The sequence below is a fragment of the Populus trichocarpa genome, chromosome 5 (genome assembly GCF_000002775.5).
Source record: "Populus trichocarpa isolate Nisqually-1 chromosome 5, P.trichocarpa_v4.1, whole genome shotgun sequence".
NCBI lineage: Eukaryota > Viridiplantae > Streptophyta > Magnoliopsida > Malpighiales > Salicaceae > Populus > Populus trichocarpa.
In genome coordinates, this window is record NC_037289.2 from 11,473,597 (window position 1) to 11,545,685 (window position 72,089).

Consider the following 72,089-nt stretch of genomic DNA (forward strand, 5'->3'; position numbering starts at 1 on the left):
TAGTGTTTTGGTGGAAGATTGAAGGCTAGTTTGGGCGAGGGTTTTGTGGTTCTTAGGTTTTTTTTTTTTCTCTAAGCGACGGTCATGGAGAACATGTGGGGGATTATATACTCATCATAACAGTAATTCTAAATTGCGGTTGTATTATGTAACTGCTATTCTAAATCGCGGTTATAATAAACTTGTGATTATAAATTGCAGTTTTTATTAAAATTGTGATTTAGAATAGTAATTCTAATATAAAAATATAATTCTGAATAATATTTTTTTGTTAAACTGTGTTATTTTCTTAAAAATTCTCTAAATTATATTATTTCCCTGAAACTTTCTTAAAACTGTGTCAATTTAAAAAAAATCAATTCTTAGATTTAAGCTGTACTAGTTTACAATAGATGACATGACATTCAGTTTTAAGGATCGGGAATGAGCAATTGAACAAAAAATAATTGACATTCCATTTTAATTGAGTTTAGCATAAATACTTTTAAATTGTAATTTTAATATTTACACTATTTAAATAAATAATTTCTTTATTCAATAATTAATGATATTTTCAATTCAGTTTATAGACTAATCTAAATTAAAAATAGATTTCAAGAAAAAAAAATTATATAACTTCGTACTAGTTTAAAATACTAAGAACATGTTTGACAACACAGATAGTTATGCGTTTGCTAAAAATTTAAATTTGTTTGTTTAAAATTAATTTTTGGTGTTTTTGGATTGTTTTAATGTGTTAATATTAAAAATAAAAAAAATTTATAAAAATTTTATTTGATATATTTTCAAATAAAAAAATATTTTAAAAACTAACTTTTACCGCGAACAATACAAAATCAGCTCTAAATCAACACTTGTCACAAAAATATAAATTGATACAAGACAATCTAAAATTTCCTATTGAGAGTTGAGCTGTACACAAGCAATTAATTGGATTGTACATTATTCTATTGATATCAATGAGTTGATAATTTTGCGTAATTGATCCTACCAGCCAACTTACAACCTCTCTTTTTGTAGGAAATGGGGAAAAATAGTCCGTTCAACGAATGGATAAATGCAAACTAATTACCCAACTGCCCTAAAACATTTGTACTTCTGTGAAGCTCCATTATTTTTTTTTGTCTTTAATTTTTTTAATTGAATTCTTTTATGATCTAATTAGGTAAAGATAATATTTTGAAATTATAGTAAAAAAACCAAACTAAGAGTCTAAGAATTGAAATATAAAACAAAAAAAAAATATATGGTCAATTTTTAAATTTTTAAAATTTATATTTTGATTCAAAAATTAATTTTGTTTATTTTTCAGTTTCATAATTAGAGAGAAGAAAGAGACTAGCTGAAAAATGATAAGGAGGTCGGTGGACCACATTCCAGCTACAAAAAATAATGATATTTATGCCAATGAGTTTCTCTTTTTGAAAGGAATTAATTGGAGGTGATTATTTTCTCTATACATGGTAGAATGACATATCAAGTTCAGTTTTGAGGGTTGTTGTGTGGTTTCTATAGGTTTAATAGATAATTGGTTGCCTGCCATTATAGACGACTTATTGCCCAAGTCTTTTTTTAAATAAAAAAGTGAATGGAGCGTCCAGGTGTGGGCCTAGGCTTTCGGCCCCAAGCGCATTTGGGTTTTTTACCCGCACCTAACATATTTTTTTTAATTTTATCCTTAAACATTGAGTTTTATTGAATTTTTATTGTTTTTTTTTCTTTCAATTCCATCCTTCAATATTTGATGAATTTTGAATTGGTCTTCATAATTTATTTTTATTTGCTTACTATGAGGTTATCGCAATCTCAAACAATTTTCTCAATATTTGGTTGATACTCGATTTTGCAACATCTATTTTTGTTATCATGTAATTAAGTAAAAAAATAGTATAAAAAACAAAGTTAATAAACTTAGTGGAGTCCATGATCTAGGTTCAGTTTTGGTGGGTTAAGCCGTGAAACTCGAGTCAATTCAATATGTTGCCTTCTTAATATTAAAAAAAATAACATCTTGAATTATTATTTTTAAATGTCAAACCACATTTTTTCCATTTATTTAGGTTGTCTTTTGACATACCAAGCAGACTAGATCGCGTCAAAGCAACTTCGACATGATTTAATTATAAATCTAGGCTAAGTAAAAATTTGGGTCAAAAGATTTTAAGATTGACTCACTAGAACAAATTTAATATTAATGTTAAATAGTTTCCTATGACCAGAATATTTTTTTTACGTTCAAAAAAACTTTGGTCTAACCCGCAATGTAGTGTGTACTGATAATCTAGTTTAGGTGAAAATATTTGATGGCTTTGGTGTACCTTTTGCCTACTAACAAAATTGTCAAGTAGCATCATATTTTATGATAAGATCTTTTGAAGTGAAAAAGAAAAAGAAAAAGAAATCTAAATTAGGCATCATATTTTATGATAAGATCTTTTGAAGTGAAAAAGAAAAAGAAAAAGAAATCCAAATTAGTTTTAATGTTTGGCATTGTAGTAGCTTTTGTGGTTGTGATTTGAAGAAAAAAAAGCAATTTTATAAAAATCACTTTTAGTTGAAGTTTTTTTATATATAAATTAAAGTGTTTAGTTAAAACTATGATTGAGATTGATGTTGAAAAATAAAGGCAGTTTAATGTGTTTGGTTAATATACTTCTCATATTAAGGTTTGGAAATGAAATTACTTAAAAGGAAATATATTAATATTGAAGATTTTCAATTTAAATATTGTAGATTTAATTAAATGAATAATCCCTTTAGAAAAGGTTTTTATTTTATTGTCTCATCAAACTATTTGCAATTCCATCACGTACAAAATCCATACGTGAAGGCCTCTATGATCGTTGGCTATTTGAGCAAGCAATAATATTTAGTAAAAAATCATTGGGAAACAAATTGGAATTGCGATCATATTATGTAAAAGCCACATCATCTTACGATCTCCTTCTAATATAGTTATGTAGTGCTATTGATGCAACTATAATCTGAACTTGCGTTTTGTATGGATAAGTGAACATGTTTTGTAAAATTCTTCACCTCTATACTCTAAAAGAACATTCTATCACATTATATAATGATAAGTGTGCACGATTAAACACTTCTTCATGACCTCTTGGTTTTCCACGACGTCTAAAATCTTGTAAGTGATACCTCTCATTACTCATACTCATTGGGATATTCAGCTTCAACCAAATAGTATTTACTTGCAATTAAGAACATCATGCTAAGTTTTTCATTAATCAATAACTAAAAAAGCACAATATTAAACTTACACTAGTTGTTCTTCAATTTATATCATATCACTACTTTCTGGTGGATTTGAAAATTTTATATTGCTACTGTCAATAGCCTCAAGAAAAATACGTGTATTTTATGCACTACCTTCTCATCCTGCCTACAAAAACATGAACTGCATGTCAAAACTACAAGCAATCATAATGTTTTGTGTTGGTACACCTTTTCTTCTGATATATGAAATTGGATTTTCAAATGATATATATGCACAAACATGTGTGCCATCAATTGCATCGATATAATTTTACATGAGAAAAAACAATTAGATTTTATTAAATTACAAACATTCATTAAAAAAATTCAATTAGATTGTAACATCAATAAATAAAATACATCTTACCTTGAAATATGACATATATCTTGGATTCATTGCAATTTCTCTTATGTTTAAATTCAGAATCTAGTAGTTTTATGACATCTACAACAAACAAACATATTGTTTTAAGGACTTCTTTTATGCATCTACTAACAGGTTCACTTGAATGCATAAAATCTTTTATGCACTTCCTTATTTGAAGCCCCTAATGTTATTGTATATAGAAACATTTTTATATTTTCAATAACGCTTATCTTTCTTGAAGGTTTTAACTCGTACTGCATTTCTAAATCATTACACATGCTCAACAAAGTGGTTATGTTCATCCTAAACATGTTAACACATCGTTTTCAATGACCTCTTAAAACTTCTTTCAACCAACGCATGCATGTGTTGTATGAAACCATATAAGCTTCTTTATGCATATAATTAATATAATACATGTTTATTGCTCTATTGTGTATAAAATTAATTTATGCATGTCAAATTATCTCCTTAAAAAAGATTCATCATCCTCATCACTGTCATTTTCATCATCATCATTATTATAATCGTTGTTGTTGTTGTTGTTATCGTTTTCGTCATCAACATCACCACCCCTTACTGAGGAATCACTGCCTTCACAACCACGATAATTAATGTGTCTACAACTCGATTCATTACATTTTCGTAATCGTCATCAAAATCTTCGTTAAATATAGCATTAAATCGTGCATCATCCATATCTTCAATGACATGTAAATAAAGAAATTAATAGTTTTTTAATAGAACACCATAAATAAATAAAAAATATGCATGCTTGAAAAAAAAAATTAAAGACCAGGAAAGAATGACTTTATAACAGACTTGTTAAAACAAAAAGTTGATTCATTTGCTAGTAATGATTTAAGTTGAGATGTTTGCTATGACGATAATTTTTTTTTTATCATAATACATAATAGAAGCCTTCCCCCTTATATGGAAAAAAGGAAATGTAACATGGCATGAAAATTTTGAAATTGTTTGACAACATTGCTGAATTATTATCTATGTAAATTTTATACTGATTTTGCATTGTAAATAATTGTTTGCATCACTTCTTATGTCTAAGAGCTGCCTTTTTACTGGTTTTTGTCAAAGATACATTCATTGTTAGGTTATGTCATCCTCTTTTGCATCTTTCTCTATTTCATTTTTTTTCTTCTTTGCCTCTTTTTTCTTGTTATGAAAGATTGTGTCATAAAATATTTCTTCTTTCTTTATTTGGTTTTTTTTTCTTGGCATCTTTTTTCTTGTTATGCCAGATTGTGTGATCAACAATTGTTTCTTTCTCTATTTCTTTTTTTTTTTGCTTCCTTTTTCTTGTTATGGTTTTGACAAGGCTACTTTTTCTTCTTCTTTTTTTTGTTGTGCTAGTATTTTAGCAAATACACACCAAAACAAGGTTACTAGAAAAAATAGTGGTATTAAATTAATCTCTTTTTGTTTGTGATGTTTGACAAACATATGTTAAATTAATTGGTAATGTATTTTAAGGGTACATGTCAATCCACTTAATTAAAAAAAAATTACCTAAAATAAAATGTTCCAATTCATCTTAATTATTTCCACCAAGTTTCACAATAGAAATACATATTGAGTTATTGAAACCAACATACATAAAAATGAAAAATTTAGATTGAATTAAAATTTAATGCTCAAACTAATTGATGCTCCATTACATTTCCAGTTTATTTTGAAATAGTTATACTCACTAATATATTACATGTTTAAGGTTAATTAAACAAAGTTCACCTAACAATGCATTAATACAACATCCGTAAAAGAAGATTTGTTTAAAAACTAGCAACTAGTCTTTTAAATTACAATTTGAATACAGATAAGCACAAGCAATCCAATAATCAAATAACTCACTTAACAAGTTCACAACTTCAGTAACATTTAAATAAAAAAATAATGCAATGAAAACCAACCATAATGAATATGCCCACAACTGACAAGTTCAAATGTTGAATAATAAAATGAATGAAGACTAACTTCAAGGATGCATCAAATGGAAACTAATCTTTTCAAAACTGCCAGCTCAATATTCTGCAAGTGTAAACATGTATCAATAAAGTATCAAACATGTTAAATAACATAACACATTTAATTTAGCTAACATTGTAAAAGAATAAATAAATTAATGTATTAGGAAAAAAAGGCATACCATGTCAGCTAAGCACGTTTACTTTGTTCATACATTCTTTGTAGCCATTTTAACTTGTTTTCAAGATTTTCTATACTAAACCACATTTCTCTCCTCCTTCTTAAATTAAGATACTAAATAGTGAAGTCATGAAAATCATCTTTAATTGTGACTCTTGGAATTGAGTGGAGCTCACCCATAACCTTTAAGATACTACACCGTTTTCGATCCATATGCAAAGATGTGGAATCACTATTGGGCGGCATGCTCTCAATTAGTTGATCCCACCTTAACAATAATTGTAAGCCAACTCCATAAATATTTTTCTTTCCACCTCGAACCTCTGAATGATCTCTTTTTTTTTTTTTCTTTCTTGACACTGCTTCTTATGCTGTTGTTGCTTGATATATTAACCATACTAACCATTTGAGAAATGTCATTCTCAAAATTTGGAATCCCATCATTCTCAAAATTTAGAATCTCATCATTCTCTGAATCATCGCTTTCTTCCTCCAAATCAGCCTCATCAGTATTGGCATTGTTAGTGTCAGCATCAACATCATCATTGCCATTAAGAACTCATGATGATGATGCCTACACATACTCTTTAGTAGCAACAATGTTGAAGTACATTTAGTCAAATTTGAACTTCAAAAACGGTTTAATACTATCATGTCTGAATTTTTTTACTCCTTTTATTTTCTAAATAAAAGAATTACACGTAATTAATTCAACATTAAATAGTAAAGAAATTTAAGAAACATGACAACAACAAATGAAACAGTTGAGATCATGAAAATTAACTTGAATTTTTTCTTTTCACCACTCATCATTAGCCAAAATTGTTCTTAATTCACTACCCCATCCCATACTAGTTTCACAAATAAGCTTTGTCCATATCCTTTAATTTTTTTTGCATCCATACCATTTGTTTTTCAGTTATGTTTGGGTGAATGCATGACCAATTTGTTCTTTGAATGATGTTATAAGAAATTTTCAACCCGTTTTATCGAAATGATTATTAGGTCTTATTCTCAAGTCAATGGCCTTAATGCATATGCCACAAAGTATATGCAACATTTTCTGTCCAAGCAACCTTATCCATAGATTCAGGATCTTTTATTGTATCTTTTAAACATTTAACGAAGAAAATAACTAGTGATATCATGTTTATATGCAAAATTCAGCATTAACACAAACACTAAATACTTATTATAAATAATAAGAAAAACTAAATAATATAAAATGCATGTTGTGTAATAGTTTAGTTTATTGAATAATTGACAAAACACACAAAGATGCTCCATAAAAGCATGTTAAGAAAAGAAACATTATTTCATTCAACACATAACCTAATTGGTAATTTCATTTTTAATTCAAAAAGCTTTACAAAACCAGCATGCAATTATAATAATTAGACAATTATACTACCTTTGATTATGCAATGTTTTAGTAAAAGATCATGAGAAAAAAGCAATTTCAATTCAACTTACGCCATGCATTTATTACCATGCATTTATTACCATTGTATTCAATACTAGAAATATGTTATAATAAAGCAACCTCTTCCAATACAAATAACACATCACCTATAGAACCTATACAAGTAATAGCAAAACCAGCTAAACACAAATTAGTTATTAAAAAATATAATACTAATTAAAAATTGATATTAAATTATTATTACTACTATTTTCTTAGTAAAATAAAACTACAATTTCAAAATAGATTTCATTATATGCAAGAACGTAAACTGAAAAGAACATCAATAATAACGTAAAAATTGTTATTGTACTGCAATTTCAAAGAATGCCTAATCAATCAATACATCATCATTAAACAACTGTAATTAGTTAATTAATTACAACTATTCTCAATCTTTCATACTATACTAGTTCTAGTATTAATTAATTTGGTTGAAGAACACAGGGAATTGTTAATGAAGGGAAAGTTCCTGGGCAAGGGAGCATGTGCATTTTAAGGCAATTTCTGGAAAACCGGTTCCGTACAGGTTAGGATTGGTAGCCTAGAACGGATAGGGACCGGCAAGTGTCGGTGGCAGGTTTCCAGGCTGGCAAGGAAATGTAGCAGTACAGCCAGTACTGATCCACACTGTGATTCGGCTACCACACTTGTCCTTCCCGCCACGTCAGCAATTTCCGTGAAACCTTTCCTTTTTAAGAAGAAATTGTAAGAAACCCCGCGCAAAAATGGTATACAGGCTGGCAGTCCTCAGTCAACGAGAGAGAGAGAGAGAGAGAGAGAGAGTCATAAAACCTTGCCCAACCAACCGTTGCCATCTTTATCTTAAGATATATTTGATTTTTGTTTTCTTTCCAAATTTTTCTTCTTGGGACAGTTAAAGACTATATTTGATTTTATATTTATATTTATTTTTATTTTTTAAAATTATTTTAATCTGTTAATTTTAAAAATAATAATTTAAAAATAAAAAATATTATTTTAATATATTTTCAAAATAAAAAATTAAAAATTAAAAAAGTACAATTTTGGAAGCAGTAAGGCCAATTATGGGAATTCGAAATGATTGCACCCTTATCCTAACTCAGAGGCAAAACAAGGCAGCACTTCGTACACAAAACATTCAAATATCAAGATCGAAATCAGACGCTCCAAACAAGATGATTATTAACCGCTCCAAATCACTCTCAGCCACAGCTTTCAAGAGAGTGGGGCGGACGCTCCTCAACAAGACACTCATCTCTAAAGTAAATTAAGGGAGCGAGTTATGCAAATCAGTGCTGCTAATACATGACGCGTGTCCCTCGCCAGCTGTGTCCCGAAAACCCAACCGCCTGCCTTGAGCCTTCAGTTCGATGCCCATAACTCCTACCTCTAACCGCCTCTCCCGGTCACCCGCTTCACTCCCTTTTTTTTTTTTAATATATATATAATCTTCCATAAAACACCCTTCACCGCCCTCCCTGTTTGCGACCTTCTCTGGTCTCATCTCCTTCCTGTTGACAGTAAAGAGAAAAGGAACAAAGAAAAACAAAATACGCTCATCTTATATCTGACCGAAATTAAATTATTTATATATATTTTTAATTGAGACTGGGATTGAGAAGATATGGCTACTACGAGAAAGGAAATGGATAGGATCAAGGGGCCATGGAGTCCAGAAGAAGATGAGGCGCTGAAAAAGCTAGTTCAAAGACATGGTCCGAGGAACTGGTCGCTAATAAGCAAGTCAATCCCTGGTCGATCAGGTAAATCATGCAGGCTCCGTTGGTGCAACCAGCTCTCACCTCAGGTCGAGCACCGTGCCTTCACTCCTGAAGAAGACGACAGGATCATCCGAGCCCACGCTCGTTTTGGCAACAAGTGGGCTACAATTGCCCGTCTCCTCAACGGACGCACCGACAACGCCATTAAAAACCACTGGAACTCCACTCTCAAACGCAAGTGCTCTTCTATGGCAGATGACGGTAATCTCTCCAATCTCGAGGGGTATGATGGTAATTTGGATGTTGATGATACTCAGCCCTCCAAGAGATCGGTCAGCGCAGGTTCTGGTGTGCCCCTCTCTACGGGGCTCTACATGAGCCCGGGCAGCCCCTCTGGATCTGACGTCAGCGACTCGAGCCCGCCCGGTTTATCTTCTGCTCATAATCATAATATATACCGTCCCGTTGCCCGAACTGGAGGGGTTTTGCCTCCGGTTGAAACGGCATCATCATCTGACAACAACGACGACGACCCACCTACCTTACTGAGTTTATCTCTACCCGGGGCTGATCCAGCAACCAAGTTGCCCAACCGAGTCGTCGAGCCAACTCAGGAGCGAGTCGCCGGGTCAACTCAGGAGCGAGTCGCCGGGTCAACGAAGGAGCGAGTCGCCGGGTCAACTCAGGAGCCAAAACCCAATACAGTGACATCCTTTTTGGTGGCAGCGGACCCAGCCCAGGTGACCACCCCGGTAGTGGCTGGTCAGACTGGACGGCCCGGATGCGGTTTTGTTGGGTTGAGCAGGGAGCTAATGACGGTGATGCAAGAGATGATAAGGAGGGAAGTGAGGAATTATATGATGGAACAGAGTGGTGGGGGCATGTGTTATCAGGGTATGAGTGGAGAGGGGTTTAGGAATGTTGCGGTGAATAGGGTTGGGGTTGGTAAGATTGAGTAATGAAAAATTATGAGCTTAAAAAAAGGGTGAGGAATGTGGACAGAGTAGAGTGTAGGGAGAGAGAGAGAACTGGGCTTTTGTTCTCTCTCTTTTTGTTAGGGAATAATTTTGGGATTGTACAGAGTGTGCGTGAGAGAGAGAGAGGTAAGGGTAAAAGGTGAAAAATGATGTTGAGAGAATGCCTTGAGAGTTGAGAGAGAGAGAGAAGAAATGGTAAAAATTGAGACATTTGTGTAAAACTGGATTGTTGTTTTGATGAGGGAACTGAAAAACTTGCAACAAGAACACCAAAAAAAAGGTCATTTTAAGATTTAATCTAAGCTTGTCTTATGTCTCAACTCTCAGCTGGTTTTTATTTTTTATTTTATTATGAATCGTGTGGATGTCTATTTTATTTTTTCCCTAATTTCAAGCCCCATTTTGTTTACTAGAAAAGAGTTTTTTTTTTTTTTTTTTAATGTTTGTTAGTTGAAATTTGTTTTTAATGTTTTATTATCTTATGAAAAATAAGATGAAAATAATTTATTTTTTGTTTAAATTTATTAAAAGAATAGAAACAAAATTTGACAAATTAAATTAAATTTTGTTTTAAAGTTTATTAGAAAATATAACAAATAAAGGAGGATAAAATTTAAAAAATAATTAATTTTATAAATTATTCTAAATAAAAAAATAAAAAAAATAAAGATAAAATTTAAAAAAATAATCTTGGATAATGTTTTAAGAAATGAGCACTTTAAAATAGGTCCATGCAAAAAATATGCTGATTTCGAAGATTGAATAAGTGGGGACGTGAAAGGAGGCAGTTGGGAAGGTGACAAGACAAAACTGTCAAACACCCTCTCCTCCATTCCTCCATTTTTATTGCAGTGCGTGCAGTAATGGCGGGCAGCAGCTAGCCAACACATGCTTCTTTCCTCACCCTTCTTTTTTTCCTTGGATTAATCTCTTCAGACTTGGAGAGCACACAGAAGGCAAGAATGGTCCATCTGTGATAGCAACTCTCACCCACCAAAAATAAATAAGTAAGAATAAAAAGACTAATAATATTAAAAATAAAATAATCTTGAAATAGCAACTCTCACCCTTGTGGCAGTCAGCTTCTATTTCCTCTAGTATTATTCATAACGAGCAGCTTTACAAATTACAATTACATATCAATTATGGATTCCAAGCATGAAGTTGCAAAAGCTATGCTCTCCATTGGGAATTTCCAACGACCACAATGTTACAAGGGCAATCCTGAACGATACTGTTTCAGGCAAAGTGATTCTCGTCTTATTTAGATTTTCGTGTAAATTGTCCACCCTTTGCAGCTTGAAGAAGGACCAAAATCGGACAAAATATTTCTTACTGCAGAATTACATGGCTTCCTCTGTATCTATGATTCTGGCATTTTCTTTTTCTGTACGCTACCATCTACAGCTCAACAAGTTCTGTGCATGTTTTCTCTTCTAGACAAAAAAAAACACAAAAAAAGAAAGAAAGAGGAAGCTCGAGAAACCTCGTGTGAGTCACAAAGGTGCTGACTCCATGGTGCTTGAGCTTGTGTCATCTGTCACCATTAACATCACTCTGGATTTCACAACTTGCTGCAAAGCTTCCCTCCAGGACCATTTGGGATCACTCAGAGCGCATATAGAATCGAGGCATGTGAGAAGAGCTTAAGTGAAGAGCCTGATCATTTACCAATGAAAATCAGTAATAAACGAACTTTTCTGTTTCTTTTGATAAATAGTATTAAACTACGAACTAGAAAGTGAAGCTATCTCAAAACTACAAAAATGAACAGAAACTTGAGCAACTAATGGAGATAGCTTTAGCTGCATTGTCCTGTAAATTGACAACAAATTAAAAGGTACATACAAGTTGAGCTCTGGGTTAAGTGTTCTTCAGAATCAAACCACAAGTATTCTTAAGTATCAAACCGCAGCACCATTTCATAATTACAAATGATTAACTTCATACTTCCCTTAAATGGAGGACGTCCCATCATGCCATCTTGGGACCAAGAAGGATAAACTAACCTTTATCAGTTTATAACTAATTAATGAGCGAAGTTTCAATGAAAGAAACAACACATGATGGAAAACTGCTGTTTATCATTTTTCTGTAGAATCTATTCCAAACATGTTCCCAAAGAACATTCCAATATCCTAGAATTAGAAGCTAGCACGACAAAAACATTCGGGAAACAAATCAATAATGAAGTTCATTGAAGCTGACTATCAAACAGATTCATACCGTTGACCAGAGAGGAAGGAAATTCAAAATGGATGGAAGGAAGGCCAGAAATATAGAGGTTAATGTGAGGGCTGCATTTTGCTCGAACTGCATGTACATTTGTACAAGTAATGAGGATTCAAGAACTTTACGCCAAGAAAGTAACAAATGGAAAGGAGATAGAAAAAGACAAGTACCAGGGAGGTTCTTTGGCGAGACTTGATAAAATACAGGATGGAACACCAGGTATGGCATCCCTTAGCAGTAAGGACACAAGCAACAGCTATGGCAGTTGCAGTGGCCCGTTGAGCAAGCACAATCCCTACAGTTGCAGCAGCAAGAGCTGGTGCATAATTAATACCTTCCCACCATGACCAGACCCCCTCCTGTAATAAAATTCCAAAATTTGTTCAGAAAATCGCGGTAGGTTGCATACACATGCAAAATTCCATTAGAACAACTTGAGAACCCATCAACTTCAGATCATTCCTTAAACAGAGATTGCTTAACCCTAGAACCTCCTTCCACTCAATTACATTTGCTCTGATATTTACAAAAGCCTTCACTAATAAGAAAAACCCCTAGAACACAAAGGATCTTTCACCTGTTGCTACCAAACAATGAAACATCTAATGGTGCAACAAGATAGATAAGGTAGGGTAAGGCAATGAGAAACAATTCAAACTGAGAAGTTGGTATGACACGACATGCATACAATGAAGACACCAGTGAGAAGAACCTAGACCATTGAATAAGTTGAAATAACTCTTTCTTGCTATCAAACCAAAACGAAATCAATGGGGGAAGCAATGAAAAGCAATAAATAAGAAGGCATGTTTTTCTTCCATTTATATTTTGTTGGCAGGAAGCTAAAGCATCTAGAATGTGGCCTCCTTTAAGCAATATCCCCTTTAAACAAAGATCAGCACAGTTAAACCAGGATTGCCACAAACATGAAAGTTTAAATCATATAAAAACTGATCTACAGTTTAGCTAAATTTAAGTTTTTGCTTCCGCCATGGATATTTTCAGTCCTACCAGCTTTAAAATATTCCTTCTTCAACAAATTCCTAAGGAAATATTCATACATACTTTAATTACATCACATATCAACCATGAACAAACTAGTTTCATATTTAGATGAGAGATTGAAAATACAAGTACAAAGCATGAAAAAAAATCTCATGTGCTTTATTCCAGAGCGCAGTGTGGCAATACTGCAGTAATCAGAGGCATAGTTAACAATGAATAAAACATTAGCTTATAAACAGGGCACTCTGACTCATTCACACACATAAGAAATGACAATGGTTACAGAGCTCCACTAAAGGAATCATGAGGACAATTCCGACAAGCACCCACATTTCAACATAGCATCTCCGCATTACTTAGACATTAACACTAAAACCATTGCATCCAAAGACAAAAAAAAAAAAAAATTGTCTATATGGTTATGGCTGCACTTCATTTGTGATTATGGTTAGTAATTCTCATGTACCTTTCTTGCACAGGAATTAATAGCAGTGGCATATGCCAATGGAGCTACAGCCAAGGCACAATGTGATGCTGCCACCATCAGGTCTTGTGCTCTGTAGACCGATCCTTTGCAAACTACATTGTCAACCCAAGCATCAACAAGATAGAATGGATGTGTCAGTAAATATTATGTCAGTTAAATGGTCATAGAGAGTTGTTAAAACAGACATATTAGAAGATTAATCGGACAAATAACCATGAGCGGCTAAGATATTATAAATTTCTTGACAGAAAGAGAGAACTATCATTAAAGCATCAAACTACCAAAACCATTACTGGAAAAAGAGAAAGGGAAAATTACATTTAGCATTATACAGTTTAGTCCAAATTGCGATTACCTGCTATAATTTGAAAAATTATATTTTACATCTTCAGTAAACACAAATTTTTAAATTGGATGAAATGACCAAACTACCCTTATATATATATTATATCAGAAATTCAACCAAACAACAGATTTGATCTTCTCTCTCTTCAAATGACTATTTCTCTCTCTTTTACACATTTCTTTCTGAACCTAAATTACCAAATCAAACACAAAATGAACCCTGATTTCATCAATTAAGGAGACCAGGACTTTCTTTAGATTTTCTCCACCAGATTTCTTTGGGTTTTTAGTGCTTCTGTCTTCATGATGGCAAATGGGTGCCCATTATACTGCAAGATGATTCAAACACAACCCAAACAATGGAATACAAGCTCTCTGCTACTTCAATGAACACAATCCACACTGGAAGAAGAAAGCCTAAAATCTCAGCAAGCGGTTCAACCAATGGCTGCATTTGGCTCACACAATAATCATCGCTTTCCAAGCAACTGCATTTGGCTCAAGCATTTCATCAAACACCTTCCTCACAAACTCAATAACCTAATGTTGCAATAGGACCAGGATGTATTGTTGAGTCTAGAGTTAGACTCTCTTGTTGTTCTGTGAGGTGTGGAGTTCGCATCAGAAGCATGCTTGCATACCTAGCAATATCATCGGATGGCACTCCACTGTTGGGCAATGGAGGTGTGGTTTTACCCCACAAAGAGATCAAATCAAGCAATTTGAAGCCAAAGATAGTTATGTGAGGGTTTGTGTTTGAGATTTATAGACTATGTTTAGACCCTTTCGGGGCAATTTGACCGAGTCTATTGTTAGGAGTAGTAACACTCAGTTCAATAGTCCAGACAGTGTTTACAACTAGCTAACATGTGCTCAAGTAAATTCAGATGCTCAGAGAAAGTGTTTTGTTGTCCTAGGCACTAGTGATTCATTGGGACAATTTGGTTAATGATGGTTTGCAAAGTCAAGATAGGTTTGGAAGGTGGATGATCTAAATCATATATGACTCTCCCTGTTCAATAGAGGATGCTACCGACTCTTCCTATTCAGTAGATGATGTTGTGCTTGAATCTTCAATTTCATCTGGTCATCATTCGCTTGCTTCTCCAGGAATCGATCAATAGAGGAAGAAGATGGGTGGAATGACTGCTATGGTTATGGTCAGGGTTTTTTTTTTATTCACCGGAAAATTTGCAATATTTAATATAAAGGCTATTTAATCATTAAATGAAAAATAATGACAATCCTGTAAATAATTAAATATTTTTTGTTGATTTTTTTTAGAGGATATTAAGTGTTAGCATGCAAAGATGTAAAATATAGTTTTTCAAACTATAACGGGTAATCACAATCTACAGGGTAATTTTCCAAAAAAAATAATCAAAACCCAGCAATATCATAAAGGCATTGAACTTAGACCATTTGGTTAATTCTAAAGAAAAATAAGTCTACATTAACAAATATGTTGCAAATATTTTAGTTTTTGCCATTTGTTGGATCACACTGTTGACCCAATATGTTTTGTTAAATCCACACTACTCCAATTGATATAGCTTTTAGGTAAAGCAGAACAATATCTTTCCAAGATTTTCAGGTTCACTGTGGAGCAGATTTGAAATTTTAAGCAAGTAAATGACTAAGAGACTCTCTTTCCTAAGAGTACCCAACTGCAGATTCTTACACCGGCCAAGTGCTAGATTAGAGGAGGGGACTTTCGCTCACCCCTGGCCCAAGACACCACCCACCCCCTTGTTCATTGTTTCTATATAAGATGCCCCCTCAATTATTTATTTATTTTGTTCCCAAGAAGCACAAATACAGCAAGAAGCCAGCCAATTCAATTGACGAAAAGAAGATAGAACATGCTGGAATAATAACTATGCTTTTGCAAAAACTTTGTAAATTTGAATACATCCATGTGCATAGAGATTTAAGTTAAAATATGGCTATGTTAACACAACATAAAGAGCGCGCGCGCGCGCGCGCGCACATAATCACGTTTATTAGTCTAATTATATTTCCTTGTACAAATATATATTAATTTTTCAGTAAGACAACAAGAAAATTTAGATCAAATAAAGGTATTAAAATATATATGAAAAAAATTGTTTCTTAAAAAAACAAATAAGGAAAGATGGAAATGATATGCTTTTCTACAATAGGATTCCTTTTCTAGACAAAAATGATAAATGTATCTAGGATCCCCTTAATGAGATGTCCGAGCTTCACCACTGCATATATCTAAACCAGTGTACATCCTCAATGAGACTTGTTAACATAGAAAAAAAGCCCTATCCAAATCACAAGGAGTGTGCCAAAGCATGCATGATGTCCAATTATCATTAGTAGAATCAATGCATTTGTTCGGTTATGATCTACGAAAAAACAACAATTCCTTAAGCACAACATTGTTGATAACTTACTACAAGGAAGTTCAACAAAAACACACAAATGGTTTTTTAAGCATAGAATAAAAGTAAATAAATACTCTTCCTCCAAGTTACCTGGTGTGATCATGAATGGCCACTCGAAAAGAAATGGTTCAAGTAGAGCGTTGGCAACTGCCAAACCTACAACCAATTTGCTGTAATGCTCACCAAATTCATCCAGACACCTTTGAAGCTTTCGCTTACTTGATAAAACTTCCATAACAAGCATTACTTGATAAATCAAGATAAACAAAATGAATATAGCCATCTCATAACTAAAATGGAATGTCATATTAGTCAGAGCATTAGCTTGTTACAACTCATAATGCTAAAACTTCCACTGGATAGTTAGCTAGCTAACCATTGAAATGTGGCTATAGCCACTAACTGCCCCTGAACATTGAACTTATTTTTTTAGATGACTACAAAGGCTTAAGCAAAGAAAGTTCTGGCCTACCTAGATAATGAATTTAGAAACAGAACTTTCAGGTAAGGAGGAAACCTTCTGATGTTTGTTGACATTGATATTATAACTAACATAGAGACTCGTCCTAATACAGCCTAAACTCATGAACACTTGAATTGAAGGGTATATGCAATCTTGAAATGCCATGAAGCCTTTAAAAGCTTAAAATCACATATTGACATCCAATAACAGGCCATAATATGCTGTGCTTTCAGCCGAGATTTCATGACATTACCAATATCAAAACTAAATTAAATTATTGAGCAAAGAGAAAGTTAAATAACTTCAAAATGACAGACCACACCAACTCCCACTTCTATATCATGCACAGGTACACTTTTTTATACGACAAATGAGAAACATCCGGCAGCTTGTCATCATTTACATCCAACACAAAAGCAGAATCCGGATAATTTTCCTTCAACTCTTTAACATCATCAATCACTGACCGATTGGTAAAGAACTCTTCAGCTGCAAATAAGCAAACACATTTTATTCATTCATCACTTGGAAAGTAATCTTCAGGACTGACTTAAAAATGGTGACCAATATGAGCTAAATTGAACATTGCAAAAAGTAACCCTCCTTCTAAAGTATTGCCCATAAAAACTGATGCAAAACAGGCAAGGGCCATTATTAACACATGAATGTTAACTTTCCCATCAGTAACATCAGTCAGTGCATCAAGCGATGCTGAGACCTGACTGGCAATCAATGAAAATGAAAAGGTAAGATAAAAATTACCGACTTTTGGGATGGAAATTGTTACCCAACAAGAGAGAAGGCGACTAGCATGAACGCATTTTTGAGGGGGCTTGACTGCAGGTTTCGGAATCATACAAGAGCAGGCAGCGGCAGTGATAAAGAGAGAGAGAGGCGGAACAAAAGCAGAGCTGCAAGTTTTCTCTAAACAAATTCGCCAAGTCCATCCATCCTATTGTTTTTGCAAATTTTAACAGAGCTCTTTGGGGTCCAGTCAGTTGCGAATTATGGCCTCCGTGATGGTGATTTTGATGACAGCTGTGGTGGTGGTTGGTGGCGTCGGTGATGGAAATCGGAGGACCTGGGAGGAAGAAAGAGGGGAAATTGGAAGAAAGGAAAGGTTTTTGTGGTAGTAATTTGGAGGTTAGGTGTGAATGATAAGTGAAGGAGAAGGGAAGTGAGTGACGGAGAGTGGTGGCTTCCATGGTCTTCGGTTGTGAACAATGTATGAACTATGATCAGCTCGTCATGGGAAGGTATGGTATAAATTAGTACAATGATCGATGGAGAATGAAAAATGACGAGCCCAGGGTGTCTTCCGTAATGGAAAACAATTTATTTTTTTTAGTTTTTCTTTTTAATAATAAAAAAAACATCTTTGAAAATATTTTTTTTCATTAAAGAAATAAAAATTACAATTTTTTTTTATAAAAAAATAAAAATCTTATATTAGTCTTTATATTGGTAACAATTTAATTATAGAATATTAATTTTATTTTATTTCAATTAAATTAAAAATTATTTTAAAAAAGTTATATTGTTAATTTTTGGAAAAATTATAGAAAATAAATTTTATATTTTATTGAAGGGTGAAATTGAAAAGAAAAATCAATTTTGCAAAAGAACCTAAAAAAACAATCAAATGAATGAAGATAAAAATTAGAAAAAAAAATTATTATAGGGTGAAATTGAAAATAAAAAATAACTTTAATAAAAGAAAAAAAATAAAAGTATGAGGTTCAAATTGGTAAAAATAATATACCATAAATTTGGATTAAATGATGAAATTGACAAGAAAAAAAATAGAAATCAAAAGAATAAAAATCAAATTGAAAAAAAAAATATGACAAATTGAGATTAAAGGATAAAACTTAAAAAAAATAAAACATTTACAAAAAGACTAAGAACAAAACTTAAAAATCAAAAGAATAAGGACTGGATTTGAAATATCAACATCAAGTTGTCATTTTAGAAGGGAGAGAGAAAAATAAGAAAAAAACCTAATTGCCCCTTGGCTTACCTCAAAATAACAAAAAAATCTCTGTGTAAAGATGAAGATCCTTTTAGGCAAGTTTTAATATTTTTATTTCTAAGAGTATTTTAGTCGTTTCATTGTGTGTTTTTTTTTTTTTTTATATCTAGTCAAGTACCAAATTGCTTCTCATCTTATATTATAATTATGTAAAAACCATTATAAGAATAAAAAAATATCATTCGACTCTAGTTTTTTTTTTTTTTTTTCAATAGTGTTTTGGTCCTTCCATTATTTAATTAATATGAAAAAAAACTTATTTATTTTTTATTAATTTAGTAATCACCAATAAATCTTGTAAAATGATTTCAATATCCTCAATTCCCAATGTTAAAGTTTTTGATATGAGAGGTAAAATCATGAAAACATTGTTAATTTATGATTTGATAATATAACAACATTGTAGTGTTATACTTTATTGAATGATTAAAAATTGCAATATCTACTAACGGAAACGTGGAAGTTATCCTTCGACGGTCATTAGTATATATCATTAATTAATGGGTAAATTTCAATCAACATCATATGGCTTGATCACGGCAACACTTGACACTTTTATATTTGAAAATTACACTTTCAGATGGGTGTAATTTTATAGAAAAATTCTGTATTTTGTTTTCACCAATGAATATCAATTTCTAGCTAAAAATAACATCAAAATTATTATAATAAATATGCCATTACATCTTTTATAATGGCATGAAGGTAATTTGTCCACCCAAAAAAAAGGGCTAATATAATGCTCTAAAGTATTGAAATGCAACCATTCTCTCATATAAATTTTATAGGTTCAAGTAGTAACTAGTTTTATAGATCTAAGATTTCTTCATGATATCAATATTTCCACTTGAAATTTCTATCTTCTGTTTCTATTTATTTTTAAAAAAATAAATAAACACGGTGAGATTTTCTTATGTAACTTCACAAATCAAACATTAAAATTAGTCATTTCACATCAAAATCATTTAACAATTAAAAAACCTAATTGGTCTCGATGTTTAACTATACATGTACTCACATTTCACCATGGATTCACATAGTGAAATGACTAATTTACTCTTACGAAGCCAAACCAAATAACTTGGTTTGAGGGGTAATATGGTCTTTTTAATGGGATTAATTTGTCATTACCAAATTGACTGAGGGCATCTCAATCATCTCACATTTTCATTGCACAATAAAATTACTAAACATACAATAAAAACAAAATTCATTTAACTTGTTTTTAGAGGCTTTTTTGGAATTTCATTTTAGTTTTAAAATTAAAATGATTAAATTATCCTTAAAATCAAAATTTCTTATACTTGTGTCCAAGTCATTTAAACCTGGGTTTTTTTTTTTTTAATTATCAAGTGAACTTAGAGGCAATTCAGTATTTTAAAAAAATATAAAATATTTGATACGAACATTATGGATATAAAGATCTAGAAACCCACAGTTAATTCGATTCTTTCCAAGAAAGCTAAATTCAGGCTTGTAATTGAGCTTGACACAACAATAATCTGTACAGAGGCACATGACTATAAGTAACCAACCCCCACCCAACATCTATGATCGAGACGTGAATAAGAAGTATAGAAGGTGTCACGATACTTGGTTAATTCATCGATAAGTCAGAGTAATTCTATAAGGAACCAAGAGTAAGAGCGGAATCTCACACACAAGTTTTATTTCTGAATAATCAATTCATTTATTATTAAAAAAACCTAAATACAAACTAAATAACCCTATTTGTAATAGGTAAAAATATCCTAAACAATGTTGAACAAATTATTAAAGAGTTCTAAATAAAATACGAAAAAGAATCCTAAATTACTAAATAATCCTATTTATAATAGTTAAAAACATTCTAAAAATGTTGGACAAATTATAAAAGAGTTCTAAATAAAATAGAAAAAAAATCTTAAATAAACTAGGAAACTAATACAATTTCTATATAGTATCTTATCGATCTTATCACAAGCCTTTTCAATTTTTAATCATATATAAACAATTTTTAGTCGTATATAAACAAGACATTTAAAACTTTTTGTTAAAATTTCAGCTCGACCCAATGGACTGATCAAAAGTTATGTTTGTTAGTGTAAAATTTTGTATTATAAAAAATAAGCTCAAGACCGAATTTGATTGTGCAATCCTTGCATGGATTGTATCAATATTATTAAGAAGAAGTTATTGGCATGTGTGTGACATGAATAACATGTAGGAGACGTCCACGCTCTTTGGGTGGCTCGTCTGGTGCTTCTGGGTGGCCGAAAAAGCCAATTGCCATGTCATCTAAAGGGTCAAGTGGCGACACATTGCATGGAGCGATGCATGTACAGTGACTCACGATGGTTTAATTTCTTTCTTCCCCTCTTTCTTTCTCCTCTTCTCGGGAATCGTGCTAGCCAAACTAAAATATAAAGTTGTCCTTCTATTTTGTTTTTATTTCAATTATAGTCTTGATTGCTCTTTATTTCTTTTGAATCCTTTATCTGATTGTTTTTTCTTTCTTTCAATTTTATCCATTGGCATTTGGTTTTATTTGATTTTTACAGCAAATTTAATCCTTATTTTTTACTGTTATTTTTTATATGCTTTTCTTTTTCAATTTCATTCCTCGTTATTTTATTTTATTTTTATGTTAGATTTGGTCCTTAAGTTTTTTGTTGTTTCTGTTTTTTTTTTGTTCCTTTTTTGAAATTGGTGTTCTTTTTTCAATTTTTTTTCCTTTAACATTGGATTGGTTGGGATGGCTTTGTAATTTTTTCCAGTCTGGTGATCCTAGTCTCATGAGTATGAAAAGTTAACCCGAATTGATATCGGTTTTTTTTATAATATATTCTTACATTGATTTTCTTTATAAATTTCATTCTTCAACATTAAGTTTATTAAAGATTAAGCTTCTTTAATTTTTTTGGTTTTCTTTCTATAAGAATAACCTTATCTGACAATCTAGGTCACGAATTTTATATACTAACTTGGATTGACTCGTGGCTTTTATATTATTTTATTTTTATGTCAAGTTTGATCATCAATCTTTTAATTGCTTTTATTTTTATATTTTTTTCATTAGATCCTTCTTTTAAATTAATTTTTTTTTCAACTTCTTCCTTCAATATTAGATTGATTGAGAATTAGGCTTCATATTTTTTTTATGTGGTGATCCTAATCTCATGACCCGGGTCACGAGTATGATATGTTAACCTAGATTGCCATCAATATTTTTTTAATATTTCTTTATATCAATTTTGTTTTTCGATTTTATCCTTCAACATTGAGTTTATTGAAGATGAAGCTTCTTTATATTTTTACGTTTTGCTTTCTATGATGATAACCCGATATCATGACCCGTGTCATGGATTTTCCATGCTGATTTGGATTGACTCGAGGCTTTTACATCATTTTATTTTATTTCAAATTTGGTTCTTATTCTTTTAATTTTTTTTGCTTTTGATCCTTTTTTTTTTAATTTCATCCTTCAATATTGGATTGTTAAGAATTGAGCTTCATATCGTTTTTCAATGTGATGATCCCAGTCTAATGACCCGGGTCACTTATATGAAATATTAACTCGGATTGACATTGGTCTTTTATTTTTATTTCTTTTACACTGGTTTTCTTTTTTGATTTCAGCCTTCAACATTGAATTTATTAAAGATTGAGCTTCTTTATTTTTTTTTTCTATGAGGATGGCTTGGTCTCACGACTCGGGTCACGAGTTTTCCATGCTAGCTTGGATTGGCTCAGACTTTTTTTTTGTTATTTTTTTTTCCAATTTCATCCTTAAACATTGGGTTATCTTGGAATTTAGTTTTATAAATTTTTTTGGCAAACATTCTTTTTTTACACGTCATCGTTATCTCCTTTTCTCTTTAGATTTAAGTTCATTTACTATCATTGTTTTCTTAATCATATAATTAAATTAAATTATTTTATTAGACCTAGTAAAGTGTATAACTCGACTTGCGAGAATTTGTTTCTCCTTAGTGTGTTTGGTTTAGCTTTTGTGGTTGAGGTTGTGGTTGCGTACAACCCAATTATGCACAAAACTCAACCACAAAAGCTAATATTTTTTGCTTTTCATAGCTTTTTAGTGAATCCCACATCCAAACCTCAACCTCCACCTCTAACACAAACACCCTCTAAAATAGGCTAGCAGCACTTGAACATCGTTGTTCTAAGTTACAAAAGATTAACCCGGCCTGGACCACCTAATTAAGTGCAACAAATGCAATAACTGTGTCTCTGTTAGGATTTTGAAATTTGGCAGTAGCAAACACAAGTTGTTTTACAGATGTGATGGCAATTCTTATGAAAGGACCAGTGTTAATCACCTATCTAATGAGGTTTAAGAATATAGTACATGATACAAAATCTATGAAGTCCACAAAATAAGTGATGAACTGCGGAGACAATGGGTGAAGAATCCGTATTTGGAAGCCACTCTTGCAAGTTTTATGCATCTCTTAGTGCCCAATCTAGCATGAGCAACACCACTGTATGCATTTCTCGTGGTGTTACTAGTTTTGAATAAGTTTTTTCCACCTAATCCAACCCTACTAATGCAAAATATATATTTTTTTAAAGAAAATGGAGGTGAAAAATGTCGTCTTATTCAAAACATACTGTGCTTATCGTGATATTTGTGATCTTAATTGTGGTTTTGGATCTCTTTGGAGTTTGCTTACAGTCTCAATTGGGGGCAGTAAAGCTAGAAAAGAAGTCTTGGTCGAATTAAAAACCTACAAATGGAGATTATACTAAGAATTTGAAGACAGCGGTGAATATATTCTCAGCATTGTTATCTTGACCTTTTACTATATCTCTTATTTTATAAAAACTGTATCAGTACATGAATCATCATGATCATAAAACAAAAACTAGAAGAACAAGGAAATAATCTATAATGAAAATAAACATGTATGATCTATATCAAATAATGAAAATAAACATGTATGATCTATATCAAATAAATAACAAAGGAATGGCTTGAAAACTATAGTATTTGCAGGCACCCTGAACGAAGTAATGAACCGGCCGGCAGCTAATTACGTGGATGCAAAATAAGAATCGAGTGGCTGAACAGAAAGGAGTCAATGATGGGTGCCGGTGGTATACTTGTTTCCACAGCAAGGGCTAGGACCATCCTTAATTCCTCCGAGTGTCTGACTGTTGGTAAAACTGTTTCCTACACCGGGACTTGGGCCTGACTGCTTGAGTTCTCCGAGAGATAATCCATCGAAGAAACTCTCAATAGCTCTGCTAGAAGCAGAGTTTCTGGGCTTCACGACGCTGAATGGACGGGCTTCGGTCTCAATGAAGAGAAGGGAGTTTACCGTCAAAAGAATGAAAAAGAAGCTGAGAGATTTGAGCATGGCTGCCATGTTAATCAATGCGGAAAATCAAGAAGTATTGTATAGGCAGAGGACTGATATTGCTTTGTTTGTGCAGAAAGGTGTGCGAGATAATGGGACATGGAGGAGAAGCCCGTGTGCTGTGCTATATATACAAACACATATTATTAGCTTGTGGGATGAGGATTCTTTGACTGGAATATTTGGGCTTGCAAACTCCATTCAAACTAACGTGAGAGGTGAGACTAGCAAGGGAGTGCCTAGGAAGCAACGAGGCAGCTTCTTTATTCTTAGGATTCAACGAAATGCATACTGATGAGCTTGATAATCCAAATTAGAAGGTGTAGAATTTTGAATCTGATTCCTATAGATAGAGCGGCGTTAGTCTGTATGATGTTTTACAGGGGGGAAAGTCATGGGAAATTTGCAGTCTTTGAATTCCAATGGATTTGGTGACTCCATGAAACGTGAAGAATGCATGACTAGTCAACTGTCAATGGCTGCATTTGCTTCGATAGGGTAGATGGCAAAGGAGTCCAAGGCTAGCATTGACAGGGGCGAGGGACACGTTTCTTGTTGAATTAGAGCGCTTAACCATTTCCGGAGCCTACACTTTTTTTTATTATTAATTATAATAAATTAATTAGTTAAAAAGGATAAAAATTAACCAATATCTATTTTTTCAGAGGAAACCTTGAGAGGAGCTAGCTCCAGTTTCATATTAATGTAAAATATAATGTAAAATATTTTTTTATAGAATTATTACTAAATATACTTTATTCAATACTTATATTGACTTGTATGTTAATAAATATTACTATTCTATAATTTTTTCATGTTAATTTTCCTTAAGAAATTATTCAATTTTAGGAGAAAGTTTGAACAATTTAATTATATATATATATATATATTGGAATTGACCATGAGGGTCATCTTAGCCTTGACGTATGGAAGTATGAATTTATTATTCTATTCTTTGAAGAAAATAGTGTTTTAGTATTCTTTATGCATACTATAAATCTTTATTTAAAAAAAAAAATTAGTCCAATTAGGATTATATAAATCCATAAACATGGTTGATTTAAATTTACAACGTAGTCAAGCATAAAATTTCCAGTCATGCCTTTCAAACTTGTATTAGAAATCCATCTAGATTTCTTAAAGATATGCTTTAAATGTCAACAAATCAATAGTTTTATTTAAGTCAATACATCATTTCACCGTAAAGAATAATCCTTTAATATTAAAAATATTTATAGGCATTCTAAGAGTAGGTAGATTCTCAGTCTCTCAAACTTTCACGCTTCTTCTTGTTTATGAATGATATATATATATTTTTTTTGATATTATGGGAGTAGTTTATTTTTAAAGTGTATTTTTTTTTAGAAATGAATTAAAATAATTTATTTTTTATTTTTTAAAATTTATTTTTAATATTAACATATAAAAAACGATCTAAAAATATCAAAAAATAATTAATTAAAAAAACAAATTTAGATTTTTATAAAAGTATTTCCAATGAAAAAATAAACGGGTTGATATGTGATATGAAAACAAAGAAATGTTCTTTAAGTTTTTTATTTTATTTTAAAGGAGAGAATAAATTTCCTTAATTTAATTAATAAAAATAATGGTGATATTTGATATATTAAAAAAAAAAGTGCTTGGTGTGTACACTATAGATTGCGAGTAAATTCACTATAAATTTTAATAATTTAGTGATGATTTTTCCATTGGTTATGTTAGAATGCTTAGAGACTGTTTGAGAATGCGGTTGAAACTGTATTCCTTCAAATTTTATTTTTTTTGTTAAAAAATATTTTTTTATGTTTTTAAATCGTTTTGATGTGCTAATCTCAAAAATAATTTTTAAAAAATAAAAAAACATCATTTTCATGTATTTCTAAACGAAAAATACTTTGAATCGCAACTGCAACTACAATCTCAAACAAGCCCTAAGTGGTTTTAGAAGGGTGTTTTGGGTTTTTTTTTCATTTCTTTTATTACGTTTTTTCTGCTTATTGAGACATGGTTTAATGCCTAACACTTATTCCACCATCCTTCTTTTACAAAAAAAAATTGCAATTTCTTTAAAGCAACTTCTTTTTGTATATCCGATAGATAGAAGCGAGAGAAGAAGCATGGAGAAAGTAGAAGAAAAAATAGGGTTATGGGAAAGAGGCAGCAGGTAGAAGAAAAAAATGGGGCTAGGGTTTAAGCCATATAAACAGCCTCCAAGAAGAATGATTCTAGACATAATTAACCGTGTGAAGGAGAAAATAAAATGGCTTTTAGATGGTGGGTTCATTGGGCCAACTCTGGGTTTTCTAAAAAATATGAATGTAATAAAAATAATAATTTAAAATATGTTTAAGAGTCTCGTAGATCCCATTAAATAATGTAAAGTTGTTTATGATTTATATGAATATTACTTACAAATTAATTCTTCTTTCTAGTGCTTGATCAATTCTTCAAGACAACGTGATTACAAATTATAAGTTATTTAATTATTCAGTCTCTAATATTAATTTATAAGAATCATTAGACCAAAAATCTACTAAATCCTTTTAGAAGAGAAGAATTGTTATACCTTGAGAAACTAATTGATTTATATTTGAAGATCAAATACAATGTTTAGCAATATATTACGATCCTCTAAATATTAGGAAAGTCATAATTCATTTTTTTGTTGTTGTGATTTTCAGGGTAATGAGGGTTTTGGTATTATTTACATTGAATTTTTATTTTTTCTTAGAAGCTACTGGCGCATACTCATTACGCGTCAACGCATGGATTGTGTCTACGCCTTTTGGGCGTCGCATGATACGCCATCCAGTGTTCAAATCTGACCTTATGTCGTGTCTATATGTCACGACCCGAATCTTGGGTCCATGACTGGCAACGCAGGAGCGGTGTTGAAAGGACACCTCACCTACGCTAAACTTCAGAACAAATATATCAAAAGAACAATTTATTCAAAAATACGCAGCATTTCATAATCTTTAAAAATATTATATTATTCAAAACTGATGAAACCAAAAGATAGTTTAAAACTCCTCATCAATAATTAAAACAAAAACAATAATCCATAATAATCATTACATTGTCAAAATCCAAACTTAATTAAAACAAGGTAATAGTGGAGCATCTAAAACATCAAATCAAAACTAAAAGGAAAACCTCGCAAAATAAGCAAGGCATACCGACCAAAATTAAAGAAGTAGGAACACTCAACAAGTCCACATGCTAACAGAAACTAAGAACCTCAAAAAATATTACGAATGAGGGGTGAATTCAACTAACTCAGTGAGGGAATAATATTTAATATACATTTTAGATATTTTAGATATTGATAGTTTGCAAGTTGATTTATCTTGATATGCATATACATATACATATACATACTAAACATAGTATCATAAAGTAGTGGAATACATGTCTGAGATCAGATGACACCCGAAGGTGATCAAATGACACCCAAAGGTGACCAGATGACACCCGAATGTGACCACTGTGGGATGATCAGTCGCCACAGGCTGATACCTCTCTCACCAACTAGGTATACAGAATACTATGTGCACATAGGCTAACTACTCTCCGTTAGCATGGAGTTACTGACAAGTCCCATATCAAGGCATAATAGATATTCACAGAATCATAAAAAAAAACGTATATCATATCAAATAGAATTTAGTTCGACAGATTGCGAGTGCAAATTCAAGAATAAATGAGTACTCGAAAAATAAAGCAATATATATAAATATTCAAGAAATTTACTGGTTGCACTCATCGTATAATCAACATACATATATTTATTTATATTATATGCATATTAAATATTATCTCACTCACCTGGAAAATATAAAACTAAAAGGAATATCAGATGAAAGACCCGAAAAAACCTATTAAGGATCGTTAGGAGAACCTACAATAAATACACGAAATATACTCAAAAGCAACTCAAAGAAACACAATTAAAAGATTCCAATGCATAAAAGAAAACCAGGTTTAGTCTCATAGGTTTAGGGACTAAAACGACAATTATCCGAAACAGGGACCAAAATGTAATTTTACCAAAACTGGACCAAACTGTAAATACATAACCATACTGAAATTTCACCCATAAACCATCCTCAATTCTGTCTATAACGAACTAGGGACCGAACTATAATTTTTATAAAGTTTAGGGACTAAAATGTAAATTCCCAAAATTGAGGGACTAAACTAAAAATATTCCGAATCAATTATCAAACTGAGATTCATCATCATTAACCTCATAATAACACCATCCAGAATCTCAAAATACATTTAGGGGTCAAATTGTAATTTTTCCAAAGTTTAGGGACTAAACTGAAATTTTCATAAATCAAGGACCAAAATAAAATTTGGTCATCTTCAACCTCAAGACCATTCTGTCCAGATTTTACAGCAAGCTAAAAATGAATTTCTTAACCCATAAAAATTAATTTAAACAAATCAACTCATAAATCCTTATTTTCAATAACATACTAATTAATCACCTAACATTAAACCCTTAATAATCATAAATTAATCTTAACAATATAAACTTCCAATCCTTATAAATCCTAATCTCCTCTTTAATCATTCCATAAACAAACTATAATTAAAAGTAATATGAAAGAGAACCACTTACTTGCTACTTCCACCTTTCTTGAACCAAAAACTCAAGATCATAAACTGAAATCCTTGGTTTGATGAGGAGAGGGTCACGGCGGCCACAAGACTTAAAAGAGAGAACAGTAATTGTCTTGCAACTTTTCCTTATATACCTAGGTTAACTTAGGTTGGGTTTGGGCTGACTTGGGCTTGGGTTTGGGCCAAAAGTCTGGGTCTTACAACACTTCCCCCGTTAAACAAAATTCGTCCTCGAATTTAAAATTTAAGAATAAAAGTCTTTCCATCATGATCGAACAATTTATTCATAACTTATCTCAAAAATTTCATTTCTTAAACTATCATTTAAAGTCCACTTCTAAAATCAATAAATACCACCATGTTTTCGTTACGCACTCTGATGCATCCCATAAAATAAAATAAAATATCTCATGCATAACTTTTCTTAATTCATATCCCTCAAAATCAAACAACACACCCTCCAATTTCTCTTAGATCAAAATTTCAAAAACAACTTATCTCAAATCATATCTCTTCCTAAATGAAAACACATCCTCAAAAAATTTTATTTTATTTTTTGTTTTTGTATTTGAAGCATCAGGTAAAAGAATCCAAACTTATAGTTGGGGAATGTCATAAAGTAACAGAGTCTAATGAACAAACAATAATTATGAGCTCAAACTTTCGAGAGGTATCAATCATGGAGGAGATGTCGCTTGCAAAAGCAATAAGCGAGGAAGATGATAAGATGCATGTAGTTCTCTCAACCACCATAACAACTAAAAATTCAGATGAAATGATAAAGACTATAAAGGAGGAACATAGTTGTTGTGACAAGATCAAGGCAACAATTATGGTAAAGATAACAAAAACCAGCTTGGAAGAAGCTTAGCTGGATGAAAAGTTGTTATGGGGTTTCTAATATTACCTCAAATGATAGTGTTTCTCTTAAAATTAAAGCAAAAACATGTTCAACAAAAAAAAAATCAAAGATAACATGGGACTTAAGATACCTTACTTAAACTTGACATCTCAAATTCCAATTAATGATCGTGAAAACATAACAAGGGAGCAAATAGCTAAAGAAAACATAGATGCAGATGATGCCAGGAAAATGAAAAGGCTTCAGATGTAATTTATGAATCCAAAGATCATGGTATTGAAGAGCTAATCATAAGCAAAATTAAAAGAGGAAAATGAGAAATCCTCTGAAATAGTTGAATCTCTAGGTGCTAAAGCAACAATAAATGAAGTTGTTATTGACTAGAATTCTCCAGAAATCATATAAAAGAAGAGCAAGGAATTTCAACAACAATTGAAAGAAGAGAAGAAAAATAAAGGATGTGGAGTTGCTGGAAGATTATTTGAGAAAAAACAAAAGACGTGTCCTTGCAAAATGATGATTGTAGGGAACATGACATCTCCCAATTAAAGCTTCAATCCAATAAAGATATACAAAATCAGAGTCCAAAGAAGGTACTACAAGAAGAATGTGGAACTCCTGATGAAACTAAAGAAGAAATCAAGAACGGTCCAAAATTAGTATCCATGACTAATTCTCAAGGTTTGAAGAACTATAAAATATATGAGAGTACTTGAAGTCAAATTGTCCCGGAAGAGAAATTAGAAGAGCAAAATTAGACACTGGTAATGGCATTTCATTCTAAGAAAAAGGATTGCGGGACTGAAATGATTATTAAGAATATTGAAGATTGTGTGCAAGTGGAAATACCAACCGATCCATAAAATCGATCTCCACCAAAGATAACAGGAGATACATGTTTGCATAAAGATGAAATAAATGAGCTTGAAAACTCAGGATTTAGGGTTGAACTCAATACAGACGTACAAAAGGATAGTCTAAATGAAGTCCAAGTAGAAGAAAGCAAAAGCCCATATAATACCTCAAAATTACAAACTCCATAATATAAAAACAAGCAAAAAGGCTGTTGAATCTATATTAGAAGTTCATAGTCACAAAGACTTCATTACATTAGAAGAAACTAAAATCAAAGAAAATCATCTAGAGGTAAAAATAACTGATTTGGTAGTAGGCGAGAATCGGAGTAAGAAAATAATTGATGCAGCTGAAATCATACTTTTGGTTCGGAAGTTAAAAGCAATGCAGATATGCAGAGAACTATTCAAATGAATTCGATAAGGAAGAAGACAGAACACTAGATGAAGATTCAACACTACAGTCTCAATGATACAAAAACAAGATAAAACATAAAGAATATCTACCAGAAATAACGAAATAACAGAAATAAAAGAAACATGAGCATTTGAAGAAAAAAAAACTTCAATCTTAGGGTTGAGACGAGTGAAGAGGGGGGTGTCATACCCAAAAGCCATACCAGCACATAATCGAGAGGATCACCATAAACTATAATAACCATATAAGCCCCCTTACATACATATCAGACATAACCTAAAAAGAAAAAATTCACAAATAAATTTCATTAATCAAATATCTTAATCCATTATTCATAATTGTTAGTATGTAATAGATTGTACATACAATCTTCATACCATCAATTTACCCAATTCCAGATAAGTATATTACTCAACATATAAATCATAATCAAAAGCCTATAATAACAACCTTAATAAGAAAGCCTCTAATAACAGTCTCATCATTCATAACTGATTAATCATATTTCAACTTTCTCTTGCATTCAAAATCTATATTTCTGAGATAAAAATATTACGAAAAGAGATGAGCTTCCACGACTCAAAGAGTAATCAAAATAAATACACCCAGAAAAATATTATCAAACATATATATTTCATAGAATATTTCCAGCTATATATATATGTCATAGAAAAAAGATTATTAGACATATTTTTCAGAATACTTACCAAAGATAACACATATAGATATAAATATGATGAAAAATAAAATTTAAATAAAAAAATATTATAAGTTGTTCAAATACTAAAAAAGACATACTTACATCCAATATCCACTCACTAACATTATTCGTACATATACATACTTTTAAAGTGCTACAAGTCAGAAAATCAAACATACATAAAGTATTCAGATCTATGTGAATCCTTTCGCACAAGCTAGTATTGATATTCCAACTTGTTTAACTAAAAAATTCATATCGATTTATATGTCAAAAATCACTCAAAAATTCATGTCAAATTTATATTTCAAAATCATACAATAACAAATCAGATATACAAACAAATCATATTTATTTCAGATATAATATTATTCTTCTAATAATTCAAAATACTTTTAAATAATATTTATAATAATACTCACTCCATATCACACACACATATCCACATACACATATTTCATAAATACTTACAAGATATATTTCATGCTCATTTACATATATTGTACAAATACTTCCAAAAATTTACTTATAGCAAATACTTATGCTTAAGTATTTCCAAGAAATATTATTACTCAAATACACATATTATACAAATACTTTCAAAGATATATTTATATCAAATATTCACACACACGAGTATTTTCTCTCACGTTTACAAACCACATACATTATATCCAATAACACACTTGTATCAAATAAAATCACACATGTATGAAAAACATATATATTATACATAGTATATCCAATTATATATTTATATCAAATATTTACATACATGTATATTTCCTCACATGTATATCAACACAACAATAAAAAAGAGAGTTCAAAACAAAAAGACAAAGAGGAATCACAACTAGACGAGAAGGATCCTAAGCTCCACATATTACGGGGGTTTTAACAAAACCAGATTACAGGTTTTAACAAAACCAGGTTTCAGGTTTTAACAAAACTAGGTTTCAGGGTTTGAAATAAAAAAACAAATTACGAGGTTTTAACAAAACCAAGCTCTGATACCATCTTTGTCACGACCCGAATCTTGGGTCCATGACCGGCAACACAGGAGCGGTGTCGAAAGGATACCTCATCTACGCTAAGCCTTAGAACAGATATATCAAAAGAAGAATTTATTCAAAAATGCGCAGCATTTCATAATCTTCAAAAATATTATATTATTCAAAACTGATGAAACCAAAAGATAGTTTAAAACTCCTCATCAGTAATTAAAACAAAAACAATAATCCATAATACTCATTACATTGTCAAAATCCAAACTTAATTAAAACAAGGTAATAGTGGAGCATCTAAAACATCAAATCAAAACTAAAAGGAAAACCTTGTAAAATAAGCAAGGCATACCGATCAAAATTAAAGAAGCAGGAACACTCAACAAGTCCACATGCTAACATAAACTAAGAACCTGAAATAATATTACGAATGAGGGGTGAGTTCAACCAGCTCAGTGACAGAATAATATTTAATATACATTTTAGATATTTTAGATATTGATAGTTTGCAAGTTGATTTATCATGATATACATATACATATACATATACATACTAAACATAGTATCATAAAGTAGTGGAATACATGTCAGAGATCAGATGACACCTGAAGGACCAGATGACACCCAAAGGTGACCACTGTGGGATGATCAGTCGCCACAGGCTGATGCCTCTCTCACCAGCTAGGTATACAGAATACTATGTGCACATAGGCTAACTACTCTCCGTTAGCATGGAGTTACTGACAAGTCCCATATCAAGGCATAATAGATATTCACAGAATCATCAAAAAAATGTATATCATATCAAATAGAATTTAGTTCGACAGATTGCGAGTGCAAATTCAAGAATAAATGAGTACTCGAAAAATAAAGCAATATATATAAATATTCAAGAAATTTACTGGTTGTACTCATCGTATAATCAACATATATATATTTATTTATATTATATGCATATTAAAGATTATCCCACTCACCCGGAAAATATAAAACTAAAAGGAATATCAGATGAAAGACCCGAAAAAACCTATTGAGGATCGTTAGGAGAACCTACAATAAATATACGAAATATACTCAAAAGCAACTAAAAACAACACAATTAAAAGATTCCAATGCATAAAAGAAAACCAGGTTTAGTCTCATAGGTTTAGGGACTAAAATGATAATTATCCGAAACAGGGACCAAAATGTAATTTTACCAAAACTGGACCAAACTGTAAATACATAACCATATTGAAATTTCACCCATAAACCATCCTCCATTCTGTCTAGAACGAACTAGGGACCGAACTGCAATTTTTATAAAGTTTAGGGACTAAAATGTAAATTCCCAAAATTGAGGGACCAAACTAAAAATATTCCAAATCAATTATCAAACTGAGATTCATCATCATTAACCTCATAATAACACCGTCCAAAATCTCAAAATACATTTAGGGGTCAAATGGTAATTTTTCCAAAGTTTAGGGACTAAACTGAAATTTTCATAAATCAAAGTTCAACCTCAAGACCATTCTATCCAGATTTTACAGCAAGGTAAAAATGAATTTCTTAACCCATAAAAATTAATTTAAACAAATCAACTCATAAATCCTTATTTTCAACAACATACTAATTAATCACCTAACATTAAACCCTTAATAATCATAAATCAATCTTAACAATATAAACTTCCAATCCTTATAAACCCTAATCTCCTATTTAATCATTCCATAAACAAACTATAATTAAAAGTAATATGAAAGAGAACCACTTACTTGCTACTTCCACCTTTCTTGAACCAAAAACTCAAGATCATAAACTGAAATCCTTGGTTTGATGAGGAGAGGGTCACGACGGCCACAAGACTTAGAAGAGAGAACAGTAATTGTCTTGCAACTTTTCCTTATATACCTAGGTTAACTTAGGTTGGGTTTGGGCCAAAAGTCTGGGTCTTACACTATAGAAGTGCCACTGCATTTGTTTTCTCCTGGTGTGGCGCATGATGATGGATTATGGACGGTTTGTTGCTGATGATTGTTTTTATTCCCTTTCTTTCTCTCTTCTACTAGAAAAATACACGGTTGTCCTCTTTGTTTTTTGTATTTTAATTTCAGTCTATATTCATTTGATTTATTTGTTTTGTTCTTATTCATTTTATAAAAGTTTTGTTTGTTTTTAATTTAGTCCTTCAATTATAATTTTTCATATGTTATTTTTTTCATTTTGGTCCTTATTGTTTTGATTTTTAATCTTTTTTCTTGGCCTTTTTGTTAAAGTTTTATTGGTTTTTAATTTCATCTTTCAATCAAAGTCTATGTTATTTTATATTTTTTCAATCTAACTCTCATTCTTTTGATTTGTTTTTCCTTTTCTCAAGTTATTTTTTGTTTCAATTTAATTCTCCAATTGAAATTTTTGGTTTGTCCTCTAATTTATTTTTTTATTTCGATTTCACCTCATTCTTTTAATTACAATTTTTTTTAGATCCTTTTGTATTGGTTTCAACTATTTTTTCCTTAGTTTTATCATTTGATATTTTATTTGTTTGAGATTGGACTTTTTTATATACATTTATAGTGCTCTCGATCTAATAACTCGAGTCACAGGTTTGAAAAGTCTCATTTTCTTTTACGATATTATCGTTCTACATTAGTTTTTTTTTTTAAAAAATTAATTTTGTGATTATCTTCAATTTATAGATAACATTCTTTTTCATAGAATTACTAATCATATACAATAATAATAACATTTTTAGTGAGTATAAATATATAAAAAGGTGAAGAACATAAAAATAAACTTGGAATACACAAAAACATGAAAGCTCCCTGCTCCCTGTTTATTTTTGCGTTTCAAAATCGTTTTTGAAAAAATTTAATTTTTTTTTATTTTTTTTTACTTTAAATTAATATTTTCAAATCATTTTGATGTGCTGATGTCAAAAATAATTTTTTTAAAATAAAAAAATTATTTTGATATATTTCTAAGTAAAAAACATTTTAAAAAACAATCATTTTAAAATAAAAAAAACATTGTTTTCAAATATCTTTGCCTATCTTTTCAGTCAAGACACTAATAAGAATATTCCTGTTCTTTTCAAGAGAAAGTCCGTACCCACGATTTAATTCTCAATCATCTTGACTCGTGCATCCTGTCTTTAGCTCACCGTTCCTTTTTGGGAGATGAGTTGTGAATAAGTAAAAAGGAATAATAATAATTCATGATTTTTGCTCTCAGATTTCACGTCCACTCCAACAATTTAGAACACAGACAGTGTGAAACTCTGTAAAGGAGGTTTGGATGGTACTGGTTGTTCCATGATTCTACTGTCCTCTCCTGACCGTTGATCATACTTTCTTCCTTGACCACTGAAATGGAGGAGGTATCGAGAACGGCAAATTCTTCACCTCCCATTCCCAAATTATAATTTATTATCCCTTTTCAATTTATATCTCGAAAATACCCTCTTTCCTTTTTTTCCTTCATTTTAGTGCTGGTTAAATTGCATAATCTCTCACTTTTAGACCATGCAAAGTAATTGAAGCCCAACAAGGCCTAGCTGAATTAATTTAATTTACTAATTAAATTTTTTGCTCATTTATTTATTTCTAACTAAAGTTAATAATTAATAATGGATGATCCTAGCTATATTAAAAAAAGCTAAAAGAAGTCAATTACAAGGATTGGAACAGTGTTTTTGATGACAAGGGTTGCTCTCAAGGGCATTTTCATCTCTTCCACGTGGTTCACTGGGCATTTCCGAAGTAATTGGGGGTAGATTGGTCTTCACACACATTTTTTTGCATGGTATAATGATTTCTTAACTCTTGAAAGTAAAATGGCATATATCTCTCTCACCTGGGGTATTTTTCACTATGCATGTTGAATTGCAAGAAGCTGGCATGCACAAGCATTTGTGTATTTTCCTTTCGGTTTTCAGTAATAACCGATTTGACTGAGGGGCTGATGTGTATTTTACTAAATATATAATATTACTTAAATAATTTATTGGGAGGTGTGTGGGAGCTCTAAAAATGTTGTGGCGGCGTGTGCGAAGGATGTGCTTGTCTATACAGGTGGCTTTCAAGATTGCAAATAGAATCCTCTCGACGATCTTTACCTGCCAAGACAACGCGTGTAACTACATCATCTCAAATTTGTTGTGAACAACTATTTTTTTTTTTTCATATTTTTTCTCTCATCTTAGAAAACACGATGACCCTAAAAATATGAACACAACTCTTCAATTAGTTTTTTTTTTAGATATATAATTTAATTTTTTTTATTAGTACTTTTTTATTTAAAATTTTATAAAATTATTATTTTTTAATTTTATCTCCCATAAATTTTTTAATATATTAAATTTGATGCATATTCTTTTAATTATTATCTATTTTATTTGAAATGGCTTAATTTTTTTTTAATTTCATTTTCTTTGAGTGTTTTTTTTCCAATCGAATTTGATTCTCATTTTTCTTACTTTTATTTTTTTACCTTGAATTTTTTTGTTTGATTATTTTTTTTGCGATTTCATCATTTGACATTAAAATTGTAAAGTATTGAGTTTCTTGATTAAACCCCGATGTAGAGCTTAATGGGTTATGAGTTTGAGATATTAATCCAAGTTTAGAAGGTTTGTCCGAATTTGCTTGTTTATTTTTGTAATTTTTTTTGTTTCATTCTTTAATTTTTTTTCTCATTTTCTACTATATTTTTCAATTGTTTTGAGAATAACACGGATTGCCTTAGTTTTTTTAGTCTTTGTTAAATCTAGCTTTTTTTTTTTAATTTTTTTAATCAAATTAAATTAATTCATTTCATCTTTTAATATTAAATTGCTCTGTTACCGCCTTGAGTTTTTTTTTTGTCTTTGTTACATCTTGTTTTTTTAAAAAAGAATTTTGTTTTTTAATTAAATTAATTTATTTTATCATTCAACATTAAATTGTTCAGATATTGAGCTTATTCATTAAGCTAATATATGGAATTTAATGGGTTATAAGTTTGAGAGATTAACTTGAATGTGCTTGATCTTTTTCTTTTTTCCCCATTTTGAACTTTTTTTTCCGGTCTCATCCTCAAACATTTTCTTGCTTTTTTTCCCTGCTTTCTATGGAATTTTAAACTCGTTATGAAAAAAGTTACCCTAGGTTTCTTTTTGATCTTTTTTGAATTTAGCTTTCTTATAAGAATTTTTATTTTTGAATTAAATTAAATTAATTTATTAAATATAAACATAATATACTTATTTTATAGTAATTTTTTAGTTTGTTTTTCGAGTTATTATTCTGATAACACCAACAATCTTTTTCAATTACCTCAATCTTAAATTTTCTTTTATTTCTTCGAAAATAATAATATTGCATGAATATTTTTTTTTTACATTGTGATAAAACTTATCCCGGCAGCGCAGCGTAATGCAGATTATCTAAGCTAGTTAATAAGTACTATATATTTCTTTTCCACTGCTGCCTTTCGGAAATAACTAAATAAAGACCGGGAGTTAAAAATTTACTAAGCACAAAAGCCAAATTAGGCAATGAAATCGGTGCTTTTAATTTAAAAAGGAAAATAACAATTTCATTTCAATGAGATCATATATAATCCTCACGCTACCTTCACATAAAATTAGAAAAACATAATAGAAATTATTATTTACTATTTAAAACAAGTAAATGACAACATGGCAGGTCGATGGCCTTCATAACATTTTGTTATTAAAATAATAATATGTGTAGGGATTGGTTGCATTGTACGTAGCCAGATGAGATAGATCACCATCGAAGAACGTTGCATTATCAAGCCTTGTTTATGGAAGGTTCAAACAACATAGATCACCGTCAATAAATTATATATAAAACTAGAGTTTAGAGCACTCGATGAAATATAAGGGTTGATAGTGATATGATTTTCTTCTAAAGGATCTATAGTGAAGATAGAAAGAAAATGGAAAAAACAAAAAGGGTTGAAAAAAAAAAGCAAATAAATTTAGAAATAACTAATGATAAGTTGGTAGTAATGGGTTCTTCAATCAAGAAAGATCATTAATTTTAATATTATATTAAAAAACTATTTCAATTTAAAAATGTAAGTTGTTGGATGTGATTTCAAAAATAATTTAGTAATAAAATAGTATTGAATAAAAACTTAATCATATACGATGTAAGTTTGTTTTTTATTTTTTATTTTTTTATTAACGTGGGTGTTCGAGTTAGCTTGTGCGCACCTCGACTAATCCCACAGGCCCTGAAGTTAACGACAATGTAAGCCTCCAGTGACCCTGAGGTTTGTGAGACTCGAACTAGTAACCTCTAGAAAGTAAACCTAGAGTCTGATCAATTAAACTACACCCCTCGTATATGATTGGAATAAAAACTTAATCATAGAAGATGCAAGTATATTTTCTTTCATTACAAACTGATTATGTATCTTACACACACGCATATAAAAAATATCAAATTAATTTTTTTTTACTATTACAAAATAAAGAACCCTTGTATGAATTGCTATGAAAGATGTGGCCTAAACGAATAATCAATTTCCACCACCTGTGTTTCCAAATTTGGTAAATCAATTTCAGAGACAAAAGGAATGGAAAAACACAAATGTGAAAGTGAAATTTGCTTCGAAACAAACAGAAGAGAATTTCTAGTCAAATGTTCTTAGTTGAAGGGTCCCATTTCAAGAAAAGCCCCCTCCGTCCTGTGCCACCCAAACTATCCCTTAATGCGACTTGTGTGTATAATTTAAGGTTGGTAACCTGTTCAATGGAGATTCGAAAATCCAAATCAACTCCTTCAGCTCCGTTCTTTGCCCCAACCAAAAGACAAAAAAAGAGCTCCACTCTTTTTGGGTCTCAAGAGAATATTTCAAGGGTTGTCATAGGTGGAGCTGCTAATAATATTAGAGTTTAAAAAACCATAACCCAACAGCTTCAACATATCAAACAATGAGACACTTCTGTTTTGCCGTACTCATCTTGCTCATGATCCTACTTTTTACAAACCCAAGTCTCGTTGATTCTAGAGCTCTTGCATCAGCAACGAAGAACGAGAGCGATGATCACCATGCTGCTACTGATCCTATCGATGACCGTGGGTTTGGTTCTGTGTCAACCAATATGAAAGCTTCAGTTGATCCAGAGCCTGTTAACGACGCTGGTGGTGGTCAGGTTTCCGGAGCAGAGCGGGAGGTGTATAAGGTGGCTTCCTCTGGACCTAGCGGGAAAGGCGCCGGACACTAATCATCATCTGTGTAACACTTGTTAGTTTTATGTAAGAAGAAGTAGCTAAAGCAAGTTAGGTTACAAGTGCATGTTTCATGGAAATTCTTTGATGTTGTTAGATGGTGCACATAGCAGGTGTGAATGTTATCAGATGAACAAATAAATTTTATGTTTAAAAGGATCACCAAAGGCACAGAGTAAATAACTCATGTTCCATTAATAACACAGAAATTTGACCGTTATGTTTAGCTACCTTTCCTGTTTCTTGGTCAGTTAAGGAAAGGCAGAGGTTGATGAAACTGTGAACGTTTTCTGCTTCGAATTTCTTCGGCATTGATTTCCACCGCTATTGGCAACAGCTTGTCTTCTGGGCAGAGTGGCCGGAGTTCACTCGTATTTGCTACTACATTCAAGACAAGGCCACAATAACATCAGGCAACTAAACTTCATTCATCGTCATAAACCCATGTCAGGTCTGTGCTGTTTAGGCCCATGTCTAGAAAAATGAAGGTCCATTTACTAGGTTACATAAAAAGAGAAAAGAAAAATATTTGATAGATCCTCCGTTCTTGCAAGCCCTCGATCGAAGGTCTTTACAAATATCAAGAATTGTTATGCATGTGAATTCACTCAAGAATTCAGTAATGGTATTACTATCATAAATTGTATTATAAGTGAGAAAGAATTAGACATCCATAAAATCAACTAAAAGAAAAGAAAAAACACTTAAAGATCCATGATATTTTTATATATCAAGAGAGTAAAATATGTAGCAGTGTTAAGCATGGATTTTCTTGAAAAACAAATTTATTGGTTCTAAAAACATATCATAGAATTGATTGGTGAATATTTATCTTTCAGAGGCCAGTTATATATACTTCTTTTTTAAAAAAAAAAATTTAGTAAAGTACAGGGCACGATAGAGTCATTCATGCATGAATATAGCTGAAGAATTGCAGCATCATATTATAACTTGAGCCTTCAAAGAAGGAAGCAGGGTAAGCTCTAAGGCCATTGCTGCTTCCTCAAAAACATTAACAGGAACGCCCTTAATTTGCTAGGAGTATTTATTCCTCTCGATTCATTCACCAATAATCTTCTTTTGATCAAGGAAAGTTTGCTTTTGATGGTTGTTTCTGAGATTCTCATACAAAAAGTTGAAGTCTGGAAGCAAACAGATCAAGCATATCTTGGCAGGGATAATATTACTCCAAAGTTCAAATTGCTTTTTGTTTATTGCAAAATTCTGCTATTATAAACATGCCTTGCAGTTTGATTAGCAATATTAATCCGACGCAAAACAAAATTCGAAAGGAAGTATGCAAAGAGGGGCATATGAAAGAAGACAGTTCAGTCTGTGCAAGGCTAAATAGCATGAACTTCGAACTTTGCTACACTTGTCTCTGTATACCTAAAGCATTCATCTGGCATCATCAATTCTTAATTGGGAGAAAACTTCAATTGCCGGTGAGTTTGATAGATCCTCTCTCAACATGGGCATATCATCCCTCTCCATTGACATGCTAAGAGAAGGAAGATGTTGAATATTAGGCAGTGCTAGCATGGCTGAAGCATCGGTTGTGCTGTCCTCATGTAGCTCCCTTGGCATAGCAGTTTGTTGTAGTTGCAATGCGTACTCCAAATCCCACACCACATCTCCCATATTAGGCCTATCTACACCATATTCTTCCAAGCATCGCTCTGCTGTGTCAACAAATTTCCTTAGACAATTGAGGTTGATCTCGCTTCTTATTGAAGCATCCACAATCTGTTCCAGCATTCCTTTTTTCTTGCAGAACATTGCCCACTCAGCTAGATTTACTTGCTCTAGTGGAAGCAAGGTATTGATAGCAGGTCTTGCACATAGAACCTCAAGAAGAACCACGCCAAATGAGTAGACATCAGATTTTTCTGTTAATTGTTGGGTCTTAAAGTAATCAGGATCAAGATAACCGAAGGTGCCTTTAACAACTGTGCTGACATGAGTTTGATCGGGAGGACCTGATAACCTTGAAAGCCCAAAGTCAGCAACTTTGGCCACGTAGTTCTCATCAAGCAAGACGTTAGTGGATTTGACATCGCGATGAATAAATCCCCCAGAGGATCCTCTATGGAGATAGTGAAGACCATTTGCAGCACCAATGCAAATTTCAAGTCTTTGCTTCCAAGGCAAGGAAGGCAAAGCTGAATCATACAGGTGATCCCTCAATGTCCCTTTCTCCATGAATTCATAAACCAGTATCATTTCGGAATTTTCATCACAATACCCAATCAAAGAAACAAGATGGCGATGGCGAATCTTAGATAAAACGATTATCTCTGTTTGAAATTCTGGAAGGCCCTGGTGTGACCCTGGCTCACTTCGTTTCACAGCAACTTCAGTGCCATTACTCAGAGTTCCTCGGAAGACAGTCCCAAATCCACCCTTGCCAATTTTCTTTTTGATATCAAAGTTGTTCGTTGCGAACTGTATTTCAGCAAAAGAGATCCTCAATCCAAGGTTTAAATTAGGCGTCAAGGAGCCAAACATGGCACCTTCAGGTACCCGCAGCCTACTGTCAGTGCTCCCTCCTCTATGTACCGGCACAGGTGACCAATCCAAAGTCTCCATTACTTTTGGTTTCCTGCATCTTCGACCCAAGCATAAAACAACTGCCAAAATGCAGATGAGAACCAAACCTCCAAGAACTGAGCCACCAACAACAAAGACACTAGTGTTCTTGTTCTTGGGATCACTTGTCCTTGCTACCTTTCCGAGTTCCCCCATTATCTCCATGATTTCTAGCCCATTTAAAAAGGCAGTATGATTTCCAGAATCTTGACGGGGGCCGATACTGATCCTCATAATTCCAGAATCATCAGAATCTACAACATAGTCAACATGGAAAGGAGCGGCCAACTGGCCAGTTGTTTCATATGGAGAGATTGGAAGACTGAAGTTGCTATAGATATAGAGATTGAAACGCAACAAAGCACCAGGTGATGCACTTAAAAAATCGCAGAAGTGAACGCGAACAAAGTGCATAGCATTCTTGCTCACATTAAAAGACCAGGTTATGTTGAAGTTATTTGAAGACCTACTGTTATTTATATTCATCTCCTTGGCAGTCTGATAGACCAAATCAGGGGCAATGTATTTGCTAACTCCTCCTTGGGAATTAGGCTTGCTTGAAAGAGAGCTGATGTTCTTGGCAGTGTCTGGACTATAGAGAAAACTATCATCTGGGACCCAATATCTCCATAGAGTGTCATTTTCAGGTGAGAGTGTGGGGCCTCCAACATTTATTCTGTGGATTGTCAGTAAAACCATAGAGAGTATGTCCTCGTTTTTGCCCTCACTTCCAGCAGGGCTTACGAGTAGAGCGGAACTAGGAATGAAATTCTCAGGGGCAAGGAACAGTTCTATGGCATTGACAAATGCGAAAGATGATCCTTGGGGTATAAAATATATCGGAAATTTGCCAACAGTGATGTTAATAAAGAATTCCTTTATTAGGGGAGAGTTGCTCCTAAGCGGTACACTAAAGTTACCAACAAGTGAAATTTCAGAAGCCAAAACATTGAAAAGGGCTGTGGAGAGGTTAGCTGAATAAGAGAAAGAAAAGAAATGGAGTCGTACCAAATAAGTACCGGCACTGCTGATCACAAACTCATAAGAAGACCGTTCTCTGAAAATCCTTGCTGTTTGATAGAGAGGTGGTGTGGCTGTTGACTTGTTGCTATCTTTAACAGGACTACTCTGCCTTGTAAAGGTGAAGGAACCAGAATTCCCAGAAGTCAAGTCCCCGATGAAGGTCCGGCCAGAAGCCGTACTATTGGTGTCTGAACCACAACTGATGAAATACTTGTCTGGAACAGTGTAAGCTAAGGAGGGAAGGTGAAGTGATAACATGTGAAGCAGAAACAAAACGGAAGGCAGAGGATATCGGGTTTTGTGGCTCTGGATCATTTCCATGGAAAAGGTGCCTTCGCCTGATTTTTCTTTTCTTAATTTTAGGATTATTAACGCCCTTTTGATAATTCAGCACCAGTTCATTCGAATAGCTTGGGACAAAAAAACAAAGACTTCAGAAGGGCCGAGACAGGTCAACTCGTGGACCTCAGAGTCCACACGATAAGAAGGCTACAGGAAGGTCTAATTAAAGGAGGGCTGCATAATCTGCCAAAAGAATGGGTTGTCATTTTGCATTTGGAAAGAATCACTTAAAATACCATTGGTCCCTCGTATTTATTCCACTAGATATTCATTGGTTACAGCTGGGAAAAGAAAGAAGACAGAGAATAGAAACAAAAATATGTAGGGATAAAGATATAAAAATAATGAATTTATTTTTAAAATAATTTATTTTTAGAGATAATATTTATTATTTTTTTAATGTTTTTTTAATTCTAAAGTTATTTAATTAAAATATATAAAAATAAAAATAATTATTATAATGTGGCTAAGGCATTCAAGTCAAATATCTTTATTATCTTTTCTAACCTGCAAGTCACGGACTCTGCCAGGAAGCTGTTTTGCGTGATCTTAAGCAATAGTGGCAAACACTAGTAAAAAGTGAATTCTAAGAAGAAAAGAAAAATTAAATCAAGACGAAATGATAATTCTTGAAAAAAAAGGAGAGAGAATGTCATTAAAGAAAAGTGAATACTATAGAATGAGAGGAGCACATTTACTCACTAAGGTAGGATTTATTTTCTTTTCTGAAGTCAAAATTAATTTGGTATTAAATATAAAATAATATTGTATACTGATTGATTCTGCTTGGATATTGGGAGGCATAGTATATCAGATTTTATGGATATCTCGGGAAACGTGATTAGATCGGTGTAATGAAATGATGTGTAATAGACAAATACATGCCATGTAAGTATCTATATCAATCACACGATACTGCTCTTTAAAAACGCGATCTCTTCTAGCATCCCAGATATCAATTTAAGATGCATGAGTTACCTACTAGTTTTCCTTGCGCCTACCCTGGTAACTAATACTACGTAGCTCATCTTCAATATCAATATAATCCGGAATATGCTTAAATAGTCCAAACTATTGTATTACCTGATCTGGATAATGCATCTCAATAATGTCAAAACAATGCAATAGAATCTGTGTTAATCACATGTCAGATCCCTCATGATATATTGGCGAAGCTAAAAGTATCAAGTCCTCCATATAAGGCATCCATATAACCTTTCAAAACATATAAATAACTTATTTCAGACAATCAATCTAAACTAAATAATTAACGTTCAAATAAATAAAAAAATTAAATACATATGTGTTACATACCTGATGCGGCAGCTAGGCGTCTAACTCATCCTGATGAAACTCGTGGACATGAATGAGATTTATCATGAAATATCTAGCCCTACACCATATAACAAGAAAACTTTATCAATGTGACGCTTATCTTCGTCATCATTTGGTTTGGATTCTCCATAGCAATATGGAGTAGATGTCATGCTCAACTGAGGTTTCATATTAACAATTTTCTCCACCAAACTTGTCTATTAGCATTATCACCTAACTTAGAAGGACCAGCTGTTTGTGATGCCTGTGTGGTTCTCTAAGAGTTACTTGGAAATTGAGTCAACTCCATACTAGAAGAGTTTTCTCGTCTAGGTCTACTATTCCAGTAAAGCTCCAGCATATTAATCTCATTGATCCTTGCAAACCCAAACATTGAATTCATACTCTCGTCACTACAGAATGGTACACCAATATAATAAGCTTGATTAATCCCGGTTTGCAATATACTTCAAGTAATTTCAACTTATATTTTAAATATATTCTAGCCAAGTCGATAACATAACATTTTTGATAATTCGTTAAGGGACATTTCTAATGTAGCAATTAGAAATTCATGGCTTCCTACATTATAAGTGATACCATTGCTAATATTAACAATGATACCACCATGAAAGTATAATATACATTCTTTCAAACAAGACAACGAAACACAATCCTAATTTATTAATATCTTGAGGTTAATCAAAGTGCATCAATTATCAACTAAAAATATAACATTGATTATCTAACAAAATAACCTAACTATCACCTAAAAATATATCTATTAACGTAATCTATAATTTAATCTAAATCAATACTAACATTTCAAATACATAATTTTGTTAATTCACAATCAACAACAACATAAAAAAATTGATTATTTAAAAAAATAACCTAACTATCAACTAAAAATATATCTAATTAACCTAATCCATAATTTAACCTAAATCAACACTTAACATTTAAAACACATAATTTTATTAATTCACTAAATCACATAATTAATAGTAATTAAACATAAATTAAATCTAATTAACCTAATTTCTAATTCAAAACCCTAATATTTAATAAATCAAATTAACATTAATTAAATATAAATTATATCAAATTAATTGAGGGGAAGTGTTCAATATACCTCTAAAAGTGAAGCATGGTCGGTGAGAATGACCAGTGGTTGTGTTTCAGATGGAATGTGTTTACTCCATTGTTGGTAGAGAGAGAAAGAAAGAGGTTATTACAGGTAGAGCTAGAGAGAGAGATGAGTGATGTAAAGAGAGATCAATGTTTTAAGGCCTTTTTGAGGTGTTTTTAGCCGTGGAGAGAGAGAGAGAGAGATCCAGTCAGTGGTGAGATGAGAGAAGCGAGGGAGAGAGAGATGGAGGATGAGGAAAGGAAAGAAAAAGAAAGAAGTGGGGTTGCAACATTTAAAATTCAAAACGAGTCCCAGATCAACTTGTTAAAGTGTGCTAGTTTCCTAATTATTTTTTCAGCTATGTTACTTTATAATTTTTTTAACTGTGTTAAAAAACTAAAAAAAAAACACTTGAGTTTACTTCTCTCTTTTAGCACAAGCGTTAGGAAGGATGTATAGTCTCTAAAAAGCTTAGTTGACCCAACTAGCATAATCTTCAAAGTGGTCCATCTGAGCCACTATATACAAACCCCTATTTGAACTTAGTTGTTCCTCAGAGGGGTAAGTCCTACACACTTGGACATGATTTTCTAAACTCATTTTTTTCACCTACCCTATTTGTAGTTGATATTTTAAATTAAATGATAACCTAAGGTTAAAAAATGATATTAAGGCATGCCCATGCTAGATAAAGACCTATATGATATCATTATTTTTCAATCAATAATATAACCACCAATCATTAAAAGCTATTATCCAAAATTATTTAATATATTCATATATTCTCCCTTCTCCATGCAAATCATGTGTTTCATGGGTATTAAAAAACCTATAAAACTCTTGGAAAAACTAATTTATTCATTCTTTATATTTACGAACATCCCTCTTTCTTTAAGAACATGCATTTATCATCTTCTTCAACACACTCTACTATATACAACACACAATCTTCATGTTATATTCCTCACAAAACATAATCAACTTAAACATTAAAAGGTTCATAAAGCTCTACAAAGAACTTGTTTGCAAGTGTTCGTGGGCTACCATTGTAGTGTTTCTTCTTCAACTTCTTAACTTAGTTATCTATTATATAAAAAACAACAAAATCTAGTGGGATTTGCCTTAAACCTTTTTAGTGAGACCATCTATAAGATACTGAATAAAAACCATTTCATCTCATTTCTTTCAATAAACTTTCCAATTCTTTTCATTATAGATAACCTAGAAAATTCAAGATATAGGATGGTTATAGACCTCCTTCCCACAAGTGCACTATCAACTTCTCTAAATACTCAACAACTAGCTAAACAAGTAAGATTTCTTGTAAAGACTCTTTTAGATACACAAAGGCGACTTACGGATTTACCTTTTCCTTAACAAGTATCTCTACTACTAGCTCTAACACATGCTCCTTCTAGTGTAGGTAGACAATTATAGTTTCTATAAGAAGCTAATCAAAATATTACATAAGAGAGTAAAAATGAGCATCATCTTTATTAAAATCTATTTAAAAGCCACTCTCACTTTGGCAAAGAGCATTCTTAAAGTGGATAACTAGAAAAGTCCAAATGCATAGAGACATGCACTCACATTCATATAAATATTTGTTTCCATCATCATCACTTCTTATCAGGGTCTTTCTCAAGTGTCCCTAACTAGAAAAGGCCTTAAAAGGAATTGGATCTAGGTTATATGGTCCCTTGATGGGGAGGAATACACATTTGACTTATTGGTTAACTAAACAGTTCTAAAATATTCAGGGTCAAAATAACCAAAACTACCATTTAAACTCATATTTATATGATCTAGATCAAGCATTCCTTATTGAGAAAGACCGAAATCAACTATTTTAGCCACATAATGTTCATCAAGTAAGATGTTTGTGGACTTAACATCACGATAAAAGATTTCTCCACCTAGACCAATATAAAGGTAATGGAGACCCTTTACTAAGCCAATACAAATTTCAAACCTTTGTTTCCAAGTCAATTCAGTTTCTGCAAATGGATTCTTTAAGCACACCTTTCTATTGTATAAGTGGTCTCTTAAAGTCCTCTTTTCCATGAACTCAAAAACCAGTATCATCTGTGATCATTCATTACACTAGCCAAATAAGGAAACAAGATGCCGATGTTGAATATTTGAAAAGACCGTGATCTAAGTTCGGAACTCTAGAAAACCTTGGCTAACAAAAATCCAATAACCATCAAGATCAATATTAGTGCCTGATCCACAGTTCATGAAGTACTTAACCAAAAGATTGTAAGATACTAAGTATGAAAGAAAAGGAAGAAGAAGAAGAAAAAGAAGAAGAAATTAAAGAAGAAGAAGAAGAAGAAGAAGTAATTGAAGAAGAAATAGTGGATGGAGAGTGAACTCCATAAAAATTAGATGCAGATATTTGAAGCTTTTTCTTTGAATGTAGATATGTAAGGGAATACTGACAAATTTGAAATGTCAGAGGAAGACTTGGTTGACTTGTATCTGTTACTCTCTGTCTAGGTATTGACAAGATCATTTTTTATCGCAAATGAAAAGAGATTAATCAATTGAATAAAGAAGAAGAAAAGTCACATTCTTTGATTTTGGCCAAATTTAACTACTTGTCAGTATGCCATGTTCGCTTCCATTTCAGTTGCAAGTTTTTTAGATTGTTTTTCTAATCTCAACTAGTTTGCTCTACTGTTTTGGTTGAAAAATAAAAGGGGCTATGATTGTTTTGAGTTGTGAGTTCATAGTGGTTTGATTTTAGAGAGAGAGTGATGAGAGACAGTTTAGGGTTTTTCATTTTATGAAAGGCAAGGAGAAAAAAAATGAATAATTTATCTTTTTATTTTTTTTTCTAGCACACTTTCTCTTTTCTATTTCCCTTCCTCTCAAATTTTTTCATTGGTGGCTAGGGTTTATGGTGGTGAAAAAGGAAGTGAAAGAGATAAGACTAGAGTTTTTTTATAGGTTGGTTTGTGATATGGGTGGCTAGGGTTTTTGGTGGTAAAAGGGGAAGTGAAAGAGACAAGGCTAGAGTTTTTTATGGGTTGTTTTATGATATGGGTGGCTAGGGTTTTTTCTCCATTCTCTCAAAACTCCTCAACTATTTATAGCCTATAAATTATGTAATTTTATTTTCAATTGTTTAGTCCCAAAGTAACTCCATTTTACATTGATCCCTTATTTTTTTTATTTTGCACTTTAGTCCACTTGTCTGTCTTGCTTCTAATTTTTATTTTTTTATTTTTTTAGTTTTCTTGTTTTTTTATATATTTTTTTCAAAACAAATTTAATGTTAATTTGATCAGAAAACTAATCAAGAATTATGAAATGCACGCATTAATGGCCGAAATGCTTCAAAAGCCTTTTTTTTAAGCTTTTTTTCAAGTGTTTTTTGAATTTTTTAGAAAGACATTGAAAACTACTAAATGAGTGCAAATGCCTTGAAAACTATTTTTTTTAGAATTTTTACTTTTGTTTTTGGATTTTTGAAAAAAGTTTTGAAAAGAAGGGGTCAAAATTTATGTTATGACAGCTGCTTTATTTTTACAATGCTTACCATACAAAGCCGTATGAAAAGTAATATTCATATACTTTGTGTAGTAAGCTTGTAAAGAAAAATGGTGTTTACAAAAAAACTTTAAAAACCATCAAACTTGAGAGGCAAATCCACTAGAGAATTTTGAATTTTGGTTAAACTTAGAGGTGACCAACCTTATTTTTTTGAAATAGTTAAATTAAGAGGTTGACTTTATTTTTTTGAAATGGTCAAATCATGAGGTGATCTACGTCATAAATTTTAAAAAACAATTGATCAATTGAGAGGCTCCCTACCTCATGAAAAATGATATTTTTATAGAGTAACTTTCTTTAAGTGATTTTTTGAAAACTTATTCATTTTGAAGAGAGATATGCTCAATGTGATTTTGAAATTTGAGTTTTTATAGAGTGATCATCTTAAAGTGAATTTCATAAAATTTATTCATTTAAAGGGATATTAGCTCAAAGTGGGTCTGGAAATTTGTTATTTATAGAGCGATCATCTCAAAGTGCTTTCAGATCCAAAGTTTCTTAGGGCCTCCCCATACAAGGTAGCCCTGGATTCATTAGTTACACTAGAAATATCTATCATGACTTAAAAAACTCTTAAGATATTGAAAAAATGTTACTTAAATAGAGTTTTCTCACCAAATTTCAGCAAAAGGCAACTAGAGTTCCTTTGAATGTTAGCTCTATAACTCAAAATCACACTAAAATTCCTATGTAGTGAGTAGAAAAGAAACATGACTATTTTTATGGTAATTTAATGGCTGGTTTACAAGTCATAAAATAATGAACACTTGCCTAAAATTGTTAAGACTAAGATAGAAAAAGGTGTAATTGTTTTGATTTTATGAAAGTGGTGGAATGAGAGAATTTGCAAACATTATATATGCATGCTCTCTATTAACAGTGGCCTATAATCTCTCGACATGTAACAACTTCTCATTTGTTAGTTTCAAAACTTCAAAGCTATAAATCTTTTAGGATTACCCTCCTGTGGTTGTCATAATTGTTCTTGGGGAGATGAAATGATATGACTCATGTCTACTTGGGATCGATATGGATACAAGATAAAGTCTTCGTTTCATGACATTTTAGGGCATTGATTAGACCTAAGATATGCCATATCCATTACCTTGCTAACCTAGACAAATCTACCATGAATTTTAGTACATTGAGCATCTGGTCAAGCTTTATTATTTCTTATGATTTACAAATATACATTCAATATTAATAAGAAGGCATGTAAATTAACATCTAGAAACTCATATATCAATCACTCTTTATTGACCTAATAGGTACTACATTGTTCTCTAAATTTAGAATTAATGATTGGTATTGCAACATTAAACAAAGAGTGATTAAGGTAGATGAGCTTGACAAATGAGTTTCAAGTTATAAATTGCTATGCCTTCTTATTAATAATGGAAGAATATTTGTAAAACATAAGTACCAATAATTGTTATATACTCAAGTAATTATAAACAAGTCACAAAATAAAAACTAGAAAGCTTATTATTTCACAATGGGGATTTGTCTTTGCTAGAAAATAACAAGTAACATAACATGCTAACATATTTGGTTGGGCTACAATTTACATTACAAAATGCTAATGCTTGAGCATATTGAGGAAATTTAAATAAAAAAGGTTTAGTTTATACCAAACAAGGAAATGTTTATCATATTCAATAGAATATTGGACTCCCTGCAATATACTAGATGGGTTTGCTATTTGTATAAACTTAATTATAATGAAGTTTAAGGAAAATTGCATTGGATTTAGGCCTTTTTAACAAAAAATAACTAGGTTAAGAAGTTGAAGAAGAAACATTGCATTGGTCATGACACCTATAAAACATGTTCTATATAGAGCTTTGGGGACCTTTTAATTTTTAGGTTTGTTCAGTTGTATGATGAATATAACTTTGAAAGTTGTGTTTTGTATGTAACAAAGTATATTGAAGAAGATGATAAATACAAGTGCTTAGAGAATGAGAATATTTATGTATGCAAGGAATGAAAGAATTAAATTTTACCTAGTGTTTCATGTGTCTTTTTAAACCCGTGAAACACACTAATCTACATGATGAATGGGGCATATATAAAAAAACACTATTTGACCTAGTTCAAAGGCAATTATTTGAGTTAATTAACCCTATTAGTTGATGGTTATATTGTTTATTAAAAACAATATGGTGTTAAATGGGTCATACTCTAGTATTGATATGCTTTAATATTTTTCTATAGACCTCACTATGGTAAGAAGGGTCTCATTAGCATTTAGTGCTAAGTACCAACAACTTAAAGGGTAGGTAAAGAAATAAGGGTCGGCTAATTCTATCTGGGTGTGCAAACATTAGATTCAAATTTATCCATTTGAGAGATACCATAAGCTCAAATGGTAGTTTACATGTAGTCAGTTGGTTAATTAGACCAATTTAAAGATCGTGTCAATTGAATCAACTCAATTTTTTGGAAATTAGGTTAGTCTGGTCAACTAAAATTTCTAAAGTTCATGTTAACTGAGTCAACTGGTTTCTTGAAAATTGTGCATCCTTTCTGATACTTGTTCCTGAAAAGAAAAGGTAATTCTTAGGATGCATTGTTTGAATAAGAGTGGTGGCCTATCAAGTTTTGAGCATGTCATCTTGATTTGCTTGGCCTCACATTTAATATCTAAAATTGAGCCCATGATTCGAACAAATCTACCATAAATTAAGCATCCAATCAAACTTTATTATTATTTATATTTAACAGATATGCATCCAAGGGATGAACATTAGCATCTAAAATCTGTCAACCTATCCACCTCAATCACTCTTTGTTGAACAGGCACTTCCAACCCAGAGAATTACTAAGGCATTTGGTGTGATCGACAAACGTACTTGCTGTTATTTAGAACTTCTCATCTGACAACATGAATTAACTAGAGCATATACTCAAATGACTTCAAAGTCCATTCGTTGCTGGAGAAATTTGATATAATAATAAGAGGCACTGAGAGCTCATTCCTGACCCGTGGGGATCATCTAGAATCGTTAATTCTTAATTGGGATACATTACAGTATCTGTTGTATCTGAGAAATCATCAACTGGGAACATATTAGAACTCATGTTCTGCATAACTGGGAGTGCTGAATCTGATGAAACACCTGTTGTGGTGGTGTCCTCATGTGCCTCTCTATGCACTGCAGTCTGTTGAAGCTGCATTGCGTATTCTAAATCCCAGCACACATCAATCATATTAGGCCTGTCTGCTCCTTGTGGCTTCAAACACTTCTCAGCTATTTCACCAAATTTTCTTAGCGAATTAGGGTTGATGTGACCTGCCAGTAGAGGATCGATAATCTTTTCAAGCTGCCCTTCCTTTTGCCAAAACATCCCCCATTCAGCTAAGTTTATTTCTTCCTTCTGCTGTGAGTCTACAACAGGGAGTCGAGCACAAAGCACTTCAAGAAGAACCACACCAAAAGAATACACATCTGATTTATTGGTTAACTGAAAAGTTCTGAGATATTCAGGGTCAAGATAACCAAAAGTACCTTTAAAACCCATGCTTATATGGTCCGGATCAGGCATTCCTTGTTGAGAAAGACCGAAATCAGCTACTTTGGCCACGTAATGTTCATCAAGTAAGATGTTTGTAGACTTAACATCACGGTGAAAGATTCCTCCATCAGGACCAGTATGGAGGTAATGGAGACCTTTTGCTGAGCCAATACAGATTTCAAGCCTTTGTTTCCAATTCAATTCAGTTTTTGCAGATGGATTCTTTGAGCACTCCTTCGTGCTGTATAAGTGGTCCCTCAAAGTCCCCTTTTCCAAGAATTCAAAAACCAGTATCATCTCCGATCCTTCATCGCAGTAGCCAACCAAGGAAACAAGATGCCGATGTTGAATCTTTGAAAGGACCATGACCTCAGTTCGGAACTCTGGAAGACCCTGGCCATGACTTGAATCGCTTCGTTTCACAGCCACCTTCATACCAGTCTCAAGAGTTCCTTTATAAACTTTGCCAAACCCACCCTCACCAATCAACAACTTTGGATTGAAATTATGAGTCGCAGCCAGTATTTCAGCTAAAGACATCTTCAGTTTGAGGTTTAAATTAGTAACGTTGGAGGAGGCATTTTCAGTTTTTTCAGTTATCCAACTGGGAGACCTCCCTTTTCCATAAAGAAACTCAGCTTTTACGGGCTTTGGTCGCTTTAATCTCAAACATAATGAGAATAATAAAATCAAAACCAAGACTAGAGCCACACCTCCAGCTGAACCAATTATGAGAACTAGATGGTTTTTTGCCTCATGTTCATCAACAGGCACTACAATTGTCGTGTTCCCCACAAACTCCATGATCTCCAATCCATTCAGAAAAGCAACTTTCGGAATAGAATTATTTCCTGGGGCTATACTAAAACTCATATATCCGGAATCATCAGAAGGAACCATAAAATCGAGGAAAAATGGAGATGCCATTTCACTAAACCCACCAGAATTAGGATCGATCACTTGACTCAAATTGGTAGATAAATTGAGATCAAATTTCACAGTACCTGGTGACACACTGATAAAGTCACAAAAGTGCAGACGAACAAGATGCCTAGCTTTCTTGCTCACGTTAAAACGCCAAGTTATATTTGGAAAATTGGATGCCCCGTTATTATCTACACTCGCTTCTTTGCAAGTTGTGTACACAGAATCAGGGGCAATTTCTTGGACAGTCAACCCTTGACTGGCCTGATGAAGTTTACCACTAAACGGACGGTTTGCACCCGAACCCCCAAAAGCTAGATAATCATCATCTGGTACCCAATTTCTCCACAGGGTATCGTTAACTTCTAGACCTCCAACATTGATCCTATAACGTGTCCTAAGAGCTCCATCTTTGGTCCGTAAAGGAGGAGTTGCAGAGGCATTATCCATGAAGAAATTTTGTGGGAGAAGAAAGGCTTCAATGGCATTCACGAAAGCAAAAGGTGTCTCTTCAGCTGGTTTGAAGTAGATGTTGAAATTTCCTACAGCTATCGTGAGAAAGAACTCCTTGATCACTGGGAACTCAGTAGTACTGTTCGGGACTCTAAAATCTGTTAAAAGTGAAAAATTTGAAGCAGACACATTGAACAAAGCATCAGCAAGATGAGTCCCTTTGAAGCTGAATGGAAAGAAATGAAGGCGGACAAGGTAGGAACCATTTTGAGTGATATCAAGCGTATACGGGGTTAATTTCGTATAGATTCTGGCTGTATGATATAGGAGTGATATGCCGGGTAAAGGGTTTTCATTTTGGATAGATGTGCTTTTTCCAACAGAGAAGGAAGAGTTAGAATTCTCATCACCAACAAAAGTCCGCGGGGAACCGTCAAGATCATCGACATCGGTGTCTGATCCACAGTTCATGAAGTACTTAACCGATGGATTGTAAGATACTGAGGATGAAAGAAGAAGAAGAGATTGAAGAAGAAAGAGAGGATGAAGAGTGAACTCCATAGAAATTGGATGAGGATATTGGATGCTTTTTCTTTGAATGGAGGAAAGGTTGTCAGGAGCGGAAGATATGAGGGAGTACTGGCAAGTTTGAAATTTCAGAGGAAGACTTGTTGACTTGTATCTGTCACTCTCTGTACAGGTGTTGACAAGAGCAGTTTTTATGGCCAACGAAAAGAGATTAACCAATTGAATGAAGGAGAAGAAAAGTCACATTATTAGATTTTGGCCAAATACAACTACTTGCAAGTGCTTCTATTTCACTTGCAAGCACAAAGGCATTCTCACAACCAAAAAGTATAGAATCTCATTGACTGTTCTCATTCCTTGCTTGACCCAGTTTGCGAGTGTCTTTCTAACTATGCTTGATCATTTAATTTGTCCCTGTCGTTATAGAATCTTTGAAAAACAAACTAACAAATACATGAAGAAACAATAATTGACCGTTCTCGTTGACTGTTCTCATTCCTTGCTTCTTACGGTTTGGGATTAATTTTCTAATTTTGTTTTTACATATTTTAAAAATATATTTAGTTTATAAAAATATTAAATTAATATTTTTATTTTAATATTTTTTAATTATCTTGATATGTTAAAATTAAAAATATAAAATATTACTTTAATATATTTTTTACTAATAAAAAATACTTTACACACCAATGTCATGGACATTGTTATAGAAAAAGACACCAATATCTAGTACATAGCCAACAAAATCATGGACATTCGTTGTTCAATGTTCTAGTAATCTATCTCCCCACTTCAGCCTTTTCTTTTACGAACATATCTTGAAGACTTAATTAAAACTTGTGCCGATAAAAAAAAACATTTATTGCTAATATTTATCAAAATAAAAAAAATTAAATTGTGCGAAGATTAACTTAACATGACTTGATCTACTTAATGAATTCAAAAACAACTTGATTAGCGAATGAAGATGGGAAAAACTTAATTTAAAAATAGAACACAATAAAACAATCTCATTCTATTAGGGTTAACCCACAAAATAGATGACCCGAGTCATGCAACTAGAATAACATCATAAAAAAAAATAAAAGCATATTATGAAACTTGTCCCAATAAATTATCATAATCAGTTGATTAGTTAATGAAAAATAAAAGCCTCATTCCTAATATATATATATATATATATATATAGAGAGAGAGAGAGAGAGGTTATTGGGTTAGGCATGATCCGTCTATGATAGATGGACATGATCCAAGTTATTATAGGAGTTATTAAAGGAAGTAACCGTTTTCTCTAATTATATATAAATGAACATAACTCATATGAAAAAAACAAGTTTTTCATTTGTTGAATAATCATTCTCTATTTCTCTTCTCTCATCGTGGATTCTCTACATTATTTTGACAAGATTTATAAAGACATTCGTAATGTGAAATATCACTTTAATTCTAGTAATTGAAATGATACTATAGCACTAAAGTAATCGATTCGGGGATACGAAAGCAAATTTTCACAAGTAAATTTTCCTTTCTCATCTATATTGGTATTAGAGCCATGATTTTAATATTTTTTTACTCAATACACCTGTTATTATATAAATGTTAGATGTAAATTCATGTTAAAAGAATTCTTTTATTGAGTCTTGAATTTACAAAATTTTATGAAGTAATTGAGTTATGATTTTATCTTTTATATCATTAATTAAAAAAAGACTTTCTATATGGTAGTTGTATAATAGGTATGTAACAAAAAAAAAAAAAAAGAACAACTACCAATTAATCGCTTGAATTGGTAATGGAAATTGTCATTTCCAATTGACTACAATTCTCTAGTCAATTGAAAATTGTCATTTGGCAGTTGAAAAAAAAAACCTCGAAAGAACACATTTTTAAGAGATGTGTAACTGCCCTTTGGCAATTAAAATAATAATAATAATAATAATAATAATAATAATAATAATAATAATAAGAAGGCAATTAATACTAATTTATTGTTAATAAAAATTGTTTAATTGTGGTGTTAATTTATTTATTGTTAAAATAAATTCCTTAATTTCCGTGTGATTTTTTTAACATAACTGATGATACATGCCTTAATTAAATATTAAGTATAATATTTATGTGCTTTTGAAATATTTTGTTGTAGTGGATAGGCAACAACATATTGATCATTTATTGAGTTATGCCTTTAATTATGTTCATAAAATTCAAGAGCATATTGATTATATATATCATTGAATGAGTAGACTAATTATGAGTGGTGTTTACGAATTCTACATAGAACATTAAATGCTAATCGTTCTAATTTTCTACCTAAGAAATGGATGTTGATGCGACTATCGTTAGAATATAGACTGGAATCCTTAGATTTCAATAATTTCGCTAATGAAATGCTGCTTAAGAGGGAACGTCAATATACCGAAAAGGATATTGTATTTTTTTAATATTGTATTTTTTAAAGATAATTGGTTGTTTATTGTAAATTGCATATCTTATGTAATTTAAGTTTTAATTACATTTTATATATATATATATATATATACAACCTAATTAGTTGTGTTCAATGTTCCAGTAATCTATCCCCCACTTCAGCCTTCTCTTTTGCGAACATATCTTGAAGACTTAATTAAAACTTTTCCCAATAAAACTCATATATCCGGAATCATCAGAAGGAACCACAAAATCGTAGAAAAATTGGAGATGCCATTTCACTAACCCCGTCAGAATTAGGATCGATCACACGACTGAAATTGGTAGATATATTGAGATCAAATTTCACAGTACCTGGTGAATCACTGAAAAAGTCACAAAAAGTGCAGACGAACAAGAGGCCTAGCTTTCTTGCTCACGTTAAAACGCCAAGTTATATTTTGGAAAAAGTCACAAAAGGGCATGTTTGAAATTTCAGAGGAAGACTTGTTGACTTGTATCTGTTAGTCTCTGTACAGGTGTTGACAACAGCAGTTTTTATCGCCAACGAAAAGAGATTAACCAATTGAATGAAGGAGAAGAAAAGCCACATTCTTGCAAGGATGTCATGTTCGCTTCCATTTCACTTGCAAGCGCTTACAAAGGAGGAACTTCATCAACGAGAAATTATCACGTAATCAAAGCCTCATTCCTAATATATATATATATATATAACAACAACGAATGAAGGTGATGTTTTTCAAAAATATAAAAAAAATATTAATATAAAACAAAACAAAAAAAATTATTTTTTTATAAAAAGTGTAGTGTGGCCACGTAATCAAACACACTTGAAATTGACAAAAAAAAAAAAGTTATTAATAGATTCAAAACTGTGAGGACTATTTTTTTATAAGAATACATAAGTTTTATTATTCAGAATGACGGTTTTGTACTAGTTATCTTAGTAGTTAAGGGTGAGTTTGTTTCCCGAAAAGTGATTTTCGGGAAACCACTTTCCAAACTTTCCTTTGTTTTTTTGCCATTAGAAAAGTTGGTCAACGGAAAACACTTTCCGGTCAACGAAAAACATTTTCCTGTCAAAGGAAAATTTGACTTGATTTTCAGGAAAGTGTTTTCCTTTTATTTTGGGCGAAAAACACTTTTCAGAAGTTATGAAAAATTTAAAAATATCATATTATTTGCTGATTATGTCAAATTTGGTCCTCAAATTTTTTATTGCTATATATTTTGTTTGATTCCTTTTTCTTTCAAATTCATCCTTTAAAATTTGATTTAATTTGATTTTTATATTAACTTTGGTCCTTATTTTTATGATTGTTATTTACTTTTCTCTTATCATTTTTTAAATTGAAATTTTTTATCTATCAAATTTGATCCTCATTCTTTTGATTGTTACTTATTTTATTTAAAATAATTTATGAAATTGTAATTATTATTATTTTAATTTCATCATCTTTCAATTTTTTTATCTATTAGATTTGATCTCTATTATTTTGATTATTATTTATTTTATTTGAGATAATTTATGAAATTAGATTTTTTTCAATTCTATTCTCATTCAACTTTCTAATTTGTAAGATTTGTTTCTTATTATTTTAATAAACTTGAAAAAAAATAAAAATAAAACATTAATAAGCTATTTTCCATTTTATTTTCCATAACATAACCAAATACTGGAAAGTGTTTTTCAACTTTACTTTCCCGAAATTCATTTTCCAAGGAAACCATTTTCCAAAAGAAAACTATTTTCCTGCAAACAAACGGGACCAGAAAATAAGAGGCATCTGTTCTATCAACAAATCTATCTAACTTTGCTAAAGAATAAGTATCTTTATTGTTATGTCTTCCAAAAGAACTAGTAAAAGACTATATCGTTGATATACGCTACGTTGCGGGTTTCATCAAGTTTTTTTCAACAAAAAAAGAAACATTTAGGTATTGTTAATGTTTTTCTAATAGAAATAAAATTAAATTGTGTGAAAATTGACTCAATGTGACCTGATCTACTTGATGAGTCTAAAAACAACTTGAACTACTAGTAAGAATATAGTTTGACTCACAAAAATTCAAGATATTTTTTTTCAAGAAAATATTGAAACAATAACATATTGGATCAGTGCGGGTCAACTTGTCAAATTCATGACCTAGATCATGAGATCATGATAACCCAATATAAAACAAATCAAAACAAATTATAAAACTCAATACCCAATAAACCCAATTTTGAAGAACGAAATTGAAAAAACAACAATATGAGTTAACTTATCAAATTTGTGACCCGAGTCACAAGACCGAGATAATCTTATCAAAGGTAAACAAAAAACAAAGACTTGAGTCAACTTAGGTTAACCTGTCAAACTCAAAATCCGAGTCATGAAACTAGGATAACTTTATAGAAATCAAATAAAAAAAATTATGAAACTCAATTCCCAATAAACCCATTATTAAAGGATGAAGATGGAAAAAATTCAATCTAAAAATAAGACACAATAAAACTACTTGATTCTACTAGGGTTAACCCAAAAAACTGGTGACTCGAGTCATGAAACTAGAATAACCTCATAAAAAGCAAAAACAAACATATCATAAAGTCTAATTCCTAATCATATTGAACGATGGAATTGCTAAAAAAATATCAATATAAAAAATATTAAAAAAAACTCGAGTTAACCGGGTTAACCTCTCAAACACGCGACATGAGTCATGAGATTGAGATAACCTCATAGAAAGTAAACTGAAATAAATCATGAAGCCTAATTTCTAATTACTGGCTTGATGCCGGTCTGAGAGTGAATTTTTAACTGTGTTTTTTGTAGTTTTTCAATGATTTAATATACTAAAATTAAAAATATAAAAAAATTAAAATATATTATTTAAATACATTTCCAACAAAAAATACAATTTTGAAAAATATCCTAGCACACAACACAAAACTTTTATGATCATTCCATGTTCAATGTTCTAGTAATTTATCCCCCACTCCGGCCTTCACTTTTGCGCACTTGAAAACTTGATTAAAACTTGTCCCTATAAATTATCATAATAAATTGATTAGTTTATGTAGTTTGAAAAAAAATGCCTCATTCCTAATAAATATATATAAAATAACAACCAATATGAAGGTAGTGTTTGCCATTGCTATAGTGGTTGCTTTTTAAAGTACTTTTCACTTAAAAATACATTAAATAATATTTTTTAAAAAAATTATTGTTGACATTAGCATGTTAAAATAATCTAAAAACACAAAAAAAATTAATATAAAAGAAAACAAAAAACAAATCAATTTTTTTAAAAAGTGCAGCGTGGCCACGTAAACAAGCACACTTGAAATTGACAATAAAAAAACAAAGATTTTAATAGATTCAAAATTATAAGGACTACTTTTGAGATGAGGTTTATAAAGACTAAGTTTTTTTTTAATAAGAATACATGACTTTCATGAATGAGAAAGGAGGTTTTGTACAATCTATCTTAGTAGTTGAGAAAATAGAAAGTATCTTTATTGTTTTGTCTTTCAAAAGAACTTGTAAAAGACTATATTGTTGATCTACACTATACAGCGGGTTGGATCAAGTTTTTTTTAACATAAAAAACATTTAGGTTCTTGTAACGTTTTTCCAATAGAAAAATAAATAAATTGTGTGAAGATTGACTCAATGTGACCTAATCTACTTGATGGGTCCAAAAGCAACTCTGACTTCCAGTAAAAACATAGTTTGACTCATAAAAATTCAAGACAACATCTTTTTTTATAAAAAAAATTAAAACGAAAACATATTAGATCAACTTGGATTAACTTGCCAAATTCATGATGTGGATTATGAGACCATGATAACCTAATGTAAAGCAAATCAAAACAAATTATGAAACTCAATTCCCAATCAACTTAGTGTTGAAGAATAAAATTGAAAAATTAATAATTAAAAAAACAAAAAAAAACAGGAGTTAATTTATCAAACACGTGTCTCGAGTTATAAGACCGAGATAACCTCATAAAAATAAATAAAAAAATAACCCAAGTCAACTCAAGTTAAACTACCAAACTCACAACTCGAGTCATGAGACTAAGATAACCTTATATAAAACAAATCGAAATAAATTATGAAACTCAATTCCTACTAAACTCATTGTTAAAGGATAAAGATGGAAAAAATCAATCTAAAAATAGGACAAAATAAAATGACTTGAATTTACCTTAGTTAACTCACAAAACACGTGATCCGAGTCATGAGACTGAAATAACTTCATAGAAAGCAAATGAAAAGAAATCATGAAGCCTAATTCCTAATCAATCCAATCTTTAATGATGAAATTGAAAAAAAAATATCAATTTAAAAAAGATAAAAAAAAATCAAGTCAATCGGGTTAACCCATCATACTTGCGACACGAGTCATGAGACTAAGATAATTTCATAGAAATAAAACTGAAATAATCATGAAGCCTAATTCTTATCCAATCCAATTTTGAAGGATGAACAAAAAAATGTTAATTACAAAAAAGATTAAAAAAAACTCGAGTCAATCGAGTTAACCAGCCAAACTCGCAACACATGTCATAAGACTAAGATAACCACATAGAAAGCAAACCACAACAAATTATAAACTCCAATATCTAAGAAACCAAATGTTGAGGGAATAAATTAGGTAAAGAAAAATAGATTTAGGGAAAAAACACACCAAAGACAAAAATAAATAAATTATCACAATGAATAATATTTCGTGAGGTGGTACACAATAAAAGCACCATCCCTTTTAGTTTTTTTTGTTAATGAAAAGAAATAGAGAAAACCTTAATAGTGTTTTTTATAGAGTAATTATCTCATATTGGATTCAGGTTATTAAAAAAGGCTAAAACACCTAGAGACAACATTATTCACCAGAACAATGTAATAATGCTTTTGCCTCTCCACCCAATAACCTTAACACTGACTCTAAGGGCAATAAAGTCTTTTTACATTGCCCATTTATCATTACTAAATTAACTGGGAATAAATAAGTCTTTTCTCTTCTTGACTGCATAATGAAACGCCTAAAATTCTATTGGAAGCAAAAAATTTCAATCTAGCGTCAGGGGGCTTTTTTGTATTTTTATAATGGTTTTTTTTGTTATTATAATGTTAGCCGAAGGGAAATTCAATAGTTAACAAAAATAAAAAATAATAAACAATTAAAATGCATAGTGAAACTATCAAAATACCCTTAAAAGCAATAATTTTAAACATAGAGTCAAATGGCTTTTTGATCATTTCATAATGTTTTTTAGTAATTATAAGTTAGCTTAGAGGCAATCTGGTATTTGACTACATAAAAAACAAAAAAAAAATGGCATGCATGTGCAGAGCACTCGAAGGCATGTGGGAGGCGCTTTTGCCCTTTGGGCTATTCGTGCAGTGACTCTTGGTGTCCAAAAAAGCCCATCTGTTGTGTCATTGGATGCACCGTCATGTTCTCTTCCCTATGGAGTGGTGTGTGTTGGCATTTGTGATCTAGTTTGTCACTGATCAACTTTTTTTATTTTCTCTTTCATCCCCTAAAAATTATAGTTTGGTTCTCTTTATTGTTGGTATTTCAACTTCAATCCTTATTGTTTGTATTTCTAATTTTTTTGGCTCTTTATCTTCAATTTTATCAATCAATTTCAATTTTAAATATATTTTTTTTCCAAGTTGGTCCTTATTGTTGTTTTTTTCTTGGCCTATTTGTAAAAGTTTTATTTGTTTTAAATTTCATCATTTAATCCAAATTTATGGTATTATATTTTTCAATTTAGTTCTCATTGTTTTGATTTCTAATTTTTCTCTTAGCACTTTTATAAAAGTTTAATTTATTTTCAACTTCATCCTTTAATCCAAATTTATAGTATATTATTTTTACCAATTTGATCTTCATTCTTTTTATTTTTTTCCTTTTCTTAAAGCAATTTTTCATTTCAATTTCACCTTTAAATCAAAAAATTATTTTTATTTTTTACGTCAATTTTGACTCTCATTCTTTTGATTTTGTTTTGGTCCTTTAATTAAATTGATTTTTCTTTTCAATTTCACCTTACAACTTGATATAAAATTTATTTCGAGTTTCAATTTTAATCCTTATTCTTTTAATCGTTATTTTTATAATTCTTTTGTTTAATTGAAATTATTTTTGGGAAATTGGGCTCCATGTTTTTCCAGATACGTTGCTTGGGGTCTAGTGACTTGAGTCAGAGGTTTGAAAAATTAACATGGGTTGATATATATATATATATATTGTTTTAAAATGGCTTTATAATTCTCTTAATTTTTTTATATTGGGTTATTCTAATATGATGTTCTAAGTTATGAGTTTGACGGGATATCTCGGGCTGGCTCAACCCTAATTATCGAGGTTACAGTTTGTCATGTTAACTCAAATTGACAATGACTATTGTTTTTCATCTTTTTTTACCCCATTTTGTTCTTCTGTATTTAATTACCGGCTATGAATTGAGTTGCATTGTTTATCAGCTGTAAAGTTTTAGCTTTTAACTATGATAAGCTCACATTTCACCTTTCACCACTCAATCTAAAAAAATTTAGTTCTTCAAGTAACTAATTCATTAAAAAATAAAAAAATAAAAAATAGCAAAACAAAACTAATATATAGACTCAAGAATCAATAAAAAACAAAAAACAAATATCAATACAAAACTACGAATATGAAATCATGAATAACAAAATGAATTCGTGAGAAATATAAATTATACAAGAACATGAAAAAAAATACAAGAATAAGAAAACTAATGAAACAAGACTAAAATATCCTAAACTAAGAAAAGACACTATTTTTGGACCAATTTTTGTGTATCAACAAAAAAAAAAATGTTTTTGACGGAAAGCTACCCATTATGAAAATTTTTGCAATTCTTAGAAATAACCCAAAAGCTTATCTAAATAATTTGATAGTCAAGAGAAGTCATTAAGTTATCCCATGAATCAAGAGTTTTTAGATTTGAGTTGTGGAATCCAAGATATGATGAAAACCCTAATTTTTATGGCTAAACCCTAATTTCTTTTCTTTTGCATTTTTTTTTTATCCTTCTTCTTTCTTTAATTTTTTTTCCACAATTAGGTTCTAGACAATAATAATGTAGAAATAACATGGAAACTAAATGATAAAGGGATATAACTAAATTTTAAAGCCTTGTTGTGATACCAACTAATTCGAACCCTGTGGATATAAAGATATAGAAACTCATAATCAAATTGACGCTTCACAAGAAATCTAAATTCAAGCTTATGATTAAGCTTAATAAAACGATAACTTGTATCGAGACTCTAAGACTATAAAAATCTTATCCCTTACCAACACCTATGAAGAGATAAGAATAACAAGTATAAAAGATTCCATGAAGCTAAGTTATTTTTTAATAAGTTATAGTAGTTCAATGAAGAACTATATTAAGAGAATCCTCTGACAATCACACAACAAATTATTCTGAAATAAAAGTCTATATAAAAAAACTAACATCAAGTAAAATAACCTTATTTATAATAGGTAAAAACATATTAAACAAGGCTAAACAAATATTAAAAGAGTTCTAAATAAAATATCAAAAAGAATTACAAATCAACCAGGAAACTAATATAAATCCTTCACAGTAGTGTCTAGATCTTATTGAAAGGCTTTCGTGACGTTTGAGCATTATGAAGTTTCAACTATGTATAAAGCAAGGACTTTAAAATTATTTTAATTTTTAAATAACTTAATACGTTTATTACTTAATTCTTTAATTTTGTATAATTATTTTCTTATTCTCTTGCATAAATTCTTAATTGTAGCATAATTAGTTGTGATAATTCATTTTTACTCTGTTGTTTTTAAAAATTTCACAAATATAATCTAAAATTCTAAAAAATATATTTTCAGAAACACTAAAATTTCTTAAGCTTTATTGAATGTTTGAGTTTTTTTGTGGCATTTCTTTTATTTCTTTATTTTAAAGCAAGTAGAGAGCAATTGTGAAATAATATAGATGAAGAAAAATAAGAGAAAAAAATAAGTATTAGTAAAAAAAAAAGTAGAAGAAAAATTGTGTGAGAGTGGACAAAAAAAATAATAGAGTTAAAAATGAAGATAAAAAAAAGAGAAAAAATAAAATAATTGGGAGAGGAAAAAAATAAGTATTAGTAAAAAAAAAGTAGAAGAAAAATTGTGTGAGAGTGGACAAAAAAAATAATAGAGTTAAAAATGAAGATAAAAAAAGGAGAAAAAAATAAAATAATTGGGATATTCTAAAAATTCAAACCCAGCATTCCTATACAGGGGTTATTTAAAAATTCTTTATAAATACATCATTTTCCTATCCATGGTGAGGAGGCTACCATTTGATCAAAAAATCTATCTTTAAAAAATAGTAAGGTAACTCTCTCATCAAAAGAAAATAGAGAAAAAAAATCTCCTCTCTCATACACACTAGAAAGAATATAAAAAAATAATAAAAGAAAAAAAAAGAGTTTAGTTCTCTCTCTAAAAACTGATCTCTTTGAATTTAATTAACACCAGCTAACCTACCAATAAGTCTAACAACCTCTTTAACTTGAACAACCTAACCAATTCTTAGTCGTACACAGCCCAAACTTTGACCAATCACCGTTATGTTAATCATCCAAATCAACCCACATCTCACTTGTCGCACCTGATCATCGCGATGACCTTTAAAAAATTCAATGAAAAGAACAGATTTTTAGTATCTTGTTCTTTGATGGGGAAATGTCTTTTTTAAAGAGTCGCAACCTAATATTATGATTATTAGAAATCCTAACTGGTCAACAAAGATTCTATGGTACGAGACTAGTTACGCAAAAAAAAGAAGATATTATCACCTCTTAAGCATCTTGCCTGAGGTAGGCTGAATATCTGGTTTTGTCTTAAATTGCTAAGAGTTTGTTGGTTTATATTATGATGGTCTACTACCTGATATCGCAGCGACCTTTAAAAAATTTAATGAAAAGAATATATTTCTATCATCTTGTTCTTTGATGGAGAAATGTTTTGTTTTAAGGAGTCGTCACCTAGTATTATGGTCACTAGAAACCTTAACTGGTCAACAAAGATTCTATTGTATGAGACTGGTTACGCAAAAGGAAAGATATTATCATCTCTTAAGTATCCTGTCTGAGGAAGACTGCATAACAGGTTTTGTCTTAAATTGCTAAGAGTTTGTTGGTTTATGTTATGATAGTCTACTTATGATATTCCTGACTCTAGCGTCAATAAATATTCAACCACAGATACTTTCAACTTTGGTGTTGATAAATATTACGCAGTAAAAAAAACATATGATATTCCTGACTCTAACATTAGTGAATAAACCAATAAAATGAATTTAAATCAATGCATACATATTTTTTTTTAAGAAAAAAAATTTATCATATACTAGATTTGCATTTCACAATAAAAATTCACAAATTAATTATACAGTGAAATACCTAAAAAAATACGAGGGACCTACAAATAAATTCAAAAAAGCTTATGAATTTTTTTGAAATTTTCTGATATCACAAAAGGGCTTATTTGGCCGGCTATCAAAACAAAGAGAAATAAAATAAATGAGATTGGTATAAAAATGTATTTTGCCAAACACACTCTTGACTCAAAATAGATTGGGCAGGCTGGGCCTAATGGCCAGGCCTAGGCCAGCCTCAGCTTTGCTCTTGGCTAAATCTAACCCAGACCGTATAGGCAGGGCTGGATCCAGCCTGCTTGTCCTTGTCATTGATCCGAGCCACTGACCAGCTCGGGTACTGTTGACTAGCATGCGTGAATTACTCACGCATGCTGGCAACAGTGCCAGTGTAATTAAAAAAGAAAAGCGAGAAGGAGAATGTTATTGACCTGTAGCTTGAGGGCCGAAGATGAAGACACTGGTGACGACATGGCCGGGCGAAGTCCTCTCCTTTCTTCCTTTTTATCTCCTGCTTTCTTCTGCTCTCAGGATGCTCTCCCTCTCTCTCTGTCTATCTGCTTTTGCTGTTTTTTTTTTCTCTGTTTTTTTCTGGTCCCTCTTCTCTCTGTATCTGTTTTTCTGTTTGTTTGTTCGTTGGTTTTCCTTTTTTCTTCGTCCTCCTTCTCTCTGTGTGTCGCTCCCTGTCCCCCTATGTTGTTTTTAGTCCTTTCTCCTCCCTGTGTTTTTTTTTGTTCCCCTGCTTGGCCTTTCTCTGGCGCTTTTATAAAGCTAGGGAAAGTCTTTTGTTCGTGCCGAAGCACGTTCGTCTCTGTTTAAGAAAAAACAGGGGACTAATAGTCCTGCCATTGCAGGACTGTTGGTCACAACATCGTGGCCTTTGAAAATGACATTGTGGAGGATAATGGGCAGCTGAGGTAAGAGTCGTGGCGCATTTCCCTGGATTTTCCTGCTGAATCGGTCATCCTTGGATGACAATGAACAGTGATTCAAAAGGGTGATTTTTCAATTTGGCCCCTGAACTTCTGACATTTAACAATTGGGTCCCTATTCATTAATTAAACTAATTCCAAGTTCAATTAAGTCCCCAAACTTATTAATTCTTCAATTAAGCTCCTGATTTCATTAATTAAACTAATTCAAAGTTTAATTAAGTCCCCAAACTTATCAATTCTTCTGATTTTAGATGAAATTGACTCTCAAATTTATAATTCCATCCATATTAATTCTCAAACTTTCAATTTGGGGTGTCGTTACTTCCCCACCTATACTAGATTTTAAGGTGTGTGTTTTTAAAGTGATGCATGACAATAGATACAAGGATGTATGCTAAAGTAGTAAGGACAAGAAAATAAATAAATATGCACAACAAACAAGATAATAATAATAAGACAAAAAGTGAAGCTTAGTCCTAAAATTCCTCAGTGGAGTCGTCATTCTGTTGCACCCGACATCACGATGGCCTTAAAAAAAATTAAAATTAAATGATAAAGAACAAATTTCTTGCATCTTGTTCTTTGATAATGAAAGGTCTAGTTTAAGAAGTCACCACCTAGTATTATGGTCACAAGCTAACTAGTCAACAAAGATTCTATGGTATGAGACTGGTTACGTGAAAGGAAAGATATTATCACCCCTTATACGTCTTACCTGAGGCAGGCTGCATATCTGGTTTTGTCTTAAATTGCTAAAAGTTTGTTGGTTTATGCTATAGTAGTTTGCTTGTAATATTCCTGACTCTAGTGTTAATGAATATTCAACCACGGATACTTCCAACTCTGGTGTTGGTAAATATTACGTAGTAAAACAAATATATGGTATTTCTGACTCTGACGTCAGTGAATAAATCAGTAAAATAATTTTAAAATTAATGCATGTATGAATGAATAAAAAATAATTTAAGGATTGAGTTAAGACATCACTAATAAACTGAGCCCTTCTCACATATAAAACTCCAACAAATAGCCACTAACCAAGCTCGCACAACAACAAATCAAATCAACAACAATCATCCCTTCTTTCACCACCACTAATTATGACATGAAGCTCCAACATAATTACAACATATCCAAGCTTCAAGCCAAACGAATCCAAACCTCTACCATGACCCCCTTTTCTAACCCGAGTCTATGTTATCTTGTTTTTCATCAAAATGAGCCTCCATCAACTTCAATAAACCCACTATCATAACAACCATAAACACAACACCAAACCTGTTAATTAAATCAATATTAAACCACCGAACAAGTAGCCTAAAGTTATAGCACTAACAAGTGTTGATCTCATTTGTTTGACTACATCAAACACATAGTTCCAGTGTTTTTTAAGGATATTTTCAAGAGGTACCTTTGTTAGTATACAAACAAAACATTTCAAGAAATCTATACCATATTTTTCACCCATATTTTTCATAATTCTACATAGATTAACTTTTAAATTCTCACAAAATCATTAACTCAAAGTGTAGTTTCTCTAACTTGCCTTTTTAATTGAACTCAATAATATTTATAATTTCCTTCTCATAGTACTCTTTAAGACAAAATGTCAAAACAATTTAATTCAATTGTAGTTTATTTCTCAAGTCCTCCCATATTCTTTAAACTAAGAATCTTACCAACTTTTAATAAGACTTATAATCTTACCATATTTCCATCTAATTTATTATTTGAATACATTTGATCTCAATATCATCATTATTATGCATTCCTACTTTTAACACAATAACTTTAACAAACACATATTCTCTTTCAGTTGTGAAAACTTTTACTTATACACACTCGTATGGGTATGATGATCAATTGTTTCATGCATTTATGTTTGTTTTTATAGTCCATATTAAAAAAAATACCTTTTGGCTATCATTGCAGCCCCTAATCTCACATGTTTATGACTGCCATGATAACCTATATTTGTACCACTTTAGGTCATCAAAATAGCCCTTACACATATAAATTCATGGCTCTCACAACAGTCTTTGTTCACGCATATTTAGGTCATTAAAACAGCCTTTACACACATAAAACCATGGTTGTCTCAAAAATCTTTGTTCATACAATTTTTTGCCATCAAAATAACCCATAAACACACAAATTCTAGGTTGTCACAACTGTAAAACCCTGTTAAAATATTACAATATTAGAAGTTTCACCTGACGATCAAAAGAAATGAATAATAATGTATAAATAATAAATGACTAGAGATGAAGATTTATGAATTTAAATCTTATAGTATGGTAAGTCTTAAAAATAAATCAAGAAGTGATACCTGGGAAAACAAACAAAAAAAGGTCGAACTAAAGAACAAGGGCAATATTGTAATTATAAGTACAAGAGAAATATAAATAAAAACATGGCTTCCTAAGTCGACCATTTGAGGGAGAAAAAAATAGAAAATTCAAAGGAAATTTATGGGGAATTCTTGCTAAAAATCACCAAAAAGATATAAATAAAAGGATAAAAGAGGGATTAGGAAGGGATTAAGCAAGGAAATTAAAGATTTTCAAGGGTAGTAGAAAACTTTTGTTTCTTGCTCTTGTCTTCTCAATTTAGTCTACTTCAGAAGTAGGGAAACTTGATTTGCTATAATTTTAAATTATTAGGGAAAATTAGTGTATTTTACATATGAGAATGTTATGTAAATTATGTTTTAATGTATGAATGATTAAATGGATGTTTTTAAGAAAGAATGAGGTTAGTAAACATGAAAAAACATTGGGTATTGCATGAATTAAAAAAACAAAACTGAAACTTTTATGTGGCATATTCAGGGGAGGAAGCTTTTGAGATCACATGATATTAGTTGAGAAAAGTAGAAAGAGTAATGAATTAGTTGTCGGTGTTAGGGGAATTATGAGTTGATTGTGTGACCCAACTATTATCAGAGAGTGCCCACTCTCAATGAAAGATGGTTAATAAGAGATGATTACTATCTGAAAAATGAGAAAGACGGCAGTCATCTGGGCAGTTTCAAAGGAAAAAGGGAAAACTTTACTCCTTGGGGGAGCTCTAAGGGATCCATGCAAATTAGTGGTGGAGGATCCTATGACAGGTAGGTTCGCTAAGGGGCAAGTGCTACAGAAGGGTCTATGGAGCAGAGGGAATTCACTTATCTACTTTGTACGAGGTGTAAACAAAGACAACCTGGGGATTGTTTAGCCACACTAAAGAGGTTTTAAATTTATAAAGGTGAGGGACACAAATGAAAGGACTATCATTACTTTGGAAGGGACTATTATTATTATGGAGAGACATGTCACAAGAAAGAGTGTACCCGTTAGGATATAGAGTCTACTCGGAGCTAGAGAGCTACTACATAGAGTCAGCAACAATCTATTACTATTAACAGACTTGTGAGGCCTACTCAATCCGGAGCGAGTGCCAATAGAGGTCGACCCAGGTTCTAGAAGGATAGGACTAAAGGTAGGGTATATCATATGACTTAGGAGAATGTGAGAGCTATATCATATGTTATAGTAGGTACAATATAGTTAGAATCTATACAAGTTTATGCTTTGTTTAATCCTAGAGCAAGTTATTCTTTTATATCACATCAGATTGTAATAACTTGCATATGATGCCTAGTAAAATGAATATAGGAATAATTGTTAGTACATCCTTAAGATAAAATATAGATATTGATGATATATAGAGAGATGTTAGACTAAATATAGAGGGATACAAATTAAAGGTAGACTTAATATCTATAAACCTGCATGACTTTGATCTAAGCTTGGACATGGATTAATTAGGTGTAAATCGAGTACAAATAGATTGTTTCACTAAAACAGTGACTATCCAAAGGGAGTGTGGTAAGAGAGAGTAGTATTTGGTGTATATAAGAGATTTTTTTTTAAAAAAAAAGCAATATAGAGTTGG

General features: G+C 31.6%; 5 protein-coding genes and 1 long non-coding RNA gene across 9 annotated transcripts; 1 reads left to right on the top strand and 5 right to left on the bottom strand.

Moving 5' to 3' along the window:
- Positions 1-8,354: 8,354 nt before the first annotated feature.
- LOC7476405 (transcription factor MYB44) lies at positions 8,355-10,262 on the top strand. The gene has a single exon (XM_002306452.4). The coding sequence runs from the start codon at positions 8,869-8,871 to the stop codon at positions 9,922-9,924; it is 1,056 nt and encodes a 351-aa protein (XP_002306488.3). The 5' UTR covers positions 8,355-8,868; the 3' UTR covers positions 9,925-10,262.
- Positions 10,263-10,973: 711 nt separating this feature from the next.
- On the bottom strand, positions 10,974-18,210 carry LOC7489752 (probable cadmium/zinc-transporting ATPase HMA1, chloroplastic). 3 transcript variants are annotated; one of them, XM_024601757.2, is made up of 6 exons: positions 17,676-18,210; positions 16,516-17,377; positions 13,646-13,758; positions 12,345-12,533; positions 12,169-12,255; positions 10,974-11,601 (listed from the first exon to the last, which is right to left on the bottom strand). In XM_024601757.2, the coding sequence occupies exons 2-6, from the start codon at positions 16,730-16,732 to the stop codon at positions 11,548-11,550; spliced, it is 660 nt and encodes a 219-aa protein (XP_024457525.2). In that variant the 5' UTR covers positions 16,733-17,377; positions 17,676-18,210; the 3' UTR covers positions 10,974-11,547. The 3 variants fall into 3 exon arrangements, with proteins under 3 accessions (XP_024457525.2, XP_024457528.2, XP_024457527.2); XM_024601760.2 differs by having other exon boundaries at positions 17,655-18,209; XM_024601759.2 differs by having other exon boundaries at positions 17,651-18,209.
- Positions 18,211-23,660: 5,450 nt separating this feature from the next.
- On the bottom strand, positions 23,661-24,608 carry LOC127905286 (PAMP-induced secreted peptide 2-like). The gene is made up of 2 exons (XM_052452654.1): positions 24,024-24,608; positions 23,661-23,745 (listed from the first exon to the last, which is right to left on the bottom strand). Exons 1-2 carry the CDS (start codon positions 24,287-24,289, stop codon positions 23,661-23,663), a joined length of 351 nt encoding a protein of 116 aa, XP_052308614.1. The 5' UTR covers positions 24,290-24,608.
- A 14,649-nt stretch (positions 24,609-39,257) lies between these two features.
- On the bottom strand, positions 39,258-40,603 carry LOC112327443 (uncharacterized). The gene is made up of 2 exons (XR_002981642.2): positions 40,211-40,603; positions 39,258-39,982 (listed from the first exon to the last, which is right to left on the bottom strand). It is a non-coding gene; the product is annotated as an uncharacterized LOC112327443 (long non-coding RNA).
- A 559-nt stretch (positions 40,604-41,162) lies between these two features.
- LOC7476408 (probable receptor-like protein kinase At2g23200) lies at positions 41,163-44,043 on the bottom strand. The gene has a single exon (XM_002307254.4). The coding sequence runs from the start codon at positions 43,910-43,912 to the stop codon at positions 41,378-41,380; it is 2,535 nt and encodes an 844-aa protein (XP_002307290.4). The 5' UTR covers positions 43,913-44,043; the 3' UTR covers positions 41,163-41,377.
- Positions 44,044-52,625: 8,582 nt separating this feature from the next.
- Positions 52,626-55,536, bottom strand: LOC18099563 (probable receptor-like protein kinase At5g24010). 2 transcript variants are annotated; one of them, XM_024600820.2, is made up of 2 exons: positions 53,453-55,536; positions 52,626-53,359 (listed from the first exon to the last, which is right to left on the bottom strand). In XM_024600820.2, the coding sequence occupies exons 1-2, from the start codon at positions 55,395-55,397 to the stop codon at positions 52,956-52,958; spliced, it is 2,349 nt and encodes a 782-aa protein (XP_024456588.1). In that variant the 5' UTR covers positions 55,398-55,536; the 3' UTR covers positions 52,626-52,955. The 2 variants fall into 2 exon arrangements, with proteins under 2 accessions (XP_024456588.1, XP_006383540.2); XM_006383478.3 differs by having other exon boundaries at positions 52,626-55,536.
- Positions 55,537-72,089: the final 16,553 nt, after the last annotated feature.

Bases quoted from the DNA above. Each gene is read 5' to 3' on its own strand.
- LOC7476405 (XM_002306452.4), top strand. From the start codon at position 8,869: ATGGCTACTACGAGAAAGGAAATGGATAGGATCAAGGGGCCATGGAGT.
- LOC7489752 (XM_024601757.2), bottom strand. From the start codon at position 16,732: ATGACATTCCATTTTAGTTATGAGATGGCTATATTCATTTTGTTTATC. The intron at 13,759-16,515 runs GTAACTTGGAGG...TTGACAATGTAG, and splicing joins GCCATTCATGATCACACCAG to TTTGCAAAGGATCGGTCTAC. The intron at 11,602-12,168 runs GTATGAATCTGT...GTAAATGATCAG, and splicing joins TCCTTCCTCTCTGGTCAACG to GCTCTTCACTTAAGCTCTTC.
- LOC127905286 (XM_052452654.1), bottom strand. From the start codon at position 24,289: ATGGCAGCCATGCTCAAATCTCTCAGCTTCTTTTTCATTCTTTTGACG. The intron at 23,746-24,023 runs GTATACCACCGG...GTACTGATACAG, and splicing joins AGCCCTTGCTGTGGAAACAA to TTTTTATAAAATAAGAGATA.
- LOC7476408 (XM_002307254.4), bottom strand. From the start codon at position 43,912: ATGGAAATGATCCAGAGCCACAAAACCCGATATCCTCTGCCTTCCGTT.
- LOC18099563 (XM_006383478.3), bottom strand. From the start codon at position 55,397: ATGGAGTTCACTCTTCATCCTCTCTTTCTTCTTCAATCTCTTCTTCTT.